This window comes from Pantherophis guttatus, chromosome 1 (assembly GCF_059756535.1).
Source record: "Pantherophis guttatus breed Tessera chromosome 1, ASM5975653v1, whole genome shotgun sequence".
Classification (NCBI taxonomy): Eukaryota; Metazoa; Chordata; class Lepidosauria; order Squamata; family Colubridae; genus Pantherophis; species Pantherophis guttatus.
In genome coordinates, this window is record NC_142063.1 from 244,658,871 (window position 1) to 244,730,959 (window position 72,089).

The window sequence follows — 72,089 nt, forward strand, 5'->3', positions numbered from 1 at the left end:
AACAAGCTCCCATCAAACAGTTTGTAAGTATTCAGTTGTTTTACTATTTGTATCCTGGCCTCTCTTCGTATTGTAACCATATTACATTAATTTACTATAATTGCAATATCTTCTGGTATACTACTGAATGGATAATTGGGAAGAGCAAGAACAGCAGAGAAGTGTGATTGTATCCCAATTTGATTGATAATCCAAAAATGGCTCTACTCAGGGCCAATTCCAGACTGTTTGGGCAAATGAGATCTCCAGAATTAACAGTACTAATTTGAAAAAGTGTAATATTTAGGTATTAAACAACTAATTCCCACAACACTATCAAACTATCTAGTAAGGCTATATTACTATTATTTTTCTCGTCTTTCTTATTATCTATCTCCTTATCTTCTTATAATTTTGTTGCTTGTATTTTACAATTTCTATTGTTTTATTGAGTACCCTAGTATCATTTATGTTGATTGCTTATTTAGTATCCTATGACTGTCATTAAGTGTTGTATTTTATGATTAAGATGAATGTATTTTTACGATGACTATGATAATGATTTATCACTTATTGCTTGTATGTACACTGAGAGTTTATGCACCGGAGACAAATTTCTTGTGTGTCCAAATATACTTGGCTAATAAAGAATTCTATTTTATCTAACCAACTTTGACTGATTTGGCAATGCTAAGCAATATCAGAGCCTTGTGTTACTTGGAGGAAGAGGTTATTTTTTCCAGAGTTTATACTTTGGTTTTCAAAATATGTTAATATTTTTCTAAGTTACTCCTGCAGCTGTTGTTTTTCACTGTTTGCTTTTCTCAGATTGTCTTTTGAGGTTGTTTTTAACATGTTTTATTCTTTTTGGGGGGTTTCAACCTCAATTTTGTGAATTGTCCAAAGAATTTCAGCTGTAAGGTGGCAATCAAAAAGTAATTCAAGTAAGTAAAATGGAATTGTTTGATCCCATTTAATAAGCTTTGAAATGTACCACACTTTCTATGATTTGGCAAAGTTAACTTTTAGTGTTGAAAACTGGTTGTTTTTGCTGTGTTTTGTTTCAAGCAGCCTTAATAAACATGGGTTTTTGGTTGCTGTTCTGCTTCTCATCATCAGTAACTTTAGTTGCTCTAAGGTTAGAGTGCATTGCGGCCTTAGAACTTCGACATAACATATTCAGTGGGTCTTTCATGGATAAAATCATAAAGGACTTCTTCTTATGACAATAGCTAGGCACAGCATGAAATCATTAGTTTTCATTGAAAAGACATTAATTCCCTTTACTTGAGATTCTGTATTTTGTTGTTGCTTTGTATATTCATTGCTTGGGTATGATTTTTGTTTGGTATATTGTTTTCTTACAGCTAGCTACGGTATTAATACTTTACATTATTACTTTAATACATTAATACTTTATTATTCCCTGGCAGAAATAATGCAAATGATGCTTGGAGATATTTTAAAAAATATTAGACATATATTTTTTATATGTCCATGGGTGTCAAACTCACCACGTCACGTTGATGTCATGTGACGTATCACAATGTTTTTTGCCTTCCTGGAACTGGGGTAGGCGTGGCCTGTGTGTGACGTATCCGGCCTGTGGGCCACCCAGTTTGACAACCCTGCTCTAGTCACTCAAGATCCTATTTAGAAGGCAAGTAAAAAAAAAAAAAAGTGTCTATTTAGAAAACTATGCACATGAATAATATGATCAGTGACACCTATTGTGATGGATTCATTTATTTTTATCTCAATAGGATAATATCAATCTTCTCAGGTAAACCAGAATCATTGTCCATTTTTGTAAATAAGACTATTGGTCACTTCCTAAGGCTGGCCTACAGAAATTCTGACTGAGAGGGGATTTCTTCCAGACAGTACAAATCACAACTTTTTCTTTAAGCTGTTATACTAGTTCTTTAGCTACATTGTAAAATATAATCCATTGATTCACTACAAGGTCCATGAAGTAGAAAAGTAAACCATAAACCAGTCCCTTTCTAGATCGGGACTCCATACACACAGTCACTCATGCCCTCGTCACCTCCCGCCTGGACTATTGTAATGCTCTCTACATGGAGCTCCCCTTGAGGAGCACCCGGAGCCTCCAACTAGCGCAGAGTGCGGCTGCGCAGGTGGTTATGGGAGCAGCATGGCGCTCCCGTGTGATACCTCTCCTGCGCGAGCTGCACTGGCTCCTGGTGGTCTTCCGGGTGCGCTTCAAGGTTTTGGTTACCACCTTTAGAGCGCTCCATGGCTTAGGACCTGGTTATTTATGGGACCGCCTACTACCGCAAACAGCGTCCCACTGGCCGGTACGCTCTCATAGAGAGGGGCTCCTCCAGGTGCTGTCAGCCAAGCAGTGTTGACTGGTGACCCCCAGGGGGAGGGCCTTCTCTGTGGGGGCACCCACTATCTGGAACGAGCTCCCCCCGGAGATACGGAGGATCCTGGATCTGCGCACTTTCCGCCGTGCTCTTAAGACCCTCCTATTCCAGCAAGCCGGCCTGGCCTAATTTTCTCCCCTTTCTTTTAAATTTTTAAACTGAAATTTTAATTTGTTTTAAATTATTGGGATTTTTAATTGTCTTGGGCTAAATTATTTAATTTGGTTTTAAATTGTTTCTAACTTTTGTATTTCTGTATTTTACTCTGTGCCTGTTCATCACCCTGAGTCCTTCAGGAGTAGGGCGGTATACAAATTTAATAAAACATAAACAAACAAACAAACAAACATAAATAACTAGCTTAATAAATCTGAGGTCAGATTTATTAAATAATATGTGGTCAGCATTTAACCTGCCTCTGAAGTTCTTTTTTAAAAATTATTTTTTTGATAATTTTGTTTGTTAACTTAAATTGCTGCTTCTGCAGCAATTTAACAGTGGCAACCTATCAATTCAACAGTGAAAATTCTACCTCAGTAAAGAAAACTATTTTAACTAAAACAGAAGTTTCTCTAACAGAGAAACTCAGGCTAGGAGACTTATGTACTAAATAGGTACAATTTTATAGACAGTGCTGAAAAGTTCATAAAGATGACAGAATGAAGTTTTCTTTCTGAGAAGGATGTTTATAAATATTATGTCATTATCAAAACCAGCTTCTTCCTGCTTCTCATCTCCCTTCATTTGACACCACGGCAAGCAAAACCTGGCACTGAATCAAGTTTTGAGAACTCTTTTCTTCCATGTCCACTTACCCCAAAGGTGATTCTCCGGATGTTCCAAACTGGGTTTAAGGATGTTGGATGTTCTGCATCCATCTTTCAGATAAGTATTAGATTTATTGGCTAAGTAGGCAGCAACCTCTGCAGAGGGACAAAAAGAGGTAGGGTGATGTCAAGTGGTGTTGTGCCATTGCAACACAAGCCCCTCCCTTTTCTTCATGCATTGCATCATCACATGCATGCATAAAAGACATAGAGTTTGCAGCATATAGCGGCAATACTGCTTTTAACATTTAATGAAAGCATTGGCAGCTTTCAAATGCTTTTGTAAGTAGGCATGGGAGATCAACAATGTGCCTTGTGGGTGAAGTAGATAAACATGTTTGACTCCAGCCATGGAAAATTTATGTTGCTAATTTTTGTAGATTAAAAATATAAGATCAGACTGGTTCAGCATTCAAACTCTTAGTAGACAGTCCTATTTCAACACACAAACATCCTGCAAGAGAGATATGAGACCCCTTTCCCAAATTGCTTGTGAGCATTGCAGCCAATCAATTGGAATCAATTGGGTTGACTTTCTTCTCCCATTACACATAACTAGGTCAATGCAAGAATCTGTGTATTGTGGAATAATCTTGGAGACAAGCTCTGTCTTTGCTGAAAAGTTGGAAGATTATACAAAGAAGTGGCGTGTGTGAATTGGTCATCAGAAAAAGTATTTAATTTTAAGATTTGGATAATTAATGTTTTATAGGACAATCCTTTTGAAAACTGATGCAAAGATGTAATGAAATAGATGCAGCAGCTGTAGCAAGTACAGCCCTTTTAACAAAGCAGACTTCTGGGGGCAATGCCATTTGTTAGAGGACTATATTATGGAATAACCAGTTGCAGATGATCAAAAACCCTTAACAGACATTTCTTGTACATTCATCTTTTTGTTGTTCCAGACTAAGGGTGGGAGAACCTCACAGAGTTTGTGGGTTTGAAAACTTCACTCACTATTCTTGTGTTCTCAGAGTTCAAACTTGCAAACCTTCTTGATCCTGTAATTAAACCCCTTTGAAAGAAAGGATGACATAACATATTAAAATAGGAGGATCTTTTATTGTTCTTATTAAAAAGGAAATGCTGTTGACTTTTTAAAAGAGAAGGAAGGGGGTGAGACAAATTCTGGGGGAAAAAAATATTCTATGTCCATTGAATCACTCTGACCAAGGGTTAAGGATAAGGAAGTGTCAATCCAAAATATCTGGACAGCACCAAGTTGCCTAAATAGCTTGTGATAAACAGGATATAGGATGACATAAATATCTTCTTAGTATGCCTGGCATTATTTAAGGATCACACATTCACCAAACTGGAAAAATTTGAATTAGGACTTATATTTGTGTCACATCAGGACCATAAACACAATATCAGATTCAGAGTAGAAACCATCTTAAATACCCTGACTACACAAAACCAGTGTTTTCTGTACTTGGGAACTTTAGGATATGTAAACTTTAACTCCCAGAATTCCGCAGCCAGCAAGATGTGACTTAAAAATAATCCTGTTGATAAAATAAACCAGAGTTTCATAGAATTAGAGAGATTTAGCCCCCTCCCCCATTAGGAGGAGTTCTGCCTAACAAGCTATGTTTTTCACCATTAATGGCATGTATCTATATACTGCAATAAAAGCAATAAGAAAATGTATTTGATGTCATGAGGTAAACTATTAAAACTCTTGTGTCTGTTTGATACTTTGTAACTCTCCTTGGGGAAGGGAGGGAGGGGGGAAGGACGGAAGGAAGGAAGAAAGGAAGAATTTGATGCTCACTGTGAGCTTTCCACAAAGAAACTCAACGGGGAAGTTGACTGAAAGTCAGAAGCTACTTCCTCTCTGACTGATTTTTTTTTGCCTGCTCCTGGTCATTCTGTTTCTCTGTTTAGGTATGGAAATATCTCTGAAGCAATGACCCAAGAGTCATTGGTGGTGGTTTAGTCCTTTAAAACTACCTGGGATCCAGTTTGTTGATTTCAGTGCAGATAGTGCTTTATCAGATATAAACATCAAATTAACATGTGGGGAAAATATAGTTACCGGTATCCTTCCGTGCTTGTATTTTTTTGTATTTCACAATTAAATGTGTCAGAAAACAAGATTATTATTTTTATTTTTCTTCCAGCCATTTTTATTCTTTTTTGTCTTTTTAGTTTTTTAGTATTCAATTGTATTTTAATGTTTCAAATTTGCTAAACTTGCTTTGTTCACTTGATCTTCCTTTATCATTTGCCTTCCATGTGTGTATAGGAAAAACTAATAGGAGCACACAAGTACCATGCTCCAGAATGTATCTCCTCTGGATAATCTAGAATCCAAATATACTGAGAAATATGAATGTGATTAGGCTGCAGCAGTGGTGGGTTGCTACCGGTTCGCCCCAGTTTGGGTGAACCGGTAGCAGCAGCAGCGGGAGGTTCCGCCCACCTGCCCAGATGTCATCAAATACAATATGTGCATGTGCAGAAGCTTCTGCGCATGTGTAGGTGGGGCGCGTGTGAGAGCGAAGTGAGCAAACCAGTAACAAAGGTAAGTGAAACCCACCCTTGGGCTACAAATGAAATCCTTTGTGTTATTTTCTATATCAATTGAGAACAGCCATAGCAAGTGGTAACACCCGCCTCATCTATTCTAAATGCACAATCTGCCGCCTTTTGAGGTAGACCAGGAGAAGAAACAGGCCACGTGAACTACTCTTTACATAAAGGACTCTTGAATGCCTGACAAATATTTTCTCTCTCCTCTTTTCTACTAAAAAAAATATCTCATCCTCCCTTGTCTATCTGGTGTAAATCCATGTTTACATAATGAAATTTTAATTCTTTCTTCAAAGCCAGAAGACAGAAAACAGGCAAAGGTGAGTGTGAAAGGGAGGGGGGGCGCTGCTATCAGGGAACTCCAGAGCTGTAGATGAGATTGGGATGTCAAAAAACATCTAGGGGAGGGGCAACAGCAAACTATTTCTGATGTCCTCTTTCCAAGAAAACTGCAAGTTCAAGAAATCCCTAGGAGAATTTTCTAATTAGCAAAGGGCCATGTCCCTTTCTTTCCTGTTAATATTAACATTAATCTTAATCCTCCCTTTCCTACTCTGGAAAGTTGATAAGAAAGCCTCTCAAGAAGAGGTTAAAAATGAAGACAATAGTGGAAGTGCATTGTGTAAGTCCCAGTATCCTTTCAAGGATGAATATGGTCCAAGGAACACTCAACTAATCCATTGGTAAAACGTCACCTCGTAGCTGTTTCAATGAATGCACCTGTCCAGCCAAAATAATATTTTGAAAGCTGAACTAATATTTTGAAACAGAATGTTGGAATACCCAATAACCACGTTGTTGCATGCATGCGTAATACACTGACAATGAAGAAATGTTCATCATAAGTGTTAAATGTATTCCAGATAAAAGCTTCACAGATGCTGTGACAGCGGGTGATCTGCGTGTTTGTGCAAATTAAGCATGGTTTGTTGAAGGCCCACACAGACTGCTCCAGACACACTGAATTAATGAGCCTCATATTCATCAGGCATAAGAAGACATTTTCTTCCACCTAAGTATATTGACCTGTTAGATAATTCAAATGTAGTTATATGCCTTGTTTGGATTTCCAATTGTTTGTAAACCCTTAATTGGAAAATGTTGGACTGTAACATTTTGGAATACTGTATAGTATAGTGGACATATCTTTTAAACCACTTACAGAATAGAAAGAAAACTAATTTGCATGCAGTAAACTGGCTTATCTGAGATAGATTTACACTTCGATAATCTGCTAGCTACTTACAGTTCATATCCAGATTATAAACAGTGGAAAAATGTGTCGGGTTTTTTTCTGTCACTCCCTCATTCACAGCATTATAAAATGTCCAGAAAATTCATCTTTTCCCAACCTGACATCATTGTTTCTCCCATTGCTCAGTGTCTTTTAAAGGCATCAATTTCAACCTATAGCAAGAGATTCTTTGGTACGAAACCAAAAACCTACCTAATCCAGCTTCTTAAATATCTTGACTGAGCCATGGTGGCACAGTGGTTAGAATGCAGTATGGCAGGCTAACTCTGCTGACTGCCAGAGGTTCGATCCTCACCAGCTCAAGGTTGACTCAGCCTTCCATCCTTCCAAGTTCGGGAAATTGAGGACCCAGATTGGGGCAACAGGCTGACTCTGTAAACCACTTAGAGAGGTTTGTAAAGCACTGTGAAGCGGTATATAAGTCTAAGTGTTATTGTTATCTCTGAAAAGCCCATAGCCAGAGCACAGAAAGTCTTTGATTCATAGCAATCAAGGTTCATTAAATCAACCATAGATAATACACATACAAACACCACACACACACAAGCACCATACACACACACACATAACCACACACACACACACACACACACACACACACACACATGTCCAAGGTGCAGGTTTGTTCTAAAACACTTTCAGTGCTAAAAGCAAGGGTTACATACCACTAGAGTATATTTTATTTATTTATTGGTTCGATTTATATGCCCCCCTTTTCCGGAGACTCAGGGCAGTTTGCAATGCGTTTAGCAATAGCCTTAAATATTTAATAGCCTTAAATATTAAATAAGCAATATTTAATGAGTATACTGCAGTTTTATTTTTCCTTTTAAAATGTAAGCTTTGGTGAGAATCCATTCAATGGGCAGAAATGAATAGGCTGCTTTATTCCGTGAAACCTAGCTGTGGTCATAAGACATAAGAAGTTGTTGAAGCTCATTTTTGATTTGCATAGGATTAACTGGAGCTGAATCCAGTAATATTAGCCTTTCAAGTTTCAAAAGAAGCAGAAGATATCACTGAAATGTAGCATATAGGTAACTTTCTATGTATAAGTTGATTCAGATATATCTTTCATTGCAAGACCGCAGCTGGTCTCCAGAATTCTCCAGAACAACAACGTAACTTGTACTTGTCATCTTGCCTTATACTGGGCAATCCAACAGTCAAAACGTCTGCATACAAAACATACAATCTACCACACAGCTGTAGCTTCTGCTCTTCTTCATCCACCATATAACCAAGCAGGGTTGGTGCAGAAATTTGGAACTTGTTTATTTTATCTTTGATCTCCTGTGGTAACCATTAGCATAACTATTAATTCTAAAATTCCTGGCAGTCAACCCAGCACTGCTGATGCTTAGTCTCATAAACAGATCATTTCATATTTTCATTCTACTTGTTTCTCAGATAGGAAATTGCACATTTTAAAACCAGCTGATAGGGATATCTTTAGAACTTTTTTCCCCATGAGGCTAGATATTAATATTACTATAGCAATGATGAAAATGATAATGGCAACAGTGATGATGTTTGCTAGGTTAATATTCTGCCTTTTCTCCAGGAACTCCAAGCAGAATTCATGGGTGTTAATTTTATCCCCCACAACAGATCTTGTAAGAAAGTTTGGGCTGCTACAAAATCATACACTGACACAAGCCTGCATCACTTCATAACTATCAGAGCAGTTGGGGAAAATTCTTAACAACAGATCACTGCATTATATGGACTATTGTTCTAAAATCCGGTTTGCAAACACCATGGACATGGAGTTTTGTACCATTTTTAATAGGTGATTAGAAGCAGATGTCTTGCATTTTTTTTCCACAATCTCTCAAGCACCCTGTCCCTTTATTATGCCTGGCATATGTTTGCAGTATGTTATATCTCTGTATCACATGCAAACAAAGGCAACTTTCACCCTTTGTGTGGGATTCATTGAACTGCCATGTTCTGTGGTGTTGCCTCCTGCAGATGTTAATGGTATGTTCACAAGAACCATCTGGAGCTATGTGCTGAATTGTTGTGATGTACATGTGTGAAGCTCTGGGATGTGCTGACTGCCATAAGAAAAGGCAACAGCTTCATGCATCTCATCTGTGTTCGTCTAATGCAAAGATTCACAGTATAGGCAAAACTCAATGAGGTAAAATCCCTTTCCAAGCAGCAAAATGAAATTCAGTGGGTTCATAGCTAAACTGTTAATTTCAATATGACTACTCTTGTTAGATGCCTCAAATGCTCAAAGATGGAGTTTCAAATCTATGTTACTAAAATTCTTGTCATGTCTGGGCAAAATGGTGCATCGTAGAGTAAGAATTTTTGAACCAAGGTACTTCGAATGGGCTAACTTATAGAATGTCTTCAAAATCCGGGACCCATAACTTCCAAAGAAATGAAATCCAGGAAACTTGTAGCTATTTCACTTGCTATTGGCTGCAGCTGAGCTCATGTGATCTTCATTTTCAATGTTCTGTGACAGTTTTCTACTGTCCTTCACTCCCTTCCACACCCAACAGCAGCCACTTACCAGCTTCCAGGGAAAGAAGAGCAGGGATGGGGAAGGGGAGGGGAGGAGAGGGGAGGGGAGGATGGGAAAGGAAGGGAAGGGTTCTTTACAAGGGAAATCAAGAGAAAAGTTTGCAGGAAGTTAGAATTTGTTCCTGCTCCCATTGCTTTTTTTTTTTGTTTTTTTTTTGCCTGTCCTTGTCATTCTGTTTCTCTGTTTAGGTAATGAAATCTCAGATATGATGATCCAATGGGGCATGGGTTGCCCAGTAAATGAACAAAAAGGAATTAGGATTCTGTCTTTTAACAAAAATAGATGACAAGCAGCAATTGGTCCTACTCCACATTACCCACATGCTGACATAGTGTTCCTGAGTACAGGTATAGAAGCAGTACTCCATGCAATCAGAATCTTACACCAAATGTTCTTGCTTTTGCACATACGAGAACATTAGAGAAAGAAGTTTTCAGTAAGAAAGCAAAGCAGAGCAGCTTTAAAATGGCTCAAGCCAGAACAACTAATTTTACTGGAAAGTGCCATCTATATGTGATTTGTGGAGAGCAGCGAATCATACTTACTTCATTCATAAATCAGATGCAAGTTTGAGCTAACATGTACAGGAAAGAAGAGCTGCACTCTTCCCTACAGTTCTCATTCAAGTGGTCCAGAAAAAATATTGGGATCAAGACATTCTTTCAAAGTGAGTGTGATGTTCTTGTGTGATGTGCACTAATTTCTAATGAGATGGCCAAAAGGTATGAGTAAATGTCCTATCTTTCATTGTACTATTACCATTTATTATTTTTAAACTTGTTACTTTTTATTACATTTTTTATTGTTTTTGACTGTTAGCAACTCAGAGTTGTATACTATGAGATGGGCAGTCTTATGAATTGATTAAATAAATCAATCCTCCATAGTCAATTTTTCTTCCCTGAAAGGCAACACCTGCCCAAATCCTCTGCCCATGAGCCTGGTGCAATTTTGAAAAGCCTACCTCTAGTTTCATCAAAGTAATGGTATATCTGCTTTTTTATATAACACAGCAGAAAAAAAATGCTTTAATGGGTAGATAACTAATATTTAATAATTTACAGTCACAGTTGGCTAGGAAGGTGAAAAAAAACATTCATATTAGCTAAATGTCTATGGAGATTCTCAGTCGTCCATGTCATGGTTGTCCCAAGGATGCTTTTTCAAGAGGCAACTGGACTTTCTGGTTTTTTCTTTGAAGATGTTTCACTTCTCGTCCAAGAAGTTTCTTCAGCTCTGACTGGATGGTGAGGAAAGGACGGATTTATACACATTTTAGACAGAGAGACGGCTTATTTTAAAGAGGCGTCAAAGAGGCCATCCATCTATGTTAAAATTGAACAGCCCTCTCTCAACAGAGGGGGAGGAATACGATATCATCTATCTCCAATCTACAACACAGTCCTTTCAGCAGTTCCAAGAAGGCTCCACACCCATTTGCACCACTCAGGTGACCCTGATGACACAGACAAACCTCCAAGTGGCCTCAACTATTCTCTAAAAGAATGCAAATGACCAGCTGTCTGCAAGGAGTATAAATCCTTCCATTCCTCACCATTCAGTCAGAGCTGAAGAAGCTTCTTGGATGAGAAGCGAAAAGTCTTCAAAGAAAAACCACAAAGTCCAGTAGCTTCTTGAAAAAGCACCTTTGGGACATTGATATTAGCTATGCTACTTCACAAAGGCCTTCTTTGCCGAGCTGCCCATCTCAAATTATTATTTAAATTTCTTTTAAGAAAGTTTACCAAAAGTAAACTCTTTTTTGAGTGAAAGTCAAGTGATGATTTTTTCAGACATGTCAATGTGACATTAATGTCAGTGTGACATTATCTTGACAGTAATGTGGAGGTGGTTTTCACAGCTTCATTCCAAGATGATTTTAATTTCCTGGTCTAGCCTCATTTACTGATAAATATAGCATCAGTTTATTTACTGATTCTGCTAACATGCTGCTGATTCAAAAAAGACTTACACAATATATCACTGAAACTATTCCCTCATCTGATTCTTCTTAATTGCTCAGCTCAGACAAAATCAAGCATTGCCGCCTGCTAAAATGTAACCCTGGATGAAATTATTTGGCACCTAACAGTCATCGATGATTGTTTCATTGACTGCTGACTTGTCTCTGAATAAGCCATCACAAGTTAAATATCACAAGTAGAAGTTTCGTATAATTTCATCTGCCTTCTTGTTTGGGGCAATGGAATTGGCTCACTAACTTGATTATGGAGTGTCACAAGTTGAGAAATCAATGGAAGGGTCATAGATCCAAGAACATACTTTCATACAGAGCAAAGCCAGGCTGCTGTATTCAAGTGATTCTCTCCAGTCCATGAGCCAGCAGAAAAGTATGTTGGCACATGTTGTTCTGCTATCATTGCTGAAGCCTATTCTGATTCAGTACTTAAACCAGTCAATGCTCATATCTTTGCAATTTAAGGAAAGCATTTGATGAATTCCCCTAGCTTTGTTTCCCTTTCCCCCAGGTATTTTCTGTTGGCAAGAAAACCAGCTAAAGATGTTCTCGACTTACAACTATTTGTTTAGTGACTGTTCAAAGCAGTGGTGGGTTCCTCCCGGTTTGGCCGGTTCTCCCAAGTCGGTAGCAGTGACGATATGACATCACCAAACCGGTTCTGCCCCCCCCACCCTCCCGCGCCCTCCCGCGCCCTCCCGCGCCCCCCACCCCATGTTATTCTTACCTTTTATTTGGCCCAATCCCCAATCTATTGCTGCCTCCTGAGTCCCAACTGATGGCTAGAGGGAAAAAAACTGTTTAAACTCTTGCCGTGGGGCTTCAAAGGGCCGCCCTACAGCTGATCAGTGGTAAAAGAAAACAAATGAGTAGACCGGTGTCTGCAAAAATAAATGGGTAGACCAGTGCCTGCAAAAATACATGAGTAGATCAGTGCCTGCAAAAATAAATGGGTAGACCAATGCCTGCAAAAAATAAATGGGTAGATTGGTATAGCTCTGCAAGCAGTTAAAAGCCTGGTAGACCAGTACCTCTGCTAAATCCTAAATAATTGTCACATGACCATCAAGCCACACCCACAAAATAAGCCACTCCCACAGAACCAGTAGTAAAAAATTTTAGAACCCACCCCTGGTTCAAAGTTACAATGGCATTGGAAAAAAGTGACTCATGACTGATCCTCGCTCTTACAACTATCATGGCATCACCATGGTCACATCATCAAATTCAGGAGCTTGGCAACTGGCATTTATTTATGATGGTTGCAGTGTCCTGGAGTTGTGCCATCACCATTTGTGACTTTCTCTCTGGTTTCCTACAAGCAAAGTCAAAGGTCAATCGGATTTGCTTAACAACCAGATGATTTACTTAACAAGTGAATTCGCTTAACAACTGTGGTAGAAAAGGTCATAAAATCAGGCCATTTCATTTAACAACTGCCTTGCTTACCAATGGAAATTCTGGTCTCACTTGTTGTCATAAGTCAAGGGATACCTTGAGTAGTGGGTTTGATTGATTGATTTACTAAGTTCCATCAAGTCATTTTCAACCCCCTTGTGACAACATAGATAAAGTTTCTCCTTGATGTTCTGTCCCTAACCTGTTGTTTCAAGTCTCCCAATGATGCACTCATCATCACTGCAACTGAATCCATTCATCTTGCAACTGGTTGTTGTCCTCTTCTTCTCTTTCCTTCCATCTTTCCTAGCATTAGAGACATTTCCAGAGAGTTTGGACTTCACATGAGGTGGGTACAAAGTAGGATAGCAAAAATAGTAGAACCATAGTGCATTATAGAAGGAGATACCAGGTACAGTATTTTAATTGGGGAGATGTTCTATTGCTGACTATATCTGGAATGCATCAGCTTCAAAGAAGTTTTTCTCTTGAATACTGAGGAAGGCTTTAAATGAAGTGAGATTGGTCCCATCCTCCATCAGAAAAGACAAGCCAACTTCATTCTTATCTCACTTTTTAGTCAACGTGTCTTGAGACAGCCAACAATGTTTTAAAAACACGAAACAAAATAAAATCAGATGAAAACTTTAAAAGATAAAAGTCCTGAGGCAATAAAAACAAGACAAGTTAGCAGCAGCACAATAAATATCAGGTCCCACTAAAACCCAGAGAAAATAAAAATGCATTTAATGCAGTCTGAACACGATCAAGATGAAAATAAACAGAAATAGGGAATTACAAAAGCATCATAAATGTGTTTTAGAAAAATGGTTTGCAACCTGATCCATCTCTCCCTTTTTTTAAAAAAATATATCTGAGCACATATGCCTAAACCTGTAGACCAGGTGTTGAAAACAAGTTACACTCCAGATTTTATATGTCAACTTAATAATTGTGCCAACAGTCAGGAACAAGAGATATGTATTTGAGCACCATCTCACAAGCCTGCGGTCAATCAATACAAAAAAAAATAACATATTTAGGATGCTGCACATTAAAAAAATTTGAATACCTCAACAAAATATGTTGAATATCTAAGAGTACACATCTAACTGGTTATGAAAAACACTACAGTAACTTCAATATCAATAGCACTTAGACTTATATACCACTTCATAGTGCTTTTACAGCCCTCTCTAAGCAGTTTACAGAGTCAGCATATTGCCCCCAACAATCTGGGTCCTCATTTCACCCACTCAGAAGGATGGAAGACTGAGTCAACCTTGAGCCGGTGAGTTTTGAACTGCTGAACTGCAGCTAGTAGTCAGCTGAAGTAGCCTGCAGTGCTGCACTCTAACCACTGTGCCACCTCAGCTCTATAACTTAATCTTTTATCATTGGAAGGGAAAATGTATATATATGGATTTTATTAATTTATTATTTATTATTATTATTATTTTTATATGATGTTTTGATATTTGTGTAAGCCGCCTTGAGTCACCATGGATGAGTAAGTGGCAATATAAATTTTCTTAAACAAACGAACAAAACAAACAAACAAACAAATATTATAAATAAGCCAGTATGCTCAAAGTTCATAAACCCAGTAGTTCTGTAATTATGATGAATCCTTTATATGACACTATTAAGAAGTTGAGTGTGCCAGTACAGGGACAATCTTAGCTGTGCACAACTGAAATGAATAGAATGGATATGATTTCACTTGATCAGCAATATTTTTATCAATTGCTGTTACCCATCTCTTCTGGCTAAAGGTAACATCCTTCTAATATCAGATTATGATGAAGAAATAGAACAGGAAGAATATTGAACTTTGATGTTGGACAGACATGGGCAGCCAAAAAAAAGAAGAACAAATCATTCACTGAACTAATCAACTCAGAGTCTTCACTCAAGGCACAAATGACCAGGCTCAAATTATTCTATTTCAGACATTTTATGCAAAGACCTAGCTCTCTGAAGAAGGGCCTCACAGTGAAAAGAAACAAAGAAGAAGACAATCAGCAGCAAGGTGGATGGACATGGTTGCAGTAGTGATCAGTTCACCTTTAGAAGTCTGAAGGACCATGTTAGAACTAGATTGTCACGGAGGAAATCTAGCTATGAGATCACTAAAATAGCCACTGATTTGATGCCACATAATCAACCCATCTTAAAAAGGCAGATACGTTTGGCCTTCCCTCATCAATATAGGGATGCTGGTTGAGAGTGATGGAAGTTGGGATCAAGTGTATCTGGAAGACCACAAATTCTCCAAACCTATTAACTTTGATGGTGCATTAAATGGATCTTTGTTCAGATCTTCCTGTTCCCTCACAAGTCCTCCATTTGATTGTATGTACTCAATCAATGAATGATTAGTTCCTATAGACTGTGATTTACATCCGGCAATCATCAATTTAGATATGTTAACAGCCAGCCTTCATAAATAGAAACTGGCTTTCGAGCCTGAAATAAAGTATGTTGATGAACTGACAGAGACATGTTGCCAAACATGATTCAGGATGATGTTATGATCAATCTTATTATTCTCTGATGCAAGGTGTTCCTGCCAATTTTCAAGGACATGACAATTGCAAGAAAAACACTTTCATTCATCCAGTGAATAAAGCTGCAGTCAGTTGCCAAACCCATTCTGAGGGAAGATAATTAGCATGAGGCAGATTGTTTTCATCCTTAATAATACATTTGTATGCAGGTAAGGAAGGGTGTGGATATTTACAACAGCCACTGTTGTGCTAGAGTAATCACCTCATGGGTTTCACTATAAGTGCAGGTAATTTCCAGAATGTCTATTATTAGGTTCACAATGACCTAGTCATGGGTTTAATTGCACAATCTCAGAAAGCAGGCAGGCTATGACAAAGATCCTGGGCATGCTGTAAACAAAGAGAGCCTGGGCCCTCTTGTCCCAACAAGAGACAAGGCAGGCACAGTCTTCTGTGAACTTCTTTGTTGATGTTGCTCCTTCTGTCTGGAGCCACTTTCTCTAACCTGCTGTTTTCCAGGTGTGTTGAAGGCATCTTTCAGAATTCTCAGCTAACTTGGCCATTGAAACTAAAAATTTCGCCTTGAGGGATCACCATAAGAGTAAGGATTATAACAGATGGAAATGAGGCTAACTTTTCTAAATGAGTCTATGTGATTCATAAATGAAGGCAAATATAGTATCCCAGGATAATGTAGCAGGATCCAATCAGGGTCGTTCACTGGCACCAGAGGTTTAGTCTTCTGAGCTTTCAGAGTAGTGCTGGAGCCCATCCTCAGGAAATTTCTCTCACCAGAATGTGATTCCTATGTGAGCCCTATAATTATCTGATCCTTTTCATTGTTAAACTGGAGACAAAAGCTTTCAAAGTAGTTAGAAAGTTTGGAGAGGGGGGACAGCTTTTCATCAGAATTCCCAAAAGGGAAAACTTAATCTCCCCAGTAGCTGTAATCCTAATTGGACAATAACTATTTTTCTTTCAAAATAAAAACAATGAAACACAATATTGTACAATGTTTTTAATGTTAGTTGTTGGATCTTGCATAATTCACAGACCTTTAAAAGTGGACCAGATGGAGAATTTGTCATGTATATCATATTTTTCAGGATATAAGACGCACCGGAGTATAAGACACAGCTTAGTTTTTGAGGAGGAAAATAGGAAAAAAAAATATCTGCCTACCTATTCATCTGGCTAGCATCCTTAGTCTGGTCAGCTTCAGCACATTAGTTTGCTGGTTTTTTATCTCCTGCTTGGGGATAAAAAACAGCTTCTAAGGCAGAGTTGAGAAGAAGCAGCAATGAGAAAAGCAGGCAAAGTATGGGTGGGGGGGAGATCGCTTCACTCGGCTAGCGCCTAGTTAGGGCTGAAAAAAGCTTCTAAAGAACAGCTGAGAGTCGGAGCAAAGCATGGAAATCGCTTCACTCACTAGCGCCTTGTTAAAGCACAGCAGAGAGTCGAGGGAGCAGGCAAAGCTGGAAAGATCGCTTCACTCACTAGCGCCTTGTTAGGGCTGAAAAAAGCTTCGAAAAAGCTACATTTGGAGTATAAGTCACACCCAAATTTTCAGCCTCTTTTAGGGGGGAAAAAGGTGGGTCTTATACTCCAAAAATATGGCATATTAAACAAATAGCAATAGCAATAGCACTTAGACTTATATACTGCTTCATGGTGCTTTATAGCCCTCTCCAAGCGGTTTACAGAGTCAGCATATTGCCACCAACAATCTGGGTCCTCATTTTACCGACCTCGGAAGGATGGAAGGCTGAGTCAGCCTTGAGCCTGGTGAGATTCAATCTGCCAAACTGCTGGCAGCCGGTGATCAGCAGAAGTAGCCTGCAGTACTGCACTCTAACCACTGCACCACCGCGGCTCAAGGTATAAAGAGATTTTAAACCAAAGCTACTCATTTGCTTTGCTTTGTTTCAGGTATTATTATCTTTTACCTAATTACCATGTGGAAAATGTTCCAAAACTAATAGACAAGGCCAAAGTTACATCATCCCTTCTATTTTACACCTATACAAATACGCTCATACACACACACACACACACACACACACAAAATATGGGTTTTCAAACAAAAGTCTTTATACAATTTCATCAGTACTAAAACCATAACCTCTTTCATAATTGTTTGGTTTAAAATGCAATAACACAATGGCATTTTATTTTATTTTGTTATTATTTATAAAATTTATTGGCTGTCCATCTTACCATAGATGGGTGGCTTACAGTCATAAAAATATGTCTATATATATATATATACAATTAAAACGTAAATAATTTAAATGAAACATTAAACCCTAAGGACACATGGGGTGAGCGGGGGGAGGTGGGGAGGCTGGAACTGTTGTTACTCGATCAACCACCACCACTGGGCACCTTCCCACACTGAGGCCCCAAACCAACTGGCAGAGCCACATCTTTAGGCCCTTATGAAAGGATAGGAGGGTTGGGGCCAACCCTCCAATTCTTTATTGTTAAAAAATGGAGTTACTTGGTTTCTTTCTCCACTTCACATCCCATGCTATGATGATCAGGTTGCAGTGACCTTACTGGATGAGAAAGGATGCAATTTTGACCTACTTTTCCATTTGGGGGAGGGGGGAGTTTGTTTAATTAAGGAGATATATGAAATCTAGGCTTAAAACACTATTTTTCTATAACTATTTCCCCAGAAATGGAAAAAGTCCTACAACCATAATTTTAACCGTAAGGTTTGAGGGGGAGGGGGATCTGGGAAGGGCCCAAAGAGGGCTAAGAGCTGTGGAGGTAGAGATCCATTCTTAGCTGCCACAAGGCCAACTGGACGAAACGTGCATTGTGACTTCATAATGCAAGCTCCACCCTTTCGTATTTGTGTTCCAAAATAGGACATAAGTGAGGTAGGGGGTTGTGTAGAGATACTGTGATTCACATCTTGTCACTCTCCTCTCCCAAAGGACTTTCTTGAAATCGTACAGTGATCCATAAGATGGTTGCATCTTTCTGATGACACTACCAATACATGTTTGGCCTTTCTTTATCTGCTTGTATTGCTATAGTGAAGAATAAAAAGCTGAGTTTTGCACCCTCTGGCCTTGATGCATTCCTTGGGTTAAGCAGTTTCTTTCCCTTTTGGCATCTCTCTTTTCTGACCCAAATCCTACTCCAGTTGAATCATATTCTGGGCTTAATAATCTCACTGCTTCTTAGTCAGACCTGAAAATAAATTGCTGAAGTAGATCAATCCTCCACAAATGTTGTGTAATAGACAGTTCAATCACCAGACGAGGTTTTACTATATGCAAATGTATAACTTACACTAGAATGAGCCAGACTGCTGGCAATCTCCAATGTCATTCCTTAAGTTGTTGTGCTGCCATTTCAACATGGTGGAATGAATGCTACCTGTCAATACTTAAAAACAAAATTTTCCCCATTCTGTTATCAAGGCGTGTCGAGAATCGGTGTATCTCTTGATAGAAAAAAAAAGGGGGGGAGGAGACTTTTGCAATCTTGCTCTACGGATGTGCAAATGGGATTGGGAAAACTAAAAGTGGAATAACAAAATCCTCAGAGAAAGATTGTCAAGAAATATCCCTCAGCTTCCTTCATTCCTATCCACTGGATTCATGGAACTGAAGAGGAACATTTTGTTGTTATGATGAAGGATGGAACACCATACACGAAACACATTCTACTAAAAGTTGTTCACATCCGCATTCATCTACTTTGTTCATTGGTTACACTGAAGACTCTGGGAATGACTAATGAAACTGCAAGAGTCAAGAATATCTCTCCTGCACCCTGTACATACTTCCTGCTAAACTAATGATAAAAACAACCATATTAGCTTGGCAATTCCCATCTCCCTCAAATTTCCTATGCTGGGGTATCCGAGCAGAGCTGCCAAAGTCTAGATGACCGTTAGATAGTAGCAAAGATATAACAACTATCTTAACTCTTTTCAGTCATCTAGCAATTGTCTGGATTTTTGTAACCCCCTCACTCATTTCCCATTTACTGAAATCATATGCAGCATAAATATGAGTTCAAGAATCTCATTAAATGGTGCAAAAAAAAAATAATTAGGGAAGAGATGGGTGTGGAGACTCAGTGGATCTTCGAAGCTAGAAAAGCAAAAAGAATGCTTCAAAGACTTAATTTCCCTTTTTAAAAAAAAGAAAAACAGATGAGTGGAAACTGGAGGCTAATAAGTTAGATGCAGCCCATGTGCTCTGCCTGACCAGTCTGTGCCATTCCTGAATCCCTTCTCAGCAGCTTGTTTACAGGTTTTTCAGATTCTTTGCTGCATGCAATTGAAATATTAAACTTAGAGCTATCCGGGCTGCAAACATTCAGAGAACCACTAGAAAGCAGCAGACAGATACAGAAACTTGGAATAGCTTTCTGCAGCCCATATCTGGTACCTGTAGTTAAGTTCCTTTTACACTTCCCACTTTATACAACCCATCCTATATTCAGAATTAGGTTTGAAAAACAGTTTCCTGTGTGCACCAGTAGCTTTTTTCAAGCCTGCTAACTGAAAAGGGTCATTGTTGTGTAGGGGTATGCATGAAAATGTGTGACAGTGTGGAAGCTTACTTCCTAATGAAATGAAGCAGCCTACAGAGTGGGAATTTCCCCCTAGCCAGGGTTTTAGCTGGTATTTTTGCATCACAAATCTAATAGCTCTACTTTGCCAGAATCTTTCTCACTCCAGAGCCATCACCATCGCTGCCCAGCTCAAACCCTGCCCTCATTTCTGTTACTGAGCAGAAGCGTGTTTGGATGATTCTAGAAAATGGTGTAAGTCAGTGTAAGAACCCTGGTGGTGCAGTGGTTAGAATGCAGTATTGCAGGCTAATTCTGCTGATTGCCACGGGTTCGATCCTCACTGGCTTAGCCTTCCATCCTTCCGAGGTGGGTAAAATGAGGACCCAGATTGTTCTGGGCAATATGCTGACTCTGTAAACTGCTTAGAGAGGACTGTAAAGCACAATGGAGCAATACATACGGGTAAATCTAAGTGCTATTGCTATTGCTATTGATGATGAAACAGCTTATTATGGATACCACAGAATGTGGAATGTCCTGCTTTCCAAGGTCTGCCCTTTTGTTAATGGTTTTCTATTGCCAATTGAATACCTCTTTGTTGAAGGGAACATTTAGCTTACTCTTGGCTTCCTCCTTGCTTTTAGCTTTAAAGTGTGCCTAATTTCTGCAATTCAAACTGATTTTATTCTATTACTCTCCCAAGAATCTGAAGCAGCTTCTCCTGTACTATTCTCCCTGGCTGTCATTTCATCATTGTAGCAATCTTGTAAAGTTAATTAAAAGATGATGCTGTTTCACATATTGAATCAAGCCACAAATAATATTTTGATAGTGGGTGGAGGGAAAGTCCTACCATCTACTCCAATCTTCATATATGCAGCTGGGACATCTGAAGAAAAACTATACTTACACTATCCTGCATAATCCTTCATATAATATGGATCACTTTTCACACTTTTCACTCCCAAATAATACCGAGAGTTGTACTCACATTTAAACAAAGATAACACCAGCTCCTTTTCAGACTTCCTGGTTGAATAGCTTGAAGTCAGACAGAATGAGTGCAAGGCTATTAGTATGGCATGTTCTATCCACTTTCAAATCATTACATGTCAGGTAAAATGAATGGTATGTGTACATAAAATTGTATAAGAACATCTTGATGGCATAATAATACGCTGTCCTGCCTCTCATTCCTGACTGTTAGTTAGCAAATGGACATGGTCCAAATGAGATAAATAGGGATGAATATTTAAGAATGCTGATTGGCCATCAAGTAGCTATTTGCATACTCATTTCTAAAGTGCAGACATTACTTCAAGTGAACCAGCTAAACATGGACATTTATCAAAGATTACCAAAATTTGGCTGGTTTTGAAATACAATACCCTAAAATGAACGGGGAAGAAGAATGAAGTTTGCACAACATGGCTTCATGGGAGGTTAAGGCGGAACGACAGTAGCATTGGGATAAAAAAGGGCATAAAATGGGAATTGTCAAGTGTTTGACTGCTGGTGAAAATCATAAGAAAGGAAATGCTACTTTTTAATCCCACGAAGTAGGGAAAATAGGGAAACAGGCTGTTTCCTGCCTCTGGAGGGCCTGGGTGGTGGTGGGGAAGGCCTGTCTTTCTCTCTCACCTGGCTCCAGAGCCTCTCTGTGAGTCTGGAGAGGGCAAAAATGGCCTTCCCCACCCCCCACCCCCGGAGGCTCTCCGGATGCCAGAAATGGCCCATTTCCCAACTTCCGGTTGGATAGGAAGTGATGTTTTTTGCTGTCCCCAGCCTCCAGTGTCTTTCTAGGAGTCTCTGGAGGCTGGGGATAGCAAAAAACATCACTTCCTGTCTAACTGGAAGTTGGAAAATGGGCCATTTCTGACCTCCGGAGGGCCTCCGGGGGGGAAAGGCTGTTTTCGCCCTCTCCAGACTCATAGAAAGGTTCTGGAGCCAGGTGAGAGAGAAAAATGGGACTACTGGGCCATCACATGCCAGGAGCGGGGGTTCACGGGTGTGTGTGTGTGTCACACGTGCATGTGCGGGGGTGGGGCACATAGAATTATGGGTGTGGGCACGCATGTGTGCAACTCCCCCGCGCCCCCTCCTGGTATGCAATGGCAAAAAGGTTCACCATCACTGGCTTAGGTAATGTTTCCTGCAAACTTCTATCAAGGTAATCTTCCTTGCTTCCTATCCTCTGGGATTGGAGAGATGCAATAAATTTTCTTGCTTACATACGTTGCCGGACTGGCCCTAGAAAATAATCCTTACATTTGAAGCAATGGGAACTCAATTCATTTGCTTTGTTTGGAATTAAAGTGTTGTGGGAACCCAGTTATCAAGGTTTGTAAGTCTTGAATTACATCTGAACATGTGTACATTTAGCAAGCATGGCTGAGCAGGATATATAAATGCAGGTATTATGACTTCTCAGAACTGAAACCAAAAGCTTTCAGGAATTTGGATCAGGAAAAGAATAATTTGGTGGGGCACTTTTCACGAGAAACCATTTTTTTAAAAAAATAAAAATAAAAAATCCTTTACATCAAAATATTTCATAAATCATGCATGACACCAGAAATACTACCTTATCACCACACCTCTGTCTTGCCGAAGGAGGCTTTGGCAAGCCTCAGAAAAATCATTTAGCCTGAACAAAAAGTATCTGCAAAAGTGAAACCAACAGACAATCACCCTGTTTACTCATGCTGGATCTTTCCCCTTGACTAATTTCTCTGATAGTGGGAGTAATTAGGTTTATTAGTAATAGTGAGTGGATTGTTATTACCTTTGGGCAAATACTACAGGAGGAACCACTTACCGTCAGCTGTTGTGCACAGTTACTTTTTGTTCTACTATTAAAAGTCTAACAAAATATCGCCTGGTTCTTCTTTTCATTTTATTGCCACCGTGATTGTTGCTGTACAACAGTATCCTCCGTGTTTGACCATATGGACCTGGTCCACTTTTTGATCTTCACAATTCTGTATGCAATTGCTAGTACAAAGCTGCATGGAAGAAGGGATTTTAATGGAGTTGGCTGCCAATATATTTCAATAAATAAATAATAGTGAGGCAACTGCGTGGTATTCTGGGAGTGGGGTGTGTGTACATGTATCAGAGCAGTGTTTCTTAAACTTGGCAGCTTTAAGGCATGTGGACTTCAACTCCCAGAACTGAAACACGCTGGCTGGGGAATCCTGGGATTTGAAGTTCACAGGTCTTAAAGTTGCCAAATTAGAGAAACACAATATTAGAGCTAGGTATTATAACTGGCAACAAAAATCCAGACAACTGCTAGATGGCAGCAAAAAATAGAGAAATCTGCCACCTATAGCTGCCTTTTGTATTTCAAGGTATCCAAGAGAAATGATTAAGGCTAAACCTGTTGCTGCAATCAGCTTAGTGAGTGGAACTTAAATGATGTACAAATCAGAATGCACAATAGAAGATGAAACCCGAATCGGTGAAACTTAGGGTGTTGCTAGTTTTCTCCAGAATTCCTCTTGCATTAGCTTTAGAGTGCATTTGCACAACATGTGACCTGATAACTAAATTAACCCGTTTTCTGGTTTTATCAAATGCACTAAACCATGAACTACCGGTAACCAATATGTTAGGGGAGACATACAAACCTTCTAGTTTTAATATTGATCCAAAGAATTCACAAGTTCTTGAGCTGAACTGGTTAAGTGTTAATGTGAAGAGGCCAGGACTGCATCACACCATTATAATTAGGATTTTCATGGAAGCAGGGATTTGAGAAATTGGGATACAGGTCCAAAGAGCTCATTTTGTATTTATATAAAATTACCATCGTTGGTTCATTAATTTTGAAGCATGGAAGTACTTGGAAGCAGGGCTGAAATTCAGCAGGTTCTGACAGGTTCTGGAGAACTGGTAGCGGAAATTTTGAGTAGTACGGAGAACCAGCAAATACCACCTCTGGATGGCCTCAGAGTGGGGTGGGAATGGAGATTTTGCAATATCCTTCCACCAGGAGTGGGGAGGGAATGGGGATTTTGCAGTATCCTTGCCCTCGAGTGGGATGGGAATAGAGTTTTTGCAGTATTCTTCCCCTGCCATGCCCACCAAGCCACTCCCACCAAGCCACACCACGTCCACCAATCCACGTCCAAAGAACCGGTAGTAAAAAAGTTTGAATTTCACCACTGCTTGGAAGGTACTGTTTAAAAATCTGGCTTACAATTATTTGGTAGGGAGAGGAGAGATGAGACAATTATAACATTGGTCTAGTAAATGCTTTTTAGGGGTTTCAAGTGTTTGCAAGACATTCAACCTTCCTTAGGGTTTTTGAATATTTACAACTCCTTTCTCTCTTTTATTGCATCCTGCTGCTTCAGGATCAGGATCAGGATCAGGACCTCTTACAGTATGGTTGTGCTTCCTGTATTGGAAGATGTGAAGTTTTAGCAGAACTTAATTACTGATTTTATTTTCGCAATAATTAATGGATATTATCAACAGCCGTATATTGGCATTTAAATAAATAAGCAGCTCTCTCCCTGAACAAAGGAAGGTGAAATTGAGAATCAGCAGATCTATTTGAGATTCAATCCATAGGCATCGGGGGCAGTATAGGGAAGGAGAATAACATGTACATGATACCGTGATGGAAACTGAGTGGTTCATTGCTGCAGAGTTGTTGAAGTTTTGGGGTGCCACATGCCTTTCTTCAAAGCTCTACAGGCAGTGGTGGGATTCAAAAATTTTACTACTGGTTCTGTGGGCGTGGCTTGGTGGGCGTGGCATGGCTTGGTGGGCATGGCTTGGTGCGTGTGGCAGGGGAAGGATACTGTAAAATCTCCATCCCCTCCCCACTCCAGGGGAAGGTTACTGCAAAATCCCCATTTCCTCCCAATTAGCTGGGACTCAGGAGGGAGAGAATAGATGGGGGTGGGGCCAGTCAGATGTGGTATTTACTGGTTCTCTGAACTACTCAAAATTTCCGCTACCAGTTCTCCAGAACTGGTCAGAACCTGCTGAATACCACCTCTGTCTACAGGTTGTCCTATTTAAGGTCCCCTTTGTCATAGTGGCTTGGTAGTTATTCTCTTCCAGGGCATGCCTTGACCTGGAAACTAACCAAGGCATGTGAACTTTACCACCTGTGTACTTTCTTGGTGATGGAAAAAAAGTAAAAATGAAATAATGTCTTTCTATTTATAGCCCACTTTTGTTATTTTTACAAAAGACTCAAGGCAACGAACGTATCCAACACAACTTCCTCTTCCTATTTTCCCCACAATAACCACCCTATGAGATGGGTTGGGCTGAGAGAGAGTGTGACCGGCCCAAAGTCACTCAGCTGGTTTTCATGACTAAGGTTGGACTTGAACTCAGTCCAATACTAAGAATCACTAAATCTCACTAAAAAATCTTCCAGTTCACACGTGGAAGTCACAGAAGTGTGACATGAGAGAGCTGATTGGCTACATGAATTAGTTGTTGGAACCTTCGCACTAGATCAGGGGTCTCAAACTTGAATATAAGGGGCCAGCTTATTTAAAATGCACCAATTTTGCATTTGGTGCATTGGTGGGATGCATTCGTGTTAGCATAGACTCAGGCAAATGATAACATCACTTGGAGGCAAGGTCCCCCTCAGCTACATACCTGAATAGATGTGTAATAAGCATCCCATACCAGCACAGCAACTGTCACACCTGTGCGCAAGACTCAGCCTCCTGGCAAAGCTCACAAACATGAACAGACAACAGGAGAAGAGACGAGTCAATTAAGGAAGAGAACAGAAAAAAATGATGGTGGGGACTTTTGACATTTTCACATGCATTGAAGCCAACATCACTGGGATTCTTCTTGATTAGTAAATCCCATCGAGGAAGAATTACCATAGTTAGCTAACATGATTTCATCACCATGTACTATAAAATCGATCGCCATCTCTTTATGTTACAAAGCCAACAGAATGCGATAATGTTCCCATTCTCATTTTGAAAGAGTAACCATTTCTGGTTTTCCCTGGGATATTTTCTAGAAATTGCTGTCATGCGACCAGAGTTACCCTGCGGGCAGCCGATAAATTTTATAAATAAACATCACCTGTTCTGGGAAGATCCTTCGCTTATAATTTACTCAGGCAATCCAAGAAAGCTATCTTTAGCTTTCTTGGATAGCGATAAATTCAATCAGAGGTAAATCGCCAGGATGTGAGCCATTGTTTTTTCTTATGTTCATTAGGTTCTTTTTCTCTGCTTTCCTTTCAAACTGAAAACATTAAACTGGTATTTGTTATGTCAAGAGGTGGAGGTGTTTTATCAAGATTACATTCCCCCATTACTATGGCACAGATTCTAGGAGCTGGATCTTTTCAGGATGATGAAATATGCTTCAGGAATAAGGCCACATACCTATTTGTGATTTCCAGTTACAGTCTAGTCTGTGCAGTTATTTCCTTTACATTTTATCAGGAAGAGAAATTCAAATTTAATACCACTCAGTTGAGGGTTAAAGGAGGAAGAACCTGAATGTGAAGCAAAACTAAAAAAAAAAAAGTCTTGGTGAAGGTAGTGAAATAAGGGAAAGCAACAAGGGAAGGGGGTGGTACAGCATTTGCCGCTGTGCATCATCCAAGAGTCATTGCACAGTTCCATTGTGTGCTCTATTTGTCTCAACAAGACTCACCCAAAACTAGCAGTGAAGAAAACAACCAAGAAAACAACATCCCTGTTTAAACAGGCTGGTTTCCAAAGGCAACAACTGAGTAGAGTAATGCTATCTTCACTTTACCCAAACCCAGCCACACCATGATCCTAGATATGGGGCAGGTATATTTTACAGGGTAGCCCACAGTGATGTCTTGTTCAAGTGAACCTCAGCAAATCCAAAAGGACAATTCTTTTAAAGAAACCCTCAATGATGGCCAAGAAAGCTTCTGAGAATAAGGTAGAATAACAGAAGCCTCTTTCCCAAGGAGACAACTTTTGAGACGTTGCAAGGCAAATTGGCACAGCATTGGGTAAGGAGGGAATCTACGCAGTATGGAACGAATTCATTGAGATTAAGAGTCTCTAGTTTAGATACCACCCATGAAGTTATTACATGAATAACTGGCTGCCACAGAGCAGGACTGAACACTGGATTTCCCCTGTAAAAAAATAAGACTTTCCCTCTCTCCTTCCCTCCCTCCCCCCCTCTCTCCTCTACTTCCCTCCCTCCCCCTCCCCCCTCTCTCAACTTTAGAATTAGAATTAGAATTTTTTTTTATTGGCCAAGTGTGATTGGACACACAAGGAAGTATATAAGTATATAAGTATATTTAAGGGGTATATACACCTCCAATCCTGTGATCAAAGAAAGACTGCAACTTGAACACATGAATTTAACTACCAACTCTCCATTTTTTTCTCAGTCATAAGAAAGGATTCCTATCTGTATTAGCTAATCTCCTGGCACACCACTTCTACAAATACAAAACAAGCTTTCTCAAACCCCTGTGATTCAGATGTGATTTCAAGCAGCTCATGTGTTTGTAAGAAGTGGACCTAGGGTATAATCCTTTTGAAACTGCTAACATATTTATCACGTATTTTGTTTGTCCAAAAAAAGAGACTTGCATCCTGGAACCTTAGGGTTGTCTTCTTTAAAAGATCTGTAGTTCCAAAAGTTGCTCTTATCACTGTTGAGTAATTTTTTGTATTTATAGAATATACCAGAAATCTTTACCAGTAGTAAACACAGTTTATCCAGATGTGCAAAAGAAATCTCACCTTTGGTTTTCAGAGTAAAATAGTAATTCTGTTTGGTTTTATTATTATTATTATTATTAATCATATTTCTATGCCGCCCACTCTCCGAGGACTCTGGGCGGCTTACACCAAAGACAGTATACTAAATAGCATATTGCCCCCAACAATCTGGATCCTCATTTTACCCACCTTGGAAGGATGGAAGGCTGAGTCAACCTTGAGCCGGTGAGATTTGATCTGCTGATCTGCTGAAGTAGCAGTCAGCTGAAGTAGCTGCAGTACTGCACTCTAACCACTGCGCCACCTCGGCTCAGGTTGATCATTAATATATTGATAGCCCATCTGTACAAATCTGGTTTCTTTTTTCTGGCTGCTGTTTCTCTCTTCTCACATAAATCAACCCAATCATTTCATGAGCAGGAGAAACCTTATTCCTACTTGTTTATCCAATCTGTCTATGTAATAGGACCTTTGGTAGAATAAGATGAATTAAAAGGGATAGCATGAACCAGTGGTGAAATCCAATTTTTTTTACTACCGGTTCTGTGGGCATGGCTTGGTGGCTTGGCTTGGTGGGTGTGGCAGGGGAAGGATTCTGCAAAATCCCCATTCCCTCCCCACTCCTGGGGGAAGGATATTGCAAAATCTCCATTCCCATTCCATTCTGGAGGTGGTATTTGCCAATTCTCTGAACTACTCAAAATTTCTGCTACTGGTTCTCCAGAACCTGTCAAAACCTGCTGGATTTCACCCCTGGCATGAACCAAGTATACAGGTCCTCGACTTATGAGCACAATTGAACCCAGAATTTATGTTTCTAAGTGAGAAATTTGTTAAGTGAGTTTTGCCCCATTTTACGACTTTTCTTGCCACATTTGTTAAGTGAATCACTGCAATTGTTAAATTAGTAACACAGTAGTTAATTGAATCTGGCTTCCCATTGATTTTGCTCATCAGAAGTTCGCAAAAGATGATCACATGACCCCAGGACACTGCAACCGTCATAAATACGAACTAATTGTCAAGCATCTGAATGTAAATCACGTGATCATGAGGATGCTGCAATGGTTGTAAGTGTGAAAAATGGTCATATGTCACTTTTTTCCACTGCTGTTGTAACTTTGAATAGTAGCTAAATGAACTGTTGTAGGTCCAGGACTACTTATATATAAAAAATAATGTTTCTCCAAAAACATTTTTTAAAAGTGCAATTTTATTTACATTTTCAAAATAATAAAATAACTGTTTCAGTGTAGCTGGAAATCATATTGCAATTCATGGAATCACGCCATGGAACAGGGAGACTTAACTCAAGAGTTAACAGTTGCAAGACTTGTTGGCTTGATGATGATCTGAGAACAATGCGACCTTTGAAGGCATACCTGTTGCTGATCTAAAATGGTCTCTTCCTTTGCCTGCACTAATGGCATCAGTGTGGCAGAGGAAGAAAAGTGAGATGAAAGCTACAGTGGGATGCCAGATCTGATATACTAATGCCTTGAAGAATCAGCCAGAAAATGTTGGGGTATTGCCCCTTCTGGACACACCCACAAAGCTGGGGTTAATTAATGTATGATCTGAAGCAATGTACTTTCTGCTCTGGATCAAGCTATAGTTTGCTTGACAATCAAAACACTAAGCTGCTTAATGAGCTTGTTTATCTTTCAAAAGCACTATTCGTATACATTTTCAGTACAAGCCTCCATAATTTGTGACATTCATGGTAATCCACTCGGGATTCAGGAAAAATATTTTGGCTTCCCCTGCTTTTCTAGTAGATTGCATTAAGGAAGTGAAATCATTGTAGACTGTATCTTTATATGCATTCCAGCTTCCTACACTCTTAAGATAAACTCTGCTGCAGGCATGTGGAGTCACATGGAAACCTGCAAAAACCAGTTCAGTTACCATTCCTCATTCATCTGACAAGACACTTGGGGTGGCAAAAACATGGTTTGCCTTTCCCCTGGCAGAATCTGTGCCTTGTGGAATGACTTCAGCTTTGGTGCCTCACCCGTTTTAGAATGAGCCATCCAGCCACTAACTCTTCACCTAAGAGATGTTCAATATAAGAGTTTTCCTTAAGGATTCACCAGATTCCACCTTTGCAGAAAAAAAACTCTCATGGTATCAACTCTACTGGGGCCTTCTGGTTTTCTTTGCGGTTTGCCATTTGTCTTAATTTTTCTTTCATTATAGTTTGTGTTTTATTCTGCATGCCATCTTAGGAAAATGCTGCTGGTAAAAGATGTCTAAATAAATGATGGATAGGTTCTTGCTTAAATAAAAATAAAAATTCAACTTTCTCAAACTGAATTCAGAGAAACAAATTGGAGAGTTAATACTTCACCTTCTCTTTTTCTGCATATCTAAATAAGGAAACGACCAGTTCTGATAGCAACAACCAGTTCCACCCGAAATGTTCCTCCTCCAATTTGGACATCCTGTATCTCACCCAGAAGGGAACCAGACTAGCCTCATTCTTGAAGTGCAACAGTGTGCACACCTACCACTGGAGGCCATGGCTGCAGAGTGGGCAGCCAATGTAGGCAATTGGCAGTGGGTGAGGTCTGGACAGGAACAAGCATCAAGCATACAGGAGTGAATAGGGAGAATGTGGCAAAAAGAAGGATGGAACTGGTCCTGGGGTTGTAAATTCTACACTTAATCTGAGGCTGTTGGGCTACTGCAGGAAGATGGAGAATTTAATAATCAGTTTGTAAGCACAGGACTCAGCCAATTAGGTAGCACCGTACTTTCTCTTGCTTTTTCTTACTATCTCTCACTTTCCCAAATTTACACTAGGAATTCTTTGTTCTTTTCTCTAGCTTCATATTTTCATACCATAACATTGACATCAGAGGTGGGCAATGTAATGGATCTTGGATACCCGAATACCTCAGTGGTGAAATGTAAAATTTGTTACTACCGGTTCTGTGGGTGTGGCTTGGTGGGGTGGGAGGTTAATGTGACTGGGTGGGCGTGGCCAACTTTTTTTGGGGGGGGGGTTAAAAGCATTTTTTTTCTACAACCTCTTCAGCCAAAGAGGTTGCAGGAAAAAAAATGCTTTTAAAAGCCTCTGACAATTAGGCAACTCAGCTGGGATCATCAGAGGTTTTTAAAAGCATTTTTCTACTACCTCTTTGGCTGAAGAGGTTGTAGAAAAAAATGCTTTTAAAAGCCTCTGACGATCCCAGCTGAGCCACGCGATCATTAGAGGTTTTTGTTTTTCTTTTAAAAGCATTTTTTGGGGGCCAAAGAGATTGTAGAAAAAATGCTTTTAAAAGTAAAAAAAAGAGCCTCTGATGATCACGCGGCTTAGCTGGGCATGGGGGGGGCGGAGGGATTTTTGCTACCGGTTGTCTGAACCACTCGCCACCATCACTATTGGATCGGGCATTCCGGTCCGAACCAGGAGCATTTCACCCCTGGGATACCTGCAACACTGATAAATGGGTCTCTGCAACCTCAAAGTATATTGAGATATCTTTCAAAATCACTAAATTTCATGAGATTGTAGTATTTTTGCAAACCACTGAGAGCTCATAATACTTCTTGTTAATCTCCAAATAATTGGGCCCTTTTATTTTTAAAGATCATCTGTTCTAGACGAAGTGGCAACACCTAACTCACCTTGGTTGACCTTAGAATGCTAAGCAGTTTTGGACTTGATAACACTTGAAATGGAGTCAACCAGGAAACCCTAGGATTGTAATAAGAATGGGACCTTCACCTCATCCCAACCTCCCCCAAAAAACATTCCAGATAAAAGCATTGCCAGGGCAAACCATCTCTGTATTATTGCCAAGGAAATTACTTGGATGTACCTTGTTGCTACAAATCTGACTTGAGTTGGTTTTACTTTTTATTACCATATACAAAAGCACACACCCATCTTAATGTGCAGGTGTATATGAAACTTCATATATATGACATTCATTAATTTACGGAACCCCTTAAAAAGAAAGAAACATATATAGTAAGGCCAAACCTTCCACTTAAAAACAACTTTCAATCCGAGTGTTTTCATAAAGTTTGATTGCTGATCTTTCTTCTAATTCATTTTTCTCTATAGACACTGCATCTCCTTAAATGCAAAATTTAAAAACAAATCAGTAAAATGTTGATTGATGTTCCCCATGAGCCTAATACGAGAACAGTGGCATTGTGCAAGTTCAGAAATATGATTCCCCCAATCTAGTTTTGCTGCACAGCAGACTTAGAGGGAGAAGGAAATTATGGAGATAAAAATCATATTGCCTCATTATTCTTAAACTGCTCAACTTAAATAACCCCACACTCCTTGTGCTAATAAATTCTGAAATGTTGCTTTGCAGCCTATATAATAGTAAATCCTCCTTCCGTTTTAGTTCCCCTTGTATAACCTTGATTTTACAAACTGCCTAGGAATCTGTAGCAACACAAGAAAAAAAACAGGCTTCAGTTTTTTTGTACAAATTGTGCAAGCTTCTTTTGAAGAACAAGTCTTCTTTCTTAGAACTGAAGGGATGTTGATTTAAAAAACAATAATTTCAAAAGTTTGTGCATTGAGCCATGGTGGCTCAGTGGTTAGAATGCAGTATTGCAGGCTGTTTCCGTCACTGCCAGGAGTTTGACCCCGATGGGTTCAAGGTTGACTCAGCCTTCCATTCTCCTGAAGTCAGTAAAATGAAGATCCAGATTGTTGGGGGCAATCAGGACTCCCATGTTGGGGGCAATAGGCTGATTTTGTAAATCGCTTAGAGATTATTGTGGAGCAGTATATAGTTTAAGTGCTATTGCTATCGATTGCCTCAAATAATTTCTTTCAACAAGCATTTTATATGTAAGAGAGAAGGGATTCTAAACCTAATCCAAAGTTTTGTTTAAGTTATTAAGGACAATATGAATTATCTAGACCTATAATCCTTGTTGGCTGCCCCCATTCTTTCATATTAAGTGGCGTTGGGGAAAGTTATACCTGCAAACTAGCATATGTAGTTGAATTAAACATTCTTGTTTTTCTTCTGAAACTTTTCTTTTCTTGGATTTATCCATGGTTGGCCTACTGGGGGTTGAAAAGCTCAATACATCGTGTGCCGGGGGGTGTCGTACATTGCTGGTTGTGACACATATTTTGAATGACAAGGAGCCACAGCAGAGGGGTGAAAGAGCCACATGTGGCTCCAGAGCTGCAGGTTGCTGACCCCTGCCCCAGAGTGTAGTTTGTGGTGAGTGATAGAACAGTGATAGAACAGTTCCCAATACCACTTCCTGAATTGGCAGAGATGGCTAAATTGACCGTTTTGAGCAAAGAAAAGAATATAAGTACTTTTGTTTCTGAGGGAGGTGGTGGTTCAGTCGCTAAGATGCTGAGCTTGTCGATTTAAACGTTGGCAGTTCAGCGGTTCGAATCCCTAGTGCCGCGTAACCGGGTGACCTCCCATTACTTGTCCCAGCTTCTGCCAACCTAGCAGTTCGAAAACACATAAAAAATGCAATTAGAAAATAGGGACTACCTTTGGTGGGAAGGTAACAGCATTCCATGTGCCTTTGGCGTTTAGTCATGCCGGCCACATTACCACAGAGACGTCTTCGGACAGCGCTGGCTGTTCGGCTTTGAAATGGAGGCATCGCCCCCTAGAGTCAGGAACGACTAGCACATATGTGCAAGGGGAATCTTTACCTTTTTTTACTTTTGTTTCTACATGGAGACCTTTATTGATTTCTCTGTATATCATGTTGTGGCTTTCCTAAATAAGACTTCTATGGTATAGCATACGCCTTTGTGAACTAGAAACTACTTCATCAAATTAAGGTTCTCAGATGGTTGGAGGTAGTTTGTAAACAGTGGAGTCAAGGGTAACTGAAAGAATAATTATTAAGAAAACTCATAGTTATTTGTTTAACTGTAGAATCAGAGGTGGGTTTCAGCAGGTTCTGACCAATTCTGGAGAATGGGTAGCAGAAATTTTGAGTAGTTCAGAGAACCGGTAGTAAAAAGTCTGACTGGCCCCACCCCATCTATTCTCTGCCTCCCGAATCCCAGCTGATCAGGAGGAAATGGGGATTTTGCAGTAACCTTCCCTTCGATTGGGGAGGGAATGGAGATTTTACAGTATCCTTCCCCTGCCATGCCCACCAAGCCACACCCACCAAGCCATGCCATGCCACCAAGCCACACCCAAAGAACCGGTAATAAAAATTTTTGAAACCCACCACTGTGTAGAATGATCCCTCTAGTCTAGTAGTTCAGAATCGCCTTCTTTATAGCTTGTGTTCTTATTTCTCAAATTCTCAAAGTAGCATTGAGGTAGTCTATGGTTTCACCAGAACAGTCCATGTAGCTAATCTATAATGTCTACTGATGTCCTCCACTATCAACATATCTCTTTTTGCCTTACTGCATGCTATCATGGAAAGGCAGAAAATAAGCGTGGTGCTCAGAATACAACTTCCTCAGCTGAGCAAGGGAAAGAGTCAAATGGGAAACTCTGTGGAATTCAGCATCTTAAAATCACAAAGTATGATGTTTTGAGATGCTGGCAACTGAGCTAGCAGAAAATTAGCTCCACCACCCAAGTAGGGGAGCACCATGCAAACATGTCTTGGTGGCGCAGCGGACTAAAGTGCTACTGTTAAGTAGCACTTAGCTGCCAGCTGCCTGCAATTACTGCAAGTTCAAATCTCACCAGGCTCAAGGTTGACTCAGCCTTCCATCCTTCTGAGGTAGGTAAAATGAGGACCCAGATTGTGGGGGCAATAAGCTGACTTTGTATAAAAAGAGCACCGCGTAGGGGGGGCCGAAAGCCCTACTAAGCAGGTATATACAAAAGTATAAGCAGGTATATACAAAAGTATGAAGGCTATTGCTTAACGCATTGTAAGCCGCCCTGAGTCTCCGGAGAAGGGTGGCATATAAATCGAACCAATAAATAAATAAATAAATAAATAAATAAATGATTATGCTAGTCAGGGAGCAGCACCTATATCCAGGTAGAAGGTCTCCCGACAGCCTTGAACGTTAGAAATTCTGCATGTCATGTGGTGGAAAGAAGAACACTTTAAAGAACTTTGGGTTCCAACTCCTCCACAAGTTTTTTAAAAAATTAGGTAGATTCCTCAGAGACAACACCACTGTTTTTCTGGCCTAGATTTTTTTAAAAATAAGTCATTATGAATTATTTCCCAGTATTTTCCTAGTAAAATATATACACTTCCTATTTAACAAGATTTGAGCAGTCAATACATGAAAAATCACTTTGGAATTTAGGACTCCGCAATATGTTTTGTTTCTTTCTCTGTTAGATACACTGAAAAAAAAACAATTCTAGAACAGATTGCATCTGAATGTATGTACAGGTTTAAGCTCTCACAACTTATATTTGGCAAGACTTTCTTTGAATTTTACTTCCCTTTCTTTGACTTTACTTCTTCTTCTGTCTCATGTTTGATCAGCCTGCACCTTCAAGTTTGTTAACACCTTTTTTTAGTTGCCTTCTCAATAACTTGCCTTCCAAAACAGGTCCCAATAGGTTATATTACCGTAGTTCTTGAATTTAAAACTGACATGTACCCATATTGTTATTAAGCTGAAATTACCTTCTTTGTGATAAGGCTTACAAGTTCCTTTTGTTTCCCTTTACTCATTGTGTTTCTTTTTCAGCCCATGCAATATTTTAGGACAGTGGCAATCTGTAGACATCACCCAGTTGGTCTTTACAGAAGCCATATTAAAGCAAATAGACAATAGCTTCGGGAATTGCCAAATTTTATAAGATTTTGATTCTTTTATCCAAAATTTTGTGAGACTAGGAAAGAAACACCAAAATCTTATGATAAATTTTGGACACTCTATTTTTTTAAAAAAAGCCAAAACATTAATTGAGGTCCTCTGGAAATCCTATGATGGAATCACATATACTTTGGTGCCTGAAGGTGCTCCATTGATGACTCTGGGTCCCAAAAGATTTAGGTGACAACATGGTTAGATATTGCCACTGCTATTACAATCATCACAAGAACTCCAACTTGTAGTTATCCAGCAAATGGTCCAATGGGATTGTTATTCATTAGGCCATGAAAGAAAAATCAGGAAGTATTACTTGAGTATAATAGATATACCTAGTCTTCCCTTATTCATTGTACCAAACATACAGTGAGCCTATCATATCACAAATAGTTGGGGCCAGGCCACTCCCCAGAGTAGCCCTGGCCAGTTTACTCTTCTAATACATCATGTTCAACTCTTGCTGATTTTAATCTGTAGATTTGGAACATAGATGACAGAGAATCAGTCTCCCAGTATGAAGATCACCTTCCCCAAAGAAAACAAAGGGTGGGAGACAGTGGTGGGTTGCTACCGGTTCTCCCCGGTTCTTGCGAACCGGTAATGGAAATTTTGAGTAGTTCGGAGAACCAGTAAATACCACCTCTGCCTGGCCCCGCCCCCAATCTATTCGCTGCCTCCCAAGTCCCAGCTGATTGCTAGAAGGAAAAAATCAGGGCTCACTTGACAAAGAAGAGGAAAAAAAAAACAATACACCTTAGCTTTAAATTGAGAAGCCAAGAAGCCTCCCAACTGATTGGCTAGAACCGATTCACTCCTTGTAAACTGCTTGGTGGTGGTAGATTGGCAATTGAGGCCAAGCTGCCTGAAAGCAGTTTCCAATGGTCTCGGTGGTGGCAGAGCGGCAAAAAACTGTTTAAACACTTGCCGTGGCGCTTCAAAGGGCCGCCCTACAGCTGATCAGCGGTAAAAGGCAGTGTGGTGGTAGACTGGTGCGCTCCAAAAACAAATAGGTAGACTGGAACGCTCCAAAAACAAATGGGTAGACCGGTACGGCTCTGCAAGCAGTTAAAAGCCTGGTAGACCAGTACCTCTGCTAAATCCTAAATAATTGTTTGTCACATGACCATCAAACCACGCCCACAAAATAAGCCACGCTCACAGAACCGGTAGTAAAAAATTTTAGCATCCACCCCTGGTGGGAGAACATGTAAATACATATTCCTCTTGTAGAGAAAATTCCCATTTTTTGGAGGGATTAAAAACTAAATTTTCAATTCCTTGTATTGATCTGCCACTAAACTTCCTATTTAGGGCTAGGGGGAGGGGAGACTACTTAAGCTGCTTCCAAGTTCAGATGGCTAGTTTTTTCTAGGGAATATCATATACAAACATAACAAAACTTAGATAACGAAGAGAAAACTATCAGAAAAACATTTTATGTTAATAGACCAATACATTTTTATTGTATAAGATGAATATAGAAAATGTCCACTCGACAAGATAATTGCTCTATGAAATTCTTCACTAAGGCGGCCATGGAAGGAATTCAAATTGAGCAAAAGATACTGGTCCCTGGACTTTCTCCTCAAAAGCATCCTTCTGATTCCTAACCAGATGTTCACCAGTTGTGCTAGGAGGAGGCAATTTTGGGGCAAACCACCCAGCTTGCCATATGAGGAACACTGGTCACCATGACTAGAATGGTGTGGTAGAATCACAAATGAGTGGTAGTGAGGGCTATATTGTTATTGTTATTGTTATTGTTATTGTTATTGTTTTGTTGTTGTTGTTGTTGTTGTTGTTGTTATTATTATTATTATTATTATTATTATTATTATTATTATTATTATTATTCATCGCACAGTCAGCTAGATGTTCAGACTGGGTTTGGCATTTTGTCTACCAATCGAGTCCTTACCAAGGACCTGGGATAGGCAAATCTGAATGTTTGATGGTGTTACAGATATCATCTCAGGATGGAAGCAGTTCCAAGTAAAGCCGCCTTGTGCAATTGACTGATGGCAAATTTGTTGATGCCGATGGTGTTCAAGTGGTGCGCCAAGGCACCTATTACTATTGGTACTACCCTTGCTTGCTTTTGCCACAGTCTTTCTATTTCTATTTGTAGGTCTTTGTATTTTGTTACCTTCTCCAATTCTTTCTCTTTTATTCTTCTGTCTCCAGGCACTGCCGTATCCACTATCCAAACTTTTTTGTCTTTCTTATTGACAACTGTTAAGTCCAACAACAATAATTATTATTAAACTCATTTTAGATACCATTGATTTTCACAATTATGATCAGAAGATACAGAAAAGAAAATTGGGAGTGTAAGTAAACTTGAGTTGTCACCTCTGATACTATGTCTCTATTGACTCTGCAAGGATGGAGAGTAGACCGTGCCAGATGGATCCCTACATTTACTGTATGTTACACTAAAACTTAGCAGTGCTTGCATATGCAGCCCATGCAAATATAAATCTCCTATCAATGAGAGCCTCAAAAGCATAGGAACCCCAATGGTTGAACAACGCCAGCAATTTATAAGACCTAGTGAAATCAACAATTTTCTCGGCCCTATTTTAAATACTTTGCCCCAAAAAGGTGCAAGCACCTCTAAGAAATCCAAGCTGCAACTTAAGACTGAAAATAAAGATGAGTTAGTAAGAAAAACTGAAAGACAATATGAATGGAATTTGATTTTCTTCCACCTTCTGCTTCCCAGGCAAAAAAAAATCCTGAAAACTGAGTTTTGAGCAAAAGATACGCTCTACACATTCTGGCAACTTTATACTCTGTCTGTTAGTTTGTTTCCTGCCTGTCTGCCTATCTATCTTTATCCCACCTTTCTTACTTTTATAAATATTCCTTCCTCCTCCTATTTTCCCAATAACAATATAAATATAAGTTGAGTTGGGCTAAGAGAGAGAGTGACTGACCCAAAGTCACCCAGCCAGTTTTCATGCCTAAGGCGGGAATAGAACTCACAACCTCCTGGTTTCTAGGCCAGCACCTTAACTACTGCACCAAATTGACACTCCTATATTACCCAAGAATTTGTGCCAATAGTGCCCATACAGAAAACACAAGTTATTAAAACTGAAACCACATTTTTTAAATTTCTGGAACATCACTCACCAAGGTTGATTAGCAGGAACCAGAGAGAGGAAATTTTCAGAGCTGGCACAGCAAACACAAGGGCTATTGAGTTATGTGCAGGGCTGGGTATTGTTATGAAGTCATGGCCATAAGTGTATTCTAATTGGCACCCACTGTGCAATGTTTTCAGGATTCTACATGTGTGGCATCAGTATTTTTAGGTGAGCAATGATTTCTGCATCTCTTGTAATGATGCTGATTCTGCCACGGGGCTGAATGTAAGACTGCATTAACTCTGTAACAATAGCCACTTAGCATATTGGGACCATACAGTTGCCCTGCCCATGAATTTACCAGACTTTGTAAACTCCTATCCTGTTTGGTTCAGTTCTTTCTAGGAGAATTATGCAAGCCATGGTGATAAATGGTTGCATGTTTGTACAATACATAGCCCAGCCATCTTCTATTCAATGATAACCTAGTAATCTTACATATTTATATGAACCACTGGTATAGTAATTATAGGGTGTCATAAGTTTCACTTTAATTAATGTTTGGGATCATTTGGGGACAAAACATAACAACAGAAAGTCCTAGAGACCAAAATGCAAGGAAAGATAATACTAACAGAGGGAGGAATTGCTGATATATATACAACCCTCTTCTTATTCTTCTACAGATTTGTGAGAAGTGTAGGCAGAGGTGATTCTGATTTGTCCTAGGGAAGGAAATGTTCACCCCTTGGGATCTAACTCAATGCAGCATGGTATTTCATAAGCTGTTGAACTTCAATTCCCATCAGCCCTAGAAAGCTTGGCCCATTCCAGATAGAAACTCCCATTAGGCTGGCTTGAGTCTCTATATTGGGTGAAAAAGTTTCAAAATGGCTAATAAAGTTCAGCAATAACTTTAAGCAAACTCCACAGATACATGATCTGAGCTGGCAATGATTGTTCAGAAAAGATTCTGAATTGCTCAATAAAATCATCAAGGCTGCTGTAAAAAAGAAAATGGCAGATTTCATGTTTGACCCATTGCAAATAAAAGACAGAGCAACGGCTTTGCGTAAGTATCTGATGGGGCCCCATTTGGACCCTTGTACAATTCTGGTTATCATATCTGAAAAAGAAAATGATAAAGAGTTGGAAAATGTACAAAAATGGAATGAACCAAATGATTAGGAGTTAGAGCAGATCCCCACTGAAGAAAGTTTGATGGGTAAAAGGAAATACAAAAAAAGCAGGGGTGAAATCCAGCAGGTTCTGACAGGTTCTAGAGAACCGGTAGCAGAAATTTTGAGTAGTTCAGAGAACCAGCAAATATCACCTCTGGCTGGCCCCAGAGTGGGGTGGGAATGGAGATTTTGCAATATCCTTCCCCAGGAATTGGGGGGGGATGGCAATTTTGCAGTATCCTTCCCCTGCCACGCCCACCAAGCTACGGCCACCAAGCCACACCACGGCCACTTAGCCATGCCCACAGAACCAGTAGTAAAAAAATTTGGATTTCACCACTGGAAAAAAAGGTATATAAAATATTGGGCTTAGGGGTGGGAGAAGGCAGGGGATACATAAGGAAAGACAAGGAACAAAAATGGGCTGAAGCAAACCTCCCTGTATATACTTGCATATCTCTCACACACTGTAAGAATTCAAAGTTTTCCGTTAAAGGGGAAAGTTCAGGGGGAAGTTCAGACTATATAAAATGCAATGCATAGCTAGACTGTGGAATTTACTGCTGTCACATGTAGGAATGGCATAGCTTAGGTTTTAAGATCAACCTGCACAAATTCAGTGATCCTATGGCTACCACTGTTGATGGTTGTCCAATCGGTTATGCAATTCCTTGTATATTTTTGGGCCACAAAATATGAGACTAGATAGGCCTGGCTGATTCAAGAGGAGTCATCTATTGCTCTTCTGTTAGAAAAACATGGTTGGCTCTTATTTCAAAAATGTTTATTCAAGGTTATGCAGCTTGGAAATCTCTTTTCTTTTTCTTTTTTTATTTCTTTTCCTGTTATTTTTCTTGATTGTGCTTTCAAACAACCATTAAACTAAAACTTTTTTTAAAAATGTGGTTGGTTATTTTGTGATTCATGGTTCAAAAATCCAGCAATTTTAATAAGATGCTTCCTGAAGGCAAAGCATACAACATGGTGGTTTCATAAGCTGTTGAACTTCGATTCCCATCAGCCCTAGAGATCTTGGCCCATAGTCAAACAGAGTTTTCCAGCACTGCACATCAGGGATGATTGCATAGGTGTTCGATTTATATTCCTGCAAATGTAAGGAGGAATTTTGTCTAGGAGGCACTCAATAGCAAAGCACCAAACAGGAAGTTGGATCAACCAATTAGCACGGAAGATGAGCATCTCTGCACAATGCACAGTTGGGATTTGGGAGATGTTGCATCAGCCTCTCTGCAGCCTTCTGCAACCTATACTTACCCATCAATCCTTTCACAATGTAGGTGTGCAGGAATGTCTATGTGCAGTTGTGGGCCACTTTAAATCAGTCTTCGGGAAGAATATTGGGAGCTGTACCTGAGTCACACATAGATGGTGACAAAGGCCTTCTCCCTGCCTAAGGTGATCGACCATTATTTTCTACACTTTTTGACACATTATTTTCTATAGAGGTAGTCCTCTATGACCACAATTGAGCCCAAAATTTCTGTTGTTAAGTGAGACAGTTATTAAATGAATTTTGCCTTATTTTATGATCTTTCTTGCCACAGTTAAGTGAATCACTGAAGTTGTTAAGTTAGTTACAGAGTTGTTAAGTGAATCTGGCTTCCCCATTGACTTTGCTTGTCAGAAAGTCACAAAAGGTGAGCACATGATATTGGGACATGCAACTGTCATAAATACAAGTCAGTTGCCAAATGTTTGAATTTTGATCATGTGACTATAGGGATGCTGCAATGGTCATAAGTGTGAAAACAGTCATAACTCACTTTTTAAGTGCTGTTATAACTTTGAATGGTCACTAAATGAACTGTTTTTAATCAAGGGCTACCTGTACTTCTCTAGCAATTCTCAGAAAGCTGACATAATCTAGAACTTTTGCCATACCTTATCCATAAGAGATACTTCAGGGATAGAAAGATTAAAGCTCTTCTTTTTTTGCATTTTATAATCCTGATAATTATTGGCTTCCCCATGATTGCTGTGTCTCTTATCAAATATGCAAGTTAAATTCTAATACTTATCTGATTGGCCTTATTCCCTTGAGTTAGACTCATTTACATATAAAAGTTGTTATAGCTTTTTCATTCTATCATCCTTTTGCTAAGCATCTTTAGTGAAGTGGAGAAGGAGAAAGAAAAAAATGTGTCCATGCCTAATATGATATGCCTGCTTATGAAATGGAGTATTCCTATTTACAAATATAGGAAATATTACATCAAGGATGGTCTCAGCAGATGACAATACCTGATTGATATCTATGCTTGGAAGCTATGCAGGGTGAAGCCTGATTAATATTTGGATGGCTCTAAATTATTGGTTAGACTGAGAAATCAAAGAAAAGAGATGTCAGGAGAGAAAACTAATGATGAGACTCTGTAATCACCAAGCATTGATCTGGACTTAATGGAAATATTTAACTTTTACGCAAAACACTGCATCCAATAGTATTCAATTGTAATATACTGTGAAACACTAACAATTTGGTTACACTTATGTGCATTTAAGGAGGTAAGCGGTAATGAACTGGTGAAAACCTTATTATGGGCAGAGGTTACATTTTGGATTCAAGTATTGCGCTTTCTGTCAATTCATAGTTAACCCCGTTTTGAAAAAAATGGTCATTATATAATACTTTCAACTAAATTACAATGGATCGTTACATAATACTTCTAACAAACTTACATAAGATATTGAAACAGTTTTTACCAAGAGTTCCCTGAGTCCTCTAAAATGATAACTTGGTTTATTTTACAACTTTTTATTTCCAACTTTGTGCTGGACATGTAAGATATACTTAAGTTTCATTTACTTTGACTGCAGACTGTTCTGCTACATTGCTTTCACATGGTGTACTATGGTTACAGAAGTAGGAAATATTTTTCTTACAAAGATCGCTTTCACAATCTTGCTCATGTTTCAACAGCATTACACGCTTACGTAATTGCAGGTTTTAATCTAAGAAAAAATATGATGGTGTGCAGTCCCGCACAAGAGGTTCACCAAGAAATTTTTTTCTTAGATTTACCAAGCTTGCCAGAATATAAAAATACATCAGGTCTAGAATGATTATCGCTGTCAGGAAATGATGACAGAATAGGAGAAACTATGAAACAGGCAGGTAAAGATGTCCTTGCGGATTTTTTTCGACTTTTGTAGCCAACTTTAGGGGGCGTTGCTCCCATTTCAGGTGATGAAACAGTGGAATAAAAAGTTTCATCAGACCTTAGAAAGGAGTCCATTTATAGTGGCATAGCTCTAATCAACCTCTTCAAATGAAAGGCTTAGTTCAAATTTAAGCACTATTTAAAATACTGCAAAATTCTTTGTGATTTTTGCCAAAACAGACTGACAAAGTTACTCTTTGTGATGCATACTGTTCTCCAATGACTAGGAAGACATATTAATTAATAAAGAAGTAATTACACCCAAGATCCACTCAGGTTTTCACTGACACCACTCCCTGTTTGCCAGATTCTCCTTCCTGTCCCACAAGCAGGTCTGTTTTTTACACCTCCCATTCAGTAAGCAGTGTTGAGGTTAAGGCATCAAAGGAAAGCCTTGACAATTAAAAAAAAAAATCAGGCCACAGAACTGACCTAATTCTTCAAATGATGCTTATTTATTTGTGGGTGAAAAGAAAGCGTTTACAAGGATATTAGAATAGCATGCTTGATTAAAATAAGGTTTACCTAGCATTGTGATGGTGAACCTATGGCATGTGTGCCACAGGTGGCACACAGAGTCCTCTCTGTGGGCACGTGAGCCGTCGCCCCAGCTCAGCTCCACCTCGCATGCATGCATGCCTCCCACCCGCCACCTGGTTTTTGGGTCTCTGCCATGCATGCGCTGGGGACAGGGTGCATGCAGAAGATGTGTGCACATGCATGGGGGTGGGCTGTATGTATAGGGGTCGTGTGCACATGCATGGGTGGATGGGAGTGCATGGGGGGGTCACATGCGCATAACCAGGGTCGCAGATGCATGTGGGGGCCATGGCACATGCACGGGGGGATGGGAGGAGCGTGGGGGTTGTGCACACATGCGTGGGTCGGGGTGCACGCTGGTGGTTGTGCACACATGCACAGGGGCAGGCGCAGGGGGGGTCACACGTGCATTGCATTATGGGTGTGTGCACACGCTTTTGGCATGCGATGACAAAAAGGTTAGCCATCACTGACCTAGCATATCACCAATGTACTCATATTTAATTCACTGAGCAATAGTTTAGTGAACTCTAAGCACATGAAGCCACAAACTGGGCAAATTTTAGTCTAGTTTATTATACTCAGTCAACCTATATCTAATCCTGGAATCTGTTCAAAGGCATGCCAGGTTTTATTGTAGTCATTTTGATACAGTAGGTTTCAGTGCCCTGTGTTGCTTTAACTTTTAGGCTATACAAGTTAGACCTGCAAAATTTTAATTTTCCTGCACAGCTATTCAAGGTGTAAAAGTTCTCCTCGTCCTCTTCGTCCTCCTTCATCATGAGGTGGATTAAAAGTTGTTTGTAGCTTTTCCTTAAAACTGTCTTCTCTTGACCTGCACTGCTGATGAACAAAACATAATTCTTGATCATTTACGAATGTTTTGTTCTATAAGAGAAATGATCCAGAGAAAATTATGGAAAAAAGAAGTGAGTTCTGAGCCACTATTTAAAAAAAGGCAAATAGATGTGAAAACTTTTTATAAAGCCACGAATGATCAAGTTTTAATTCTTTCTATTTTCTACTAGAGCTAGAAAAATCAGATAATGTACCTTATCACATGAATCATTTTTATATGTTCCTTACAAATCATCTCTAAAACATTTCTATAAATTTCAATTAGCAATGAAGGCAGAATATAAATTAGTTCTAGTTTGAAGACAATATAAGGAAAGCCCAAACATATTCAAACTATTATGTTTTCTGCTTTCATTTGAAACATATTTTAGAATAAACATGAATTGAAGTCATAAATACCCAAGGTGTTGTCCCTAGAAGACTTTGGTAATTATGTTGTTGTATTTAACCTGTACCAGTTTTCAGGTAAGTATAAAAAGGTTAACCTTCTTAAGGGAAGTGAAGTAATAAACATCAGACTCAATTATGCAGAATGAGGACTATCTGTGATCAAGGACTCCTATGTTTTGTTTAATAAAGTAATAATTATTTCAGCATATTATGATGAGGAAGGATTTAATTCTATCTCTCCATACTGCTTTCTTAATTAAAATCAGGAAACACCCTGATTCCTATTTGCCTTTGACCAGGGATTTCCTCAACTGGTCAAAAAAGACAAGATGGCAGCCATGATCACCATCTTCTCTTTTTAACTCCACTTCCACCAACAATGTCAAACGCACCCACCCCCGGCTTTGATGAAAAATGAAGGAGGGGAAACGGAATTAATCCTTTTTTTCTTAGAGATACATAATTGTTGGGAATTGTTGTAAAAAGAGAAGAATTTTACTAGTAATGAAAAAGAAGAAAAAACTAATATCATGTAGATAATCTGCGAATTTATGCAATTTAACCCTATATATACATATACACACACACACACACATATACACATAAACATATACATGAGGGATGCGGTAGCTCAGTGGTTAAGACACTGAGCTTGTCGATCGAAAGGTCAGCAGTTCAGCGGTTCAAATCCCTAGTGCCGCATAATGGAGTGAGCTCCCGTTACTTGTCCCAGCTTCTGCCAATCTAGCAGTTTGAAAGCACGTAAAAAGTGAAAGTAGAAAAATAGGGACCACCTTTGGTGGGAAAGTAACAGCGTTTCATGTGCCTTTGGCATTTAGTCATGCCAGCCACATTACCATGGAGACATCTTCAGACAGCGCTGGCTTTTTGGCTTTCAAATGGAGATGAGCACTGCCCCCTAGAGTCGGGAACAACTAGCACATATGTGCGAGGGGAATCTTTACCTTTTATACATATACATACATACATACATACATACATACATACATACATACATAATAGTTGCATCTATTTCTCCAATCCAGCAGGAAGTATTTCAGCATGAAAACAAGCATGTACATGTACATGTACAAGCAAGTACATGTGAAGATCCATAAATATACAGCACCTGCACATGAAGACAGAGACAGAGAGTATGCCCATTGCTGTCCTACATACTTGCAGCCTTGTTATTTTCAATGACCTTGAGAGTCAGGTGGCATATAATTTTAATTTTATTATTACTAACTTCAAGAACTCTGCAACAGGGAAACAGATACTGGAAAGCACTACATAAGTGAAATGTAACCCCAGTCAACTTTCCTGAATACGTGCAACCAAGCCAAGCAAGCATTGCCAGAGGCAATTCCACTGTTCAATGCCAGGGCTTTTTTTTTTTTTTAATTAAACAGCTTCAAGGCTGGATTAGCATGTTAATTACACCATTTGAGTGACAATGCATTTTTAAAAAAAGAAACACAAGTGCCTTCTGTTCTGTTATGTGACATCCTGTGAAAGGGTTAAGTTGCTTCACAGGTGAGTGCATAAATTCCCAGATTATCTCTCCAAATATCCCTCTCCACTATCCAGGCTTGGAAAAGTTTCTATTAGTGCCTCTGGGAGACATTTCCAAGCCTAACTAAAATGTGAGTATTGGAGGAGTCGCATCAAGCAGGAAAATAGGAGAGGAGAGGGGCTTAATGAGTGGTATCAATTCCAGGCTGAGAAAATCCAGACCAGTACTAGAGGGCAACAAAGCATTAGAATTGTCTGGATCTCTTTGCTGCTGATTTAGTAACTATCTGGATTTTTGCAGCCGGATCAGGGGTGGGTTCTAAATTTTTTTACTACCGGTTCTGTGGGTGTGGCTTATTTTGTGGGTGTGGCTTATTTTGTGGGTGTGGCTTGATGGTCATGTGACAATTATTTAGGATTTAGCAGAGGTACTGGTCTACCAGGCTGTACCGATCTACCCATTTATTTTTGCAGGCACTGATCTACTCATGTATTTTTGCAGGCACCGGTCTACTCATTTGTTTTCTTTTAACACTGATCAGCTGTAGGGCGGTCCTTTGAAGCCCTGCGGCAAGAGTTTAAGCAGTTTTTTCCCTCTAGCCATCAGCTGGGACTCGAGGCAGCAATAGATTGGGGGTGGGGCCAAATAAAAGGTAAGAATAACGCGGGGGTGGGGGGGTGGGGGGGGCGGGGGGCAGGGGGACAGAACCAGTTCGATGATGTCATATCGTCACCACTACTGGCTTGGTGGAACCGGGAGGAACCGGGAGGAACCCACCACTGAGCCGGATTGTATATTGAGTAGCTTCTAGCTGTGATCCAATATAATCAGCCACCATTCTTCAAGTTAGCTTGAAAAGACACAATTGGGAAAAAAAGTTTCTTTTCAAGCCAAACTATTATCAAAGGACCAAGTTAATGGCATACACTGGTCAGGGAGCACACACGGGTTGCAAATGAGAACCAGTTTAGTGTAGTGGTTAAGGTGCTGGCCTAGCAACCAGGAGATTATGAGTACTATTCCTGCCTGAGGCATGAAAGCCAGCTGGGTGACCTTGGGCCAGTCACTCTCTCAGCCCTAACCTACTTCACAGGGTTGTTGTTGTTGTTGTTGTTGTGGGGAAAATAGAAGGAGGAAGGAGTATTATTGTATGTTTGCTGCCTTGAGTTATTTATCTTAAAAAAAAATCTAATAAACCAATCAGGAATCAACTATTAGTTGACATGAAGGCAAAAACAGGGCATTGAATAGCATTTCTTGCCCTTTTTTTCCCCTTAAACTTGAAGGTGCCACCAAGTCTGCACATCCATCTCTTCCTTAAAGTTTTTGCAACACTTAATGAGGTTGCTGAACTCACAAATGATATGTATCTGTTATGCAAATGGAGGGCCAATTGGTTCAGCGTCAAATTATCTCCATGTGAGCTCTTGAGAGAAAGATTGTAAACACTGAGCATCAACTCACAGGAGGCGGAATTGTTCAATATACTTGCCATGTACTACCAAGCAGATATGATAAAATAGCAATAGCACAATAAATGTATATACCACTTCACAGTGCTTCACAGCCCTCTCTAAGTGGTTTACAGAGTCAGCATGTTGCCCCCAACAATCTGGGTCCTCATTTTACTGACCTCGGAAGGATGGAAGGCTGAGTCCACCTGGAGCCAGTCAGGATCGAATTCCTGGCAGTGAGCAGTGAATTAGCCTGCAATACTGCATTCTAGCCACTGCATTCACCACGGGTCCTCTGCGTCACCAAAACCTTTTCCCAGGATCCTCTGAGACAGACTTTTGCATGTATCCCACAATTTCCATTCCAGTGGAATTTCTGTGATTACTTAGCTTTGCTATATGTACCATATATCAATGGTGAAATGTAAAATTTGTTACTACTGGTTCTGTGGGCGTGGCTTGGTGGGGGGGTAATATGACTGAGTGGGCATGGCCAACTTTTTTTTTTTTTTTACTTTTAAAACCATTTTTTCTACAACCTCTTCAGCTGAAGAGGTTGTTAAAGAAATGCTTTTAAAGCCTCTGATGATCCTAGCTGACTTGCCTGATTGGCAGAGGCTTTTTTTCCTTTTAAAAACATTTTTTATATAACCTCTTCGGCCGAAGAGGTTGTAGAAAAAATGCTTTTAAAAGCCTCTGATGATCCCAGCTGAGCCGTGCGATCATCAGAGGCTTTTTTTTTTACTTTTAAAAGCATTTTTTTGGCCAAAGAGGTTTTAGAAAAAATGCTTTTAAAAATAAAAAAAAAGTCTCGAACCACCCACCTCCATCACTACTGGATCGGGCGATCCGGTCCGAACCGGAAGCATTTCACCCCTGCCATATATAATAAGTGTGGGAAGACAAAACTCCTGAAGTCTTGATGCACAAATCATGCCTTTCTTCCTATTCGTGTCTTTGGGTGGATTCATTGGGAGTTTAGAGGGCGTATTGTGAATGCTCACCACCAGGCAGAGTGATTTTATGTATATCCACAAAACTGCCCACCGCAGCTTTTTCGGTTTTTGTTTTCCTGCACACTTTTAAATGCACCTTTGTCTAAAGGCTTGGCACTTTCTTAGAAATAAAAGCCAAGACTTCATTCTGCAGCACTGCAATCTCCTAAACTGACTGAAATACAGTGACACATCAGGAAGACAGGATGTAGCAGGCATCAAGGAAGGGTAATTGTAGGAACAGTGATTCTGAAAGATACCTTGTGGGGCCTTGTATAAAGTTTATACGGATAGTCGACTTACACTTATCCATTTACTGACTGTTCAGACTTACAACAGCACTGAAAAAAATGACTCACAATCAGTCCTCACACTTATGACCATCATTGTATCTGCATGGTCACATGATCAAATTTGAGAGCTTGGTAACCAAACATGTACTTATGATGGCTGCGGTGTCCCAGGCTCATGTGATCGACATTGAGAGTTTCCCAACTGGCTTCCGACAAGCAAAGCCAATGGGTCATTTAATGACCACATCATTCACTTAACAAGTGCAGTGATTTGCATAACAACCATTGCCAAAAAGTTCATAAAATTGGGCATGGCTCACTTAACAATCGCCTTGCTCAGCAATAGAAATTCTGGTCCTAATTCTGGTCATAAATTGAGGACCACCTTTACTAGAAAGTGTAAGGCTGCATATTTAAAAACAAGAAATTCCAGGGATGGATCCATAGGCACATTAGTACTTCATATGTCATTTTATCTTTCTTTCACTCATCTCTAGTAGGTAACATATATATATAACCAAGCCTTGTGGTTTAAAAAAACAATTTATTTTTTTTATTTTTTATTTTATTATATTATTCATTTTATTTTATTATTTATTTTATTATTATTTATTCTATTCTATTCTATTCTATTCTATCCTATCCTATCCTATCCTATCCTATCCTATACTATACTATACTATACTATACTATACTATACTATACTATCCCAGATTTTACTCCAGATTTGCTTTTAGTTGAACTCACAGTTGGCTTTCTTTCATAAATCAAAAGATTACAGTTTGCTCTTGTGACTGATAAAACCTGAGAATTTAGTAGCATCACGTCAAAGCTAACTTGAATATTGCTGGCCATGCTAGGCCTATCATCTGGCAATTAACTATTCACCAGTAAATTGGAGAAGATGCACCAGTTCCTGATATTGGAAGCTGGGTGATGAGCAAGTCATCTTTCGAAAGAAATCATCCCTAATCCCAGAGAAGCCTTTTTCACAGGTGGTAATGGGGAAAAATCTCTCCTTTTGGATAATTTACAAATAATTTCTCTCATTCTGATATTTACACAGCAGAAAAATTAAGTAGTTGGTTCACAGGTATATTACACATTGCATTGCATTAGCAGGCAACATGCTGCCATCCAGATTTTTAGGATTACAACGTTAACATTCCATAGCCATTGCCTGTCTTGGCTCAAGCTAAAGGGAATTAAAATCCCAAACCTTAGAAGGCACCATCTTGCCTATCCCTTTCCGATTTGTTTCTTTAAACAGGTGAACTTTCAGTGCTGCTGGTAGTTCACTTCTTGTAGACAAGCTCAGGTCCCTGCAGCTGATTTCACTGAACTGCAAAGCACTGGAGGAAGGTGGAGGCAGAAGAGAGGAGAAAGAAAATTTCATTGGTTCAGCTTTGCTTTTGAGAGAGAGTTCTCTGACTTACCTGCATATCAGCACAGTAGAAATTAAAGGAAGTGGGGATGCCTTAGAAATCTAAATATATCGTTCTACCCATCATTCTCTTCCTCTAGGTCAGGGGTCAGCAACCTTAAACACTCAATGAGCCACAAAGGTCCTAACCGGAAGCCCCCATTCAATTCTGGAGCCGACCGGAAGTCCAGTTCCCCCATCATAGTCTCCTCCTAGCGCGGTGTCCTTTTTCCTCTGCTGACCGGAAGTTTGGTTCCCCCATCATAGAGTCTCCTCCTAGGGCGGCGTCCTTCCTCTGCTGACTGGAAGTTAGAATCTCCTCCTAGCACAGCATCCTTTTTCCTCTACCTGTCCTAACTAAAAACCCTATCAATTGTGGAGCTGACCAGCAACAGGAAGCTGCAGCAGAGGGATGAAAGAGCCACATGCGGCTCCAGAGCCGCGGGTTGCTGACCCCTGCTCTAGGTTCATGAAGCTGTATTCCCTCAAGGAGGCTGCTTGGCTATTCTCTGAGAAACACCTGAATAAAGCAGTGCTATAGGTGGAGCACTAATTACAGAAAGTTAATATACCAGCAAGCATGAATGTGGCCATAACACCGATAAATATCCACTAATTACCTCTAATTTCCTTATTAAGAACAGTTAAGCAATGTTGAGTTAAACAGCTGTATGTGCTTTTTTTCTAAGGCTGAAATCGTCAAGCATATTTTTCTTAGCAGAACTTATTTCAAGTCTCCTGAGCTATCCTTCTACACCATGTATGTTTTGGGGTTATTATGCATCTAGTATTTCCAGGAAAACACCTTTTTAAATGCTGCATGCCTCAGCTGTTAGAAATCTCCAGCAGATAAAGCAGATATTCTTAGCCTGAAGTCCATGGACTACCAGGAGGGGGTGGGGGAGTCGGTGTTTGTGGGCAGATTTCAAGGAGTCCATGAACTTGGATGGAAAAAAATACAGTTTTCTTCCACTATTTTATTACATCAGTTGAAATTATATTTCCTAGAAGAGGCCTGAAGGTTCACCTGATTCTTAAAGGGATTCATGACACAAAAAATTTAAGAACCCCTGAGCTAAAGTGTCCAGGGCCACTTTTGTTTTTACAGAGGCAGGAACAGATAAACAATACTTTCTCCTTCTTCTATTTTCTAATCCTTCCAATTGTGCTCCCCCATCATATCTCCAGCCTTCTCTTATTTTCCTTTGAACTTTCTCTTTTCTGCTCCTAATCATTTTATTTTCCCAGCCATTGTACATTACACGAGCCATTGCCAGCTCCTATCCATGGTTGAAGATCCCAACATCCCATTTCTGTCTCTTCAGATTGAGATTAAGGCCTCTTCTCCCCTTCCTCCTTGTACTTTGTCCCACTGTCTGATTAACTCTCAGAATTAATCACTTAGTTAGAGGAAGGCAGCATATGATAAAATATCCATGATTCCATCTTGTTTTTCAACTGATAGCTTGAAAAAGTAGAAAATGAATTGATAAAGTACTTTGGGAGAGCTTGGAAGAGCCATGGTAGTGCAGTGGTTAGAATGCAGTTCAATTCTCACTGGCTCAAGATTGACTCAACCTTCCATTCTTCTGAGGTTAGTAAAATGAGGACCCAGATTGTTGACGGTAATATGCTGACTCTGTAAACCGCTTAGAGAGGGCTGTAAAGCACTATGGAGCAGTACATAAATTTAAGTGCTATTGTTATTCAAACACTAAGCACTCAGCAGCTTGGAGAGTGGAGCCTCAGCTGGAGAAGAGAAGAATCCACATATGACTTATGGGTCAGATAATTCATAACTGCTCTAGAATTAACAGATATATTGCATCAAGCATGCCTTGGAACACAATATACTGTATTTGTTGCACAAACATGAAGTCTGGTGGCTAAATTTCTCATTTTGTGTTTCTTCTGCCCACCCTCATACTTTTTCAACTCTGTTGATTGTATCTCGGCTATAAACAGACACTCAGCCTCCATTTGTTTTGAGAAGCAGATATGTGGAAATAGCCAAAGGCTGTTGTTTTGGCAATAAAACCCCTTCAAGTACCTTCCAAACTGAAGAGTGTTGTGAAAGTTAAGAAACAAAATAAATATAATAGGGAGAGGAAAGTGTGAGCAAGAACAGATTTCACTAGAACAACAAAGAGACAATGGAAGGGTGTGTTCTTCAGGCTTCAAAAATCCTTCAAAGGATGTTAACTCTTCAGATGTTAGTGTCTCCCTTTAACACACTTTAAATAAATCTTGTTTGTCAAGTTAACACCTAAATCATAATCTGAAATTATTGCCTCAAATATTTGAAAGGAACCATTTCAAGAAATCTTTGCATCAATAATCTAGATGATTCCCAAGAGCATTGTATAAATTGAAATGCCTTATATTATCAAGATTATCTTTTAGATTAGCTATACAAATTAAAATTAAGGAACCCTTTTTATTGCCAAGAATCTTGAACTGAAAAGGCTGCAGCAGCAAAAAAAAAAAAAGAATTATCACATTAAAAAAACACCACACAACTACAGATAGCAGTAAGACTGCAGTATCAACAATTTCAGATTCCCAATTAAACAAAAGAACTGCTGTAATTCTGAGCTGTTAAAAGGATAAATGTTAAAAATCCTTGACAACCCCATCTTTTAATTCTAGATGCATTTATTTTACATCAATTAAAAAAAACATTTTTATCTGAACATGCCGTTCAGATAAAAACAAAGACCTCCTATATCAATGATGGCTAATCCTTTTGCCATCACATGCCAAAAGTGGGGGGGAGCACAGGGGGGGGTGCGCGCGTGCCCTCACCCATAATTCAATGTGCCCCTCCCCCCGCGTATGCTTTCTTGGAGCCTGGGGAGGGCAAAAATGGCCTCCCCCCCGGAGGCCCTTCGGAGGCTGGAAACGGCCCATTTCCCATCTTCCCAGCTCAAAAATCAGCTGGCCTGAGCGCACATGTGTGCTGGAGCTGAGTTAGGGCAACTCTCATGTGCCCACAGGTACGGCTCTGCATGCCACCTGTGGCACGCGTGCCATAGGTTCGCCATCACAGTCCTATACCATCATGATGGATATACAATATAACCACATTAACTAGGACTGGAATTTCCATTGATGATAAAGCATGATATCATGTGACCCATCACTTAGCAACAACAATCCCAGCACTCCCCACTGCAATTGCTAAGCAAGGATAGTAAGTCATTAAGCAAGGGCTTCCTTGCAACTTCTTGCCAGCTTTCAGTAACTAAATCATTGGAAGTTGCAAGGCTGGCAGGCAAGTAAATGACCACTGCTGGGTGGCAGGAGGTGCCAGTGTTCGCAGTGGTGTGCCAAGAACATTTTCAGGCTCAGAGGTGGTTTTTGCCAAATGGTGGAGATTTACTTGAGTGACTTGCAAGTTTCCCTGCCAGGTTCCCCATTGACTTTGCTTGTAGGAAAGCAGCAGGAAGGTCAGAAGTAGTTATCATGTGACAGCAGGGCACTACAATTGACATAAGTGTGAGCCAGTTGCCAAACACCCAGATTGCAGTCATACAACCAAGAAGGTAGTGCAATGGGGAGAACTTTGAGACAGGTCATAAGTGAAAAAATGAGAAATTTGCGGCAAATGCAGTAAGTAGGGTAATATCCAAAGAGGCAGTTTCAAAGAAAAAGCAAACCATTTGCTAAAGATAAGCAACCAAGCCACTTCTTCAAAAAAAGAATAGTACTGATGAAGAATTTAACAAAGAAAGTTAAAACAACGATAGCCAACTTGGAAATCTATAGCATAAAATGAAATAAAGCTAGTGATATGGCTCACATAAAAAATATTTTTTAAAAAACATACAGATTCAAAACTCTTTTCTATTGTGTCAGCTCTTTCATAATGCAGTTCTGAATTGAGTTACCATTAAGTCCACTGGATATTTTGGCTAATCTCAGTGGGGATAATGTTTCAACAAAATTGACCTAATAAATTATTTATTTACAGATGGTATTTGAGGACAGTGCTGGAGAGTTTCTCACTATGAATATGTGTAAGCTCTGCTGCATTGCTAGAAGGCTGTCCAGTTTTATTTAGGTAACATCATTATCACCAGACGAAATAATTAACTGCATATGTTTGGTCTAGTTGTTAAGGCACTAGGCTAGAAAGCGGGAGACAGTGAATTCAAGTCGCACTAGAGCCATGAAATCCAGGCGGGTCACTTTGTACCAATCATTTTCTCTCAGCCCAATGTACCTCACAGAATTATTATAGGGAAAATAGGAGGAAGACTGTGTGTTGGATATAGCAATACTACTTAGATTTATATACCACTTCATAGTACTTCACAGCCCACTCTAAGTTGTTTACAGAGTCAGCATATTGCCCCCCAACAATCTGGGTCCTCATTTTACCCACCTCGGAAGGATGGAAGGCTGAGTCAACCTTGAGCCAGTGAGAATTGAACTGCATTCTAACCACTGCACTACCATGGCTCTTCCAAGCTCTCCCAAAGTACTTTATCAATTCATTTTCTACTGTCTCAAGCTATCAGTTGAAAAACAAGATGGAATCATGGATATTTTATCATATGCTGCCTTCAATCTGAACTGCAGCTAGCAGCCAGCTGAAGTAGCCTGCAGTACTGCACTCTAACCACTGTGCCACCTCGGCTCTTGTTCACCACCTTGATTTATTTGTAAAAATTATAAAGGCGGTATACAAATAAATAAATAAAATATATAAAATCTCAAATCTTTGTTACACAGGTCAGCAGATTGTAGTCTCTGAGCACAGTGCAACTCAACCGAATTCTTTAAACCTAGCATTTCATTATGGCGCACTACAAAAATGTACAAAGTTCAAGTAGTTGTGAATGCCCTGGACCACTGTATATATCATAAATTATAGATTACAGATCACAGCTTCATCATTTTTTATAAAAAGCTTCTTGCCAGATTTAATCATCATGCTCTACTTCTTGAACGCTTTATTACAAGTGGAAGGAAGATGGCAGTGGACCAAATTGCAAATGAGCTTTCACAAAAGCAAAGAAAATAGCAACATACACTTATGATGTTATCTAGCTGGGTAATGAAACATCTGCAAGAAAACAACCAAGCACCAAGGAACCCACACTCAGAAACATACTACTACCCATACTTACCAATGAAATTGATTTCTGATGCTTCACCATATAGCATCAGCACAGTTTTGTCACAAATCATGAACGATGGCAGTGGATACCCAGTAGCTTTCAGATCACGCTCTCACAGCTACAGAGAAAAGTAGAACACTGAACTGGGGAAATCTAGTGTTTCAACCAGTGTCTTTCACTGATTATCACATAGATACAAATGGATTGACCTAAAGGTTTGATTATAATGCCAAGAACCCTTTGCAACAATTTCTGAATAAAACATCCCGCTGAATTAAAAGCTTGCAAATATTTTATTTGCACATGATAATGCGGTACATGCAACAACAGATCAGACATCAGCAAGGCTTTTAGATCCTATCTTATACGATCGGTATTGTGGCAGGGATGGGTGCAGTATATTGCTATTGGTTGTTTAAACATGCCTGTGATTTCTATTGTTACTTGAATACCTTGGACTGCCTGCATATATTTAATTCTTGCACATTCAAGGGAATTAGGGCTTTTGGAAGTTTCAGTAAACAAACATCAGAAAAACTTACTTAAGACTCTATTGTCTTTATTCAATAGGAAGGAAACAACATTCCATGCCCACAGTTTACCTGAAATGCCAATGTTAATTATGGGAGTAGAGTTTGACTAATGAAACTAAACAAAGCCTTTTCAGTTTATGTGGCTCAGAATGTAAGATCCTGATCCTAAGTTTCAGGTTTTGAAGCACAAATAGAGATTGGAATGATCTTATATTGGCTTGCTTTAAGCCATTTTTTTAAAAAAAAATACAGAATAGTATATATTGTGTAGTGGGCATCAGTAGGCAAGAACCAGAGCAGCATAACTGCAACAGCATTTATTGACTCAAAAATGGACTGAGGAACAACAGGCAAATGCCTGTAATTTATACTCTGGGCCCACAGGGTCTTAACCAATCATAATGCTTGAAAACCCTGCCCAAATATGGATGTTCAAAGTTCCCTCCCAAAACAGTTGGAACTAACAGTGAGGGTCATCTAAAGGTTAGTTTCACTTTAGCAGAGCTAACATTGAGGATCATCTAAAGGTTGGTTTCACTGTAGCAGAGTTAACACGACTATATACATTCAATACATAACACCCCTCCCCCCTAGGATAGTTCTTATCCTCAGTCTGTTCAACATTTATAGTTTTTGTGATAGGTTGGGGGCCCATGGATCCTGGTGGACCGCCGCAATGTTACTGGAGAGTCCCTTTGAAGTGGAGTATTGTCAATTTCCAAATGGACAGAGTCTTGATGGCCATTTTGGTTGCCCATGAGTGGCGGAAGCTCTATGGCCCTTGGTACCTCCGTTTCTTCGAAGGCGGCCACAGGTGATGTAGGCAGACTCGGAGGAAAACAGTTTTCTCATGAGTCTGATAAACCTTGAGATCCTCATCTGGGACTGGCCCGGCCTGCCGATGCCGTAACTGATCAATGTGGCGTCTGATTGTACGACCTACAGTCAGGTTTCTTGGCAGGCCTGGCAACTCCTTATTTGATTCTCAATGTCTTTGTCCAGGCCTGGCCACCACCCGTAGCTCCTGGCTAGAGTCTTCATCCAAACAATCCCTGGGTGCTCCTCATGTAGGGAATCCAACACCTGGAGCAAAGACTGGGTGGAATGATGACCCTGCTGCCCCACAGCACACATCCCTTGTTGGGCCGACAATTCATTTTTCCGAGAAGCGTAGTGGAATTCAGGGCCTGGCTGGGCCTCTGACCATCCCCTTAACACCCAGTTGAGAACACAGCTAAGTGTTTTGTCCATGGTGGCGTCAGCTGCAACGTCCCCTGCATGTAGGGGTGCTTCAGGCAGGTCCTGGATCGCCAGAATATGACAATCTGGGGCTCAGGCTTGCTGAATTGTCTTTAGCTTTGCTTCAAATGGGTGGATTCCAGCAGCATTGATGAGGAAACCCAGGAATTCTGTGGGATTCCACGCCAATCTGCACTTTTCCTTCTTGGGTCTTAGGCTTGCCTCATGGAAATGTTGGAGTACTGCGTGGAGACATTCCACCAGGACTGCCGCTGATTCCCCTGCAAACAGGACGTCATCATAATATGGGCAGACACCAGGAATGTTCTTCAGTGTTTGTTCCATAATAGAGCAAATAGGCGCTGCTGTAATTCACTATTACGCAAGCCACAAATGAACCTGTCTCTGAGACAGTCTTCCAGATCAGGGAACTCACATTGGCGCGAAGCTTGGCAAAGAGCTGCGACAAACTCTGCTGCAGATCTGCTTCCCCAGATCTCTGTTCTCATTGCTCAAATGTATAGCGCTAGGTGATGACCAAGAGTCTAGGCTCAAAATGTTCCTGTAATTTTTTTTGAGGTCTGCATAGGCCACTGTCTCTATGCTTGCTGGTGCTACCAAGTTTTCAGCAATATCAAACGTGGCTTGTCCACAGACACATAACAGGGTTGCCGCCTTCAGGCCGTCATCCGTGATCTGGTTAGCCCAAAGATAGTTGTCTACTTGGGAGACATATGAGCTCCACTGTTCCAGGTGAGTAATGTCGAACTCGTTGAGTCTTCCCAGTTTGGCCATTTTGAGAAGGCCCCTGTGGTGCTGGTTAATGCCTGTCCTACTGCGGATGGTGCTGGGCTGTACTTAGGAATCCTGGGGATGGATCCCTCAGGTGTATCTGTGCCTCCAGTGTGTCTTACTGGCAGGCAGGGCGGGGAGCGTGGTCCCACCGGGGCTTTTTTACTTGGTCTGACACCCAGTGATTTCAGCATGCCTCCAGTGTGGCTTACTGGCAGGCGAGGGTGAGGACTAGTCCTGCCAGGGCTTGTTACCCAGCCTATCACCCAATGATTTCAGTCTCTTGGTTAGCAGCAGCTCTCTCCTCTGCAGCATCCCATGTGTAGTGGGCGTTGTCAGTAAGCAAGAACCAGACCAGCATAGCTGCAACAGTATTTATCATAACAGTATATACTTTCAAATTTTATGTTCTGTCTATAATCAGTAACAAGGAATATGCAAAATTCATAGTTCTGAAGCTGAAACAATCTAGGAAACAGCTGAATGGTTGATTTTTGTTCCAGAATGTACCAAACAACCCACTTATAGGTGATCCACTGATTTTCCGGAATAAATCTTTCAGAATAGGAATTCCATCTTTCATAATGGTGAGTTACACACACCGTAAGCAGTAATCATTTTAGATTTCAGGTGGGTTGAGTCCCTAGCGCCATACTGTTATGTTGAATTCTAACGTTCTATAGGTAGTCCTTGAATTACGACCACAACTGATCCCAACATTTCTGTGGTTAAGTGAGGCATTTGTTAAATGAATTTTGCCCCATTTTACAACCTTTCTTGCCATAGTTGTTAAATGAATCGCTACAGTTCTTAAATTAGTAATACAGTTGTTAAGTCAATCTGGTTTTCCCATTGAATTTGCTCGTCAGAATGTTGCAAAAGATGATCACATGACCCTGGGACTCTGCAAGAGTCATAAATGTGAGTTCAGATGCCAAGCATCTGAATTTAGTTCATGTGACCACCGGGATGCTACAATGTTTGTAAGTGTGAAAAATGGTCATAAATCACATTTTTCAGAGCCAAGTCAGATGAACAGTCACTAAATGAATTGTTGTAAGTCGAGGACTACCTGTACTTTGTTTTTATTTTTGAACTCTACTTGATAACCAACAATAAAGACGTTAAACTTTATCTTGAGACACAACATACTATTTTTGGCAAGGATACTTGCATTTGGTGAAAAACCGAGCTTACTCTTTGGTTTCTGCCTAAACCAGTGATGGGTTGCTACCGGTTTGCTAAACCGGGAGTGGCCAGCACATGACACATCTGGCCTGCGGGCTAAGAGTTTGACAGTCCTCATTTATACAGTCTGTCCAAAGGGCCTGTGATCAGCAAATGTGGATATTTGATGACTTAAAGGTATTGTCACAGGATGTGAGCGGCTCCAAGTAAAACTGCCTTTTACAATTGACTGATGCAGTGGTAAAATCCAAATTTTTTTACTACTGGTTCTGTGGGTGTGGCAGGGGAAGGATACTGCAAAATCTCCATTCCCTCCCTACTCCTGGGGGAAGGATATTGCAAAATCTCCATTCCCACTCCACTCTGGGGCCAGCCAGAGGTGGTATTTGCCGGTTCTCTGAACTACTCAAAATTTCCACTACCGGTTCTCCAAACTGCTCAAATTTTCCACTACTGGTTCTCCAGAACCTGTCAGAACCTGCTGGATTTCACCCCTGGACTGATGGTGATTTTTGTCGGTACCTGTGGTATTCAAGAGGTGCTCCAGTTGGTTTGGGATTGCACTCAAGATACCTTTTACTATTTATACTACCTTTGTTTTCTTCTGCCACAGGACTTTTATTTCAATTTGCAGGTCTTTGTTATCTGTATTTTGTGATTTTATCCAGTTTCTTCTCTTCTCTTCTGCTCTCTCCAAGTACTGCCAAATAAGCCTTAGAGACAATCAGGAAGAGGAAAAGAGGAGCAAACAGAAAAGGCAAGACATGAAAAGGAAGTGTAATGTTGAAAGGTTGCAAAGGGTTAGCAGAGCCCCAAAGGAGGAGAAATAGAAGGAGAGCTTTAGAGAAAAAGCGATTAGTGGTTTGAAGCCACAGGCGGAAAAACAAGCAGAGGTAAGTAACAAAGGATTTTGAGAAAGGAAGAATTTACAGAGGGGCAAATAGAGGATTAGCTTGAAACAACAAGTGAAAAAAACAAGTGACAAGTCATTCCTCATTACTAAATTACAGTGCAGTCCACCCATCTTAAATTGGCACAGAACAATGCTGGCATAAAAACACCTTGTCTTCATTTCCTTTAATGCCCATACTGAGTCAATGTCAAGGGGTGTTTTTCTGATGTGTAAACGCATCACTCATTGCAGGCAAGGTGATTGGTTTTCTCTTTTAACTTTGCTGCTACTCTCCTTTGGCTCCCAGAGAGGAAAACACCCAGAGAAGAAAATAATCATCAGTGAGGCAGTACTACACAAATGACGGGGTAGATCTACATTTAGGGTTTTATTCAAAACCCTATTATTTATTCAACTTTATCCACTCATCTTTGAATTGGCAGAAAACTATAGCAGCATCAAAATCTATCCCCCAACAGCAGGGACGTCAAACTCGATTTCATTGAGAGCCGCATCAGGGTTGTGTTTGACCTCGGGGGGGAGGATGTAAGTGTGGCCAGGATGGGCATGGCCAGCTCGATATCACTCGTGTTGGGGGCTCCCTGAGCTCCATTTTCGCTGGCAGAGGCACAGCGGGCCAGTCCTTTGCTGTTTCCAGGGCGACCCCAAAGACCAAATCTAAGCATCCTGTGGGCCAGATTTGGCCCTGGGGCCTTGAGTTTGACACCCCTGGCCTACAGTAGTCTGCCTCCTTGCCTGAGATTCAAGTCACCACAATCATCTGACTTTCTTCCAAGGTGATGGATGATTAAGTCTAACAGATTTGGAAGGTTTTAAAGATGTCTTTGGATGATTTTGGAATAGAGGTTGATGATTAAGGATGATTTTCTATGTTCCCGGGGCCTCCTTATGTTATGGTTAAATGGAGTTAAGGAAAGTCCCATTATCTACATTTATGTGATACCCATGGTTTGTTGAATGCAATAAAAGAGCCTGTAGTACAGTGGACTAAATCATTGTTATTAATATCTGCTGCTTGCAATTACTGCAAGTTCAAATCTCACCAGGCTCAAGGTTGACTCAGCCTTCCATCCTTTCAAAGGTAGGTAAAATGAAGACCCAGATTGTGGGGGCAATAAACTGACTTTGTATAAATATACAAAAGTATGAAGGCTATTGCTTAAGGCATTGTAAGCTGCCCTGAGTCTCCGGAGAAGGACGGCATATAAATTAAAGCAAATAAATAAATAAATAAATGGCTGGGCATATTGAGCCATCAACTAATACAGAGGCTGACTTCACATATTCACATAACATGTGGGCTAAAATATGCTTAGTTCAGTGAGCTGGGCAAACAGAATCATTGGAAATATGAAGCAAGACTAACACAATTCAAGGAGAATTTTAAATTCTCATTTAAGATTCTTTTGAGCAGCAAATTATGGTGCCCAAACAAGACATTGTTTCTCTCCTCTCATTTTCCCCTTTTAAAAAACCTTCTAAAATATTACAATTATCATTTTTTTAAAAGCTAACTACATAAAACTAAGTATAAAAACTAAGTAGCAATATAATAAAATACTGCTTTTGTTTAATAAAATGCATACTTAGTAATGCATATTTAATCTACTACAGCTAATAGCAGAAACAAAAACATACTTTGCAAGGCCCATGTATACATAGCAGAATTTTCACAGAGCAGGATATCAGATTGATGATCTTTGCAATTATTCTGGGTGAGGATTTACTCTGCATTTATTGTGATGCGGAGAAGGTACCTTCTCTCCCTCTCCCTCTTTCTCTCTCTGTCTCTCCATACATGGGAGTCTAAAAGCAAGAATAGTCAAGCTTGTATAGATATAGTAGTCTGGTTCTACCCATAATTTCTCGGGTGTTCCATGTTGATTACACAGAGTCTTTTCAGGTCATGTGGGAGAACGTAATGGCTGATTCATGTTTTCATTTATTTTCAGGACAGCAGGAAGAAGGAAGTGCAATTCTGAGGAAAGAGAAGGAACAAATAAAATGTTCTTGCTGAGTGATCATGGCCTTACTTGCTCATGTGTTTTCATAACGAATAACAGCACATTTAAAACAGGACTGGGTGACTGGGTAGCCATCAACTGTAGAGGCATAGAAAATGGCCTTGAGGAAGAAGAACTGCTATAAAGGCAAGGGCAAGGGTCAGGTAAACGGGATTAGAAACTCCAAGCTAAGAAACTAATTTCAGAAAACATCTCAGACAAGCCCCTCCCTAGTTCACATGAAGATAAAGAGAGGTAAAGGTAAATATTTAGACATGCAAGATTCTTTACCTAGAGTTGTTACAATAAAGATAGTCTAACTCTATGGCATTGGTTTCTTAGTCTAGTCTACTGTGTAAGATGTACATTATGCAAGATCTCTGTGGTTGGACCAGGGTCTATAAAACAGCCTTTTTGAAAAGGGGAAGGAAGCAATTGATAGTCTGTCTATCTATCTATCTATCTATCTATCTATCTATCTATCTATCTATCTATCTATCTATCTATCTATAATACACACACACACACACACACACACACACACACAAATAGATTAAAAGCCAGGGATATGTGGGGAAGGCAAGGGCAGAATGGGGGAGGTGGATCAACCACCTCCATTGTGCTGTTCCTCCATTGGGGTCCCAAGCCAATGGGCAGAGCCAGTCTTTAGACACTTACAAAAGGATAGGAGGGTTGGGGAAAACTCTCACATGGGAGGGGGCAAGATGTTCTAGAGGGCAGGAGCAATCGCAGAATAGGCCCTTCCTCTGGACCCTGTCAGTCAGAATAATCAGGCTGACAGGACCCACAGCATTTTTCCTCTGCCAAGGCGAGTGGGGTGGGTCAATCCCAGTGGAATGAGATGGTCCCCCAGTTGGGTGAGACAGTTCCCCACTTCCTAGTGTAGGAGGGTGAAAAGTCATTTTCTCCACACATTTTTCTTGCCCAGTTTTGTTGGCGACTAAGGAAACCAGATTTACCAAAAGGATCTTAGTCACTGAGCCTTCTTTTAGAATATAAAAAGACCTTTTTAATGGACTGCTAAGGAAGAGCAGTCTATATAACTACTAAAGAAATTACAATTGAAAACATTTTACGCTTATTTTGCCACTGTTTTAGTCACTGGATTCCTTAAAATTAATATGGCATCTGTAACTCTTCTCAAATTTTTAAAATTGATTTGGGCCTTACCTACATATTTTTAAGTTGACAAAAGGATGGTTTAAATATTATGTCTTGTCTACACAAACAACCCCAATCATAGATCAGTGTAAATAGCATGGACTGTATTTCTTGTGTTACGTCAGAATAATTTTGCAGAGATCTGTTTTGCACACAGTTCATCCCTAGGCCTCGGTGTCCCCAGCAATGTCCCTCACTTGCTATGCTTGCTGTCTGTGGGTTGTAACAAACAAACAAAAAAAGTACAGACTTTTATCGTCCTCCTTTGATGAGAGCTCCATTGCCTCTGCCATGACGGACAATCTTGTGTCTCATCTCCAGGGTAACCCCATCCTTCCTTTCCAGGAATACCCATATTAAAGACATATTGTTCAGAACAGACTTTCTTATGCAAGCAACTTAATCAGGGCATTACCTGAGAAAAAGCAAGTTGCAAAATTGCAAAAAAATTTAGGTGTGGCAGAATCAGGAAATGCTGAAAAGTACTGTGCCCCCATGAATCTCCTGGTAAATTGCTCAAGATTTTTTCATCATGTATTGTTTTCCTTCAGCGATTTCTCTCTCTCACTCACTCACTCACTCTCTCTCTCTGTAACACAGCTCTAAGCATGGTAAATTTAAATTTTTCCATAACTAATCTTGTTTTCCAGTCTTTCACAGAAGAGGAAGAGGTAATTGGAAGGTGAAACAGGTATTCTATATTGCATGATTGAAGAAGTACAGGTAGAACTCAACTTACCATCACAATTGAGACCAAAATTTCTGTTGCTAAGTGAGACATTTGTTAAGTGGGTTTTGCCCCATTTTAGAATCTTTCTTGCCACAGTTATTAAGTGAATCACTACAGCTGTTAAGTTAGTAACATGGCTGTTAATTGAATCTGGCTTCTCCACTGACTTTGATTATCAGAAGGTCGCAAAAGGGAATCACAGTACCCCGGGACATGCAACCGTCATAAATATGAGTCAGTTGCCAAGCATCTGAATTTTGATCATATGACCATTGGGATGCTGCAGTGGTCATAAGTACAGAAAATGGTCACAAGTCACTTTTTTCAGCGCTGTTGTAACTTTGAATAGTCACTAAATGAACGGTTGTAAGTTGTACTTGTACTTTACAAACCTGAAGATGACCTGGATCTGGCTGGCATACCAAACAGAATTCAAAAATATCTTGCAAACACATGATCTAAAAATAGCCAAATAAAATATAATAGAAATAAATGGAAGAGCTTTCCTTTTGGAAAAAAACACAACCTTGAATGTATAGGTCAGTGATGGCTAACCTTTTTCTATTCGGGTGCCAAAAGCACGCATGCGACAGCACGCACAAGTGCCGACACCCATAATGCAATGTGCGCCCCACCACGCATGCACGCATGACCCTCCATGCCCCCCATGCATGCACACGCGACCCCCCCATATTACTCCCGCTACCCACGCATGCGCACGAGGGGTAAGATTAAATTTTTTCAGCAACCTGCACCATGGGGGGGGCATTTTTGCCCTCCCCAGACTCCATAGGCTTTCCTCGAACCTCTGGGAGGGTAAAAATGGCCTCTCCCAGGCTCTGGAGGCTGGAAACAAGTCCGTTTCTGCACTTCTGGAACACGCATGCCACTCCCCACCCCCAGGCTCCCCCCACATGTGTTGCAACCCCCTGTACATGCATGTGCGCCTCCCGCATGCACTCACCCCCTGCACATCCCAAAAACCAGCTGGCCAGCAGGAGGGGCGCGCACATGTGCAGTGACGTGAGCTGGGGCAATGGCTCGTGTGCCTGGAGAGAGGGCTCTGGGTGCCAGTTGTGGCATGTGTACCATAGGTTTGCCATCGCAGGTATAGGTAATAGAAGACATGAAAACACTGAAATTATCGTTGATCGTATCTGAGCCATATAATGTCACATGCCCAGGTGCAGGGCAAACAAAATTTTAGGCTGCATTAAGAAAAACAAAATCAGATGTATTTTCTTAATTAATTTAAAGCTTCTCATATGATTGGATCTGATTTACATACACTTCTCTATTTTTCATCCATTGCATGCATGCATACAGTAAAATGTCAAATGTGAAATCCTGTGGAAAAAATTACAAAGGCTTGTGGCTTCTCCAGGGGTCTATACAGATTTGTATAAATATTGTATATACTAGTGGTCACCAACTGGTGGTCCGTGGACCACTGGTGGTCCGCGAGAAAATTTTGGTGGTACATAGAAAAATTATTTGCATTTTTTATATTGCACTAAATTAGGGGCCCTCAAACTACAGCCCCTACAACTACAAACGTGCAATGAACGTTTGTGTGGCTGCAGAGAGTCTCCCCCTTTGGGGTCTTTTTGTTTGGGGCAGAGGGGGAGCAGAAATTCCGACTTGGGGTCTGCTTCAGCCTCCTGGTGGGGGGCTTTGGACGAAGGCTGGAGGGACGTGCCACTGATGGCAAAGAGCCGGAGGACCTTGTTCCAGTGGGACTGCATCATGGCCTGGAACTGGCTGAGCATCTCAGCCCGCTGAGCTTCCAGGCGCTGGTACCTGGCCTTGCACTCCCACAGGTCTTCCCTCTGCTTGGAAAGCCTATGCTCGTAGTCCTCAGTGAGCTGCTTCTGCTGAGCCTCCTTCTCGGCCAGATCCAATTTGAATTGAGCTAGTTGTTTTTCCAGCTGTTTTGTTTCTTGTGGTGGCTGCTTAATTCCAACTTAACAACTGCTTCCTGTTGGGGCCCTAAGGAGCCCAGGCAGGCAGGCGAGGAATGGCTGGAGGGGAGGGGCAAGTAGAGGCTGGCGAGGCACCCCTCAACATGAGTGACATTGAGTTGGCCATGCCCACCCAGTCACATGACCACCTAGCCGGTCATTAGGCAGATCATATTAGTGGTCCACGGGATTTAAAATTATGAATTTAGTGGTCCCTGAGGTCCAAAAAGGTTGGTGACCCCTGGTATATACTGTATTTCTTTAATTCTGTAATTCTTTTTGCATAGATAGCAACCTACATGGGATAATCATTTGGTTGTGGAATATAGGATAAAAGTTTTTTTATGCAACTATTTTGAAATGGTATATTTAAGTCTAGAGAAAAATTGAAATTCTAACCAAGTGGATATTATTTCATTATCAGTTAAAATCATCTCAGCAGTTCACACAATAGCTATGAGTAACAGGTGGAGAGAGTTCTCATCTTAGAAACCTGGAAGGTAAAATCCAGTGTTTTGACATTTTCGTAAAGTTAGCTTACTTTCAGCAAATGTTTGTAAGATACTTTTGGATGAATCTTGCTTTCTGTGAAGGGATGGCAGCCAAAAATTTAAACTTGTGCAACAGTCAACAGATGTTTGATTCAAGCATTTAGTTTTTTGGGCAGAATGTTTTCCATATAGGATAAATTAATCTAGAGCAAGTTCATACACAGAAATTTTAAAACAACGTCTCCCTGTCACTCTGCAGAAGAAACAAATAAACAGAAATATAGTGATATGACACTAAATATTATCACTTAAATAGTTTGCCATGTTTAAATAACAATATTGCATTCTAACTTTTACTATAATGATTGTTGCTTCTGCCCTTTATATTTCCTATTGGAAATATTTCAAGGAGAATAAGACACACAAACAAGTGAATGTAATTGTAATAATGATGTTTAAGTATCATTTGAAAAAGCAATATTTTACTGCCACTTACCCATAAGAACCTGCCACAGAATTTTCCCTAAATATATGCATGTACGCTTGTGCTTCTGTGATAACTGCACAGTATATTTGCTCATTTTCAGTCACGTCCAGTTTTTCCAAAGATTGATGTTTCACATATCAGAAACAGAATACATCGTTTTGCTGTTTTTCATTTAGCAGGCATGTGTGACTTCTAGTTTTGGAAACGCAAAACAGAATGAAAACCGACAATTGAATGAATGAATATGGCCTATGTCTTTGAACTTGCTTTGATTAATATATCATTTGCAGAGATCCATTCTCCACCCTCTACTCCTTACCACCAACCCCTGGTGATCAGAGTTCCAGCAAATGAAAATTTTTGTCCAACTTTTTTGTACGGTGATGTAGCATCACTTTCTCAACATTACGTCTTCCTGATCGTTTTAATTATAATATTATAATCCAAAACTAGTACTGGGAGTAACAGTTGTAGATCCATATGTCTGGAAAGCATCACGTTGGAGGAGACTGGTATAGTGCTTAAAATGTCTCATCAAGATTGGGAAAAAGGCTTTCGTTTTTTATCCTTGTAGTTTTCTGAGTCATCTTCATGGCTGAATATTCGAATCGTTCTTTCTCAGTCTAATTTAGGCTAACAGACTGTTGTGAAGCTAAAAGTGTTTGCAATACTCTGAGCTTCTTGGACAAAAGATGGGATACTGTCAGTGGTGAAATCCAAATTTTTTTAGTACCAGTTCTGTAGGCATGGCTTGGTGGGTGTGGTGTGGCTTGTTGGGCATGGCAGGGGAAGGATAATTCAAAATCTCCATTCCCACCCCATTCCAGAGGTGGCATTTGCCTGTTCTCCAAACTACTCAAAATTTCCTCTACCGGTTCTCTGAACTACTCAAAATTTCTGCTACCGGTTCTCCAGAACCTGTCAGAACCTGCTGGATTTCACCCCTGGATACTGTAATTGCAACAGTAAAAATGGATGACCCTGTAAGGCAACATATTCTGATAGATAAGTATTAGGAATTCCAAGCATAAGCCAATATTAAGCATTATTTTGCCTTGTTGTGTCTGGTAGATACTTAATTTTTATCCTTAAAGTAAAGGGTTTTGGAATTGTTTAAATAATAGTAAATATTATTATTTTCCTTGTACATAATAATAGAAACTATACCTCAAATTTCTTTATTTGTAACTTCTCGTATTTAACTTTGCTTTTACTTTTTTAATCCTGCCAATTTCTGTTACTTCTTTCCTCCTTTTTTATACGCATAACAACAAGAAAACAAATCAAAAACACTGGTGAAGAAAATAAAAACAAAAACACTGGTAAAATCAAGTTTGTGTTAAAAATTATACTACATGCTCATTTCAGTCATGTGTCGGGTCTAATCAGGTATATTTTGAAAGAAACTACACTATATAATAAAATGATTCTTAAACTGAGCTAGGCACAGCTAAAATCAACAATGATTTATTTAATGGCAGAAACTACATACAAAGTAAAGTAGCTCTTAAAAGAGATTTTAAAGCACAAGATAAAATTAATGCATGCAAATGATTTACTCCTAACATACTAATTTCCTAATCAAAAGGGACAGAGTGAGTTTGAGACTGAGAATGCAATAAAAAAACTATATAAGGGAAAATGTTATTGTAAATGGGAATTCTGTTGCTGACAACATGCAATATTTCTAAAGACTTAAATTATTGTGTCTTGGAATGATTGATTGTGGTAAACACAGAGGGGAAGATATTCTAGACATTTCTTAATCCTAAATCATGTTTGGAATCTAGCACAAATTATCACTGTTTTCAGTTAGCAAGTGGCTAGTATTGTTGAACCAACAACAGTGGGATCTACATAGCCAGCAATTTTAATTTATATATAAGTTGAAAATTTTCAAGAAAGTCTGACACAATCACGTTTGCCTTCAAAAGAGAAAATTTGGGATGGAAAATAATAATAATAATAATAATAATAATAATAATAATAATAATAATAATAATAATAATAACAACAACAACAACCAGAATGGAAAAGAGGAAGTTGAAAGGGGCAGTTAAGAGTGGCCAGAATCTCTGAATTGCATGTGGCCTTTTCAAAACCACAAGCCTACAGAAAGAATAACTGACGTTCACAAAAGGCACCAAATACAAGGAAGACAAGTAGATAACTAGGGATTTAAAAATATTTTTTAATAATATTAGAAGAACTCAAAAAATGTGAAATTGCTTTTGTGAAATGTGAAATGCTGATGGACCAGGAAAGGGATCTTTGGAATGTGGTAGATGTATATTTATTTGTGCACAATGTATACTCTGTCCAAAAATTTTATCCACTTACATGATATAAATACAACCATTAAAGTAAAAAAAAACAAACCTCAGATCAGTTAAAAGTAAATTTAAGAAATTAATATGAAGAGCATAAAACCAAAATAATTGAAATGAAAATTACCAGCAGCCTAGCAAAAACACTGAAAACAGACAGATTCTGTTTGTAGAGGATGGCCCTGTGGCTTACCAAGACCCAAACCACAAAAGGGCATTAGCCAATTCAGGGCCCACATCACAGAAGACTATTCAAGAAGATGAGGATGTGATTGTCTACTGTCACCAGAGCTTCCTACTCTAAATAAATCCACCAATCTATGCTGAATAAAGGCTGCCCTGGACAGAGCTTGATCAAGCTGAAGTCATGAGATCACAAGAATCTTCAAATCACAGATCTTCTTCTTCAGCGTGAGAGACCTCATCCAGAGTACATAGGGACTAGTGCCAAGGCCAATAGTTTCTAGATATATAGATATATAGATATATTTAGGATTCCACCTAAGTTGTTTCATCTTATCCAGTACCACACAGCAAACAATATCTGATATTTCCAAACACCTTCTCTCGGTGGTTTTATATGGCTGATGGCAGGTGGGAAGAGCAGAGACCAGTATCATTCTGGAGAGGTCAAGGGCTCAACTGTTCATCCTCCACCAATATTACCTGGAATTGTCCAATTAGGAAGGACGGAAAACACTCTAAAACTATGCCAGCCACTCCCAACACTTATAGTCAGGGTGGTAAGCAGTGGTGGGATTCAGCCAGTTCGCACCACTTCAGGAGAACTGATTGTTTTTTTTTTGTTTTTTTTTTTAATTTGATTTATATGCCACCCTTCTCCGGAGACTCAGGGCGGCTTACAATGCGTTAAGCAATAGCCTTCATACTTTTGTATATTTATACAAAGTCAGCTTATTGCCCCCACAAACTGGGTGCTCATTTCACCTACCTTAGAAAGGATGGAAGGCTGAGTCAACCTTGAGCCTTGGAGAGATTCGAACCAGCAAGTAATTGCAGGCAGCTGTGTTAATAACAGGGTGCTTAGACCACTGTACTATCAAGGCTTGTTAACTTTCTGAGCAGTTTGGCAAACTGGTTGTTGGAAGCAATCATCAGGGCAGAGAACCGGTTGTTAAATTACTTGAATCCCACCACTGGTGGTAAGATTCTATGGTTGATGGTATTGGAAACCACCGAAAAGCCTAAAACAACCAGAAAAGCAACATATTTATTTATCAATCCATTATACCCAATTCTTACATTCTAGAGAGAATAGGGATCGGAGAGATTATTTGATTTGTGTTACTTTTTTTAAAAAATGTTTTTTATATTTTTGGATTCACTACCGAAGAAAAAAAGAGGAGGAGAAAATAACTTGGGATAATTCCTCTGTTGATTTGGTGGTAGGGAAGATCTCTATCTACTGTGTTTCCCCGAAAATAAGACCCTGTCTTATATTTTTTTGAACCCTGAAATAAGCACTTGGCCTTATTGCCATGTGCTCAAAAGCCTGATTGGGCTTATTATCAGGGGATGTCTTATTTTGGGAGAAACAGGGTATATATCTGTATATTTCTAAGTCTGTGGTTGAATAGCAATTCGGAGAGAAAACTCACGAATACTGAGAAGGATGCACTTCTATCCACTAGTAGCAGATTCCAATCCAGATTGCAATTTCCTAAAGTTATGGGGGGGGGAGTGGTGGGGGAGAGAGAGATTCAAGGGTTAGGGTATCCCATGCAGCTGGTTGCTTGCTATTCAATCTTTTATTTATTTAATTTGCTATAGCTCTGACTTTCCGACAGTACAGTTTACTAGTTGTTTAAGAGTTGCTTTGGAAATAAGAACTTGATGCCTTTCTGAATTCACAAGGGCCTCTATGGAAAGGATCTTATAATTTGTGAGACACTCATTATATGATATTACAGCCAGATGGACTTGTTGTGACATAATGTGACTGAGAGAACTTGCTCCTCTTACAGTGGGCCATGTCACTTCTCTGTCCATATGATTTGAAAATCTCAACCTGGGCCTTGAAGCGACATGATTACCCTAGCAAGTATCAAGCTTGGGTCAAGCTGGAATCATTGTGCTTTAGAGGGGAAACTGATTGCTATCTTCCATATTGTATACTTTAAGCAGAAACAGGATAGACTTGCTTAATCTGCACACTATGTTCATTACTGGAAAGATTAGGATACTGAGATTCAATCTTATTAACAATCCAAAGTGCACTGAAGATGTCTCCTCGAATGGGGACAAAACATTTGCAACCAAATCACCAAGCTCGGAGCTCAAACCAACAACAGAGAGAGCGAGGGAGGGAGAGGGAGAGGGAGATAACAGCATGATCAATTTTAAGTTATCTTCTAATTAAGGCCTTCTTTGCTGAGGTACATTACAAATATCACTGGTTATGGAAGTTTGCTTGTCAAAATTCTTCTTAAGCATCATCTATGAGGATGAGAACATTTTAGTCCACAGGCTTTATAACATTAAGTCTTGTCTCCATAGTTTTATATTTAATTGCTCCAGGCTGTTCTTGGCTTCTTTGTATGAAATTTGTGGCTTTTACCATGTTTACCATGTTTTAATATATCACTTGGATGGAGAGGTCAAGTGTCTCTCTGAGTTTATTTTATAAAGAAATAGAGCATATTTTCATCAAAGAATCTTAGATCTGGAAGGGGGTCATTTTGCCCATCAAGTCCAACTTCCATGTCCAGT

The 72,089-nt window shown here is 39.9% G+C and overlaps 2 long non-coding RNA genes across 2 annotated transcripts in view; both read right to left on the reverse strand.

Annotated features, from left to right (window-relative positions):
- Window positions 1-3,289, reverse strand: part of LOC132711063 (uncharacterized) — a 15,647-nt gene extending 12,358 nt beyond the window's left edge. Inside the window, exons 1-2 of the long non-coding RNA XR_009621830.2 lie at window positions 3,188-3,289; window positions 1,494-1,628 (exon numbers count right to left, since the gene is read on the reverse strand). This is a non-coding gene — a long non-coding RNA (uncharacterized LOC132711063). The remainder of the gene's footprint in view (window positions 1-1,493; window positions 1,629-3,187) is intronic.
- A 29,768-nt stretch (window positions 3,290-33,057) lies between these two features.
- On the reverse strand, window positions 33,058-38,633 carry LOC132711062 (uncharacterized). Its single transcript, XR_009621829.1, has 3 exons — window positions 38,602-38,633; window positions 37,610-37,695; window positions 33,058-33,141 (listed from the first exon to the last, which is right to left on the reverse strand). It is a non-coding gene; the product is annotated as an uncharacterized LOC132711062 (long non-coding RNA).
- Between the last annotated feature and the right edge of the window lie 33,456 nt (window positions 38,634-72,089).